General features: G+C 42.8%; 1 protein-coding gene across 1 annotated transcript; it reads left to right on the top strand.

Annotated features, from left to right (window-relative positions):
• Window positions 1-2129: 2129 nt before the first annotated feature.
• Window positions 2130-32018, top strand: CCDC186 (coiled-coil domain containing 186). Its single transcript, XM_004579806.3, has 15 exons — window positions 2130-2843; window positions 7426-7552; window positions 10961-11089; window positions 16260-16472; window positions 17321-17440; window positions 19725-19829; window positions 20210-20308; window positions 20481-20567; window positions 21603-21745; window positions 24218-24473; window positions 25364-25553; window positions 27270-27350; window positions 28914-29124; window positions 30366-30585; window positions 31792-32018. The coding sequence occupies exons 1-15, from the start codon at window positions 2131-2133 to the stop codon at window positions 31873-31875; spliced, it is 2778 nt and encodes a 925-aa protein (XP_004579863.2). The 5' UTR covers window position 2130; the 3' UTR covers window positions 31876-32018.
• The last annotated feature ends 28930 nt before the right edge of the window (window positions 32019-60948 follow it).

The following is a 60948-nucleotide window of genomic DNA, read 5'->3' as shown; positions in this document are numbered from 1 at the left end:
GCTTGAGTATTTCTGAGAGGCTGTATAGAAAGTACTTTTGAGATTAAATTTAGTCTCAAGTTAAATTTAATTTCTTAAATTACAGGAGGATAGTGTGTAAATGGTTAGATTTTGAGTTTAGAACCTGAAATAGTTCTTATACATAATTGAACATCCAGTGGCATGTGAGGCTGATTTTTGTTTTGCAGTATTTTGCAAAACATGGGAAGTCTTATAACCTTTCCCTACCCACTAAGTGTTGTTTGGTCCCCAGGTCATTGTGTAAATCCACTGAGTCACACCTTCATCGAGAACTCCTAAACATTTGCAGAAATGAGGGTGAATTGTAGCAGAGAAAATATTCTTTAGATTTATGTGTCATTACTATTTTGTTACCAGATTTAAGGTGTTTGCGTCGATTCTGCTTGAATTATTTTTTGTAAGTTCAAGGATAATAAAGAGTGCTTGTTTAGATAAGAAATAGCACTCTGCTTGAGAAGTGGTAAATGCAGAGTGGTAAAGTGGTTTTAAAAATATTTAGTTATTTGAAAGTCAGAATTACAGAGACAGGGCGAGAGAGGAGGAGAAAGAGACAGATATCTTCCATCTGCTAGAAGCCATTGTCTTCCATGTGACAGTAATGACCAGCGTTAGGCCAAAGTCAAGAGCCAGGAGCTTCTTCCAGGTCTCCCTAGGGTGTCAGGGGCTTAAGTACTTTGGCTGTCTTCTGCTACTCTTCCATGTTTGTTGAGACTTGGCAAAAATTGATTATTTTTTCATAAAGAGTATTGGGAGACTTTATATTCATCTAAAGATAATTTTGATTTGTTTTAAAACTGATTTGAGAAGCAGAGACAGATGGAGAAGGAGCATGTAGCAGTTCACTCCCCAGGTGCCCACAGTAGTTGTGGTTGGGGTGAGCTGGGCCAGATCCTGGAGCGAGGAAATCAATCCACATCTCCCTGTAACAGGAGCCCAGTGACATGAACGAGCTCAGCTACCTGCCAGGGTGTGCATTACTAGGAAACCTGATCCAGAGCTGCAACTAATACGGAACACAGGCTCTCTGATATGGATACCAATAGCCTAGCTGCCTTGTACCCACACGAGTAATATTTGAAGTTCAATAATTTTTATCAAATAGCTTGGATAATAACTTTCATAAACATTATAAAAATATACTCTAACTTGGTAAAATTAAATTGTTTGTTTTATTGACTTAGTGTCTATGGCTCCATTTGATTTGTATTGAACATTTATTTACTCCTGAGGAGTCTGTCTGAAAGTCACCATGGTTACTGCCTGGATAAGAAAAATAATAACTTGTAGCCAGGATCTCTCATGCCGTGGCTTCCTTTCAGCTCACATCTACGTCTCTGGGTTATTGGTAGCTATGTGTTATTATTGTTTTGTTTATCTTCACAGTACATTTTTATTAATGTGTCTTTAAAAACTTATTTGAAAGGCAGAATAACACACACACACACACACACACACACACACACACACACACTGATCAGTCAGCCAGTCTTCTGTCGGTATTGCCCTAGTGGCTGCAATAGTGTAGTCAAAGCCAGGAACTACATCCGAACTGATCTCATGTGAGTGGCAGTGACCAAGTGCTTGGGTCTTCCTGTGCTGGCTTCCTTTAGGCACATAGTAGGAAGCTGGACTGGAATTGGAGCAGTTGGGCTCTAAGCAGCACTCAAATAATGGAACAGCAGTGCGAGTGTTGCAAGCAGCACTGGCCCATTGGGCATTTTTGTTTCTTCTCTTGGTTTGTGATTTCTCTTCTAGTGGTTTAATTGTTGTCTTATTTCTCCACTATTTTCTTAGAAATTTCTTGAGGCCATTTTTGCCTTTAGAGAACTGAAGGAATTCGGATCATTTTTTGGCTCTAACCTTGCACTTGATTATACTATTTTTGCCTAACATCTCACGAGGTGGTTTATTTTGCTGGTAAAAGTGGAGTTTTGTGCAGTGGAGAAAAGGCAGTGGAACTTTGCAGTAGCCCACCTGGTTGCAGCCTATGTGGGTTGACCGGCCAATTTTTTCTTCTAGAAAAGACTATGAAGTGGTCTTGGTTATTCCACATAGTGGACTGCTATGTGCAGATAATCAAATGTATGGTTTAAAATTGTTTTAATTTTGATGTTTCACTTTCTCAGATGTAAAACGAAGATCAGAAACAGATTTGAAGAGATGCAAAGTGAATTGGTACCAACCAGCATGTCAGAGACAGAGCACATAACCTCCGTTTCCTCTGATAAAAATATTGGGGAAACATCTGAATTAAAGGAAGACTCATGCATCTTATTTTCTGGTGATGAAAGCTGCAAATTAGAAAATGAGTCCAAAGTATTATCATTAAACTGTGATAGCACGTTATGTCAGTCTAATGAACACTGTAGTCAACTTGAAGCACGGGACAATGCTACTCTGGATCCTGATGGAGGTGATGCTTCTTGTACTAACAGAGACATTTGCCCTGAAAATTCTGAACAAATGTCTGATTTTCCTAGTGGAGACTTTGCAAAGCCAGTTTCAAAAACAAGTGAAACAGAGCAGGCTGTCACACAAATATTGGCAGAATTACAATCATCTACGTTTACAGAAGCCGCTAAAGAAAAGACTTACTCAGAAAGTCCTTACGATACAGACTGCACCAAGAAACTTATTTCACAAATAAAGACTGTTTCAGCTTCAGAAGATTTGCTGGAAGAAATAGAGTCTGAACTCTTATCTACGAAGTTTGCACAGGAACACCGAGTACCAAATGGGATGAATAAGGGAGAACATGCATTAGTGCTGTTTGACAAGTGCGTACAAGATAAGTATTTGCAGCAGGAGCATACCATTAAAAAGTAAGTTTTATTTTGTTTTTTATTCCTTTAGGTTCCTTTTTTCCCCCACCAGGATTAAAGATTGAATTCTTTAAAGAAAGCACCATTTTGACTGTAGTCAAGGCAGGCACAGAGTAGTTTTTACTGAATAATCTTCCAAATATAAAATTTTTCTAGTTAATACTATAAATAGTAGATCTACAATGTTTCTAAATCTGAAGCAGTAAATATCAGTGTAAATAGTTTAAATTCATGAGCTTATAATAAAATTTTAATAAAGACAAGGTCAGATTTTTAATTTTAAAATAGGAATATCAAGAGCAAAAAAATTCAGAAGAAAATGTGAATTCATAATGTTTAAAAACATTTTCAGAGTCCCACTATAAACCCTTCTAAACCTCCATTGGTTTAAAAAAACTAAAATTTAGAGTACAGAATTGGTGATTATTGATAAATAAGAACGCAGTTATTTTAGACTTCTCTTGGATTTGTGGGATTAATTCCATTTACATGATAATCTCTTCATGGTAGTATCATATTGTCCTGTCTTTATTCTAGATTTAAATGATTATATGATGCATTGGTTAAGTTACCATTTTACAACATTTAAGAAAGAAAAGTATTATAGTCCTCATTGAGATATAGGCTGGTGCTCTTTTTATAACATAGTACTTTTAAAAATGTGTTGAATTAAAGGAGGCACATAGAAGGAGAGAGAGAATTCACCTGGTGGAGGAGGGTGGCAGAAGAAAATATAATCCGAATAGCTGAGTGCGAAGCTGGCTCCTCCTTGCTGGGGTCTTCACTGTTCCGGATTATCCTGCCTAATGGGTCTTTGTTCCCTGGCCCAGTTCACTCTTTATTGATTCACTATGCAGGCTCTTTGTTCTGCCCATTTTAAAATTGTGATAAAGTCCTTATAACATATAAAGGTTACTACCTTAATCCTTTTTTAAGTGTACAGATAGTCATGTTAAACACATTCATACTGTTGTATAAGAATTTGGAGAACATTTTGACTTTGCAAATCTCAAGTTGAGCAAGAGCTCTCTATATTCCTCCCATCTCCAGTAACTGACATCTTGCAGTTGTGATATATTGCTGTGTTTGAAATAGGAGAATGATGATTGTCGGGGCTCAGGAGAAATGGGGAGACGGTCCAAGAATACAGACTTCAGGATGAGTAAGTCCTGGGGGTCAAAGTGCATCATGGTGATGACAGCTAGTGGTGTCATCTTGTGTCCTTGAAATCTGCTAAGAACTGACCTCAGGTATTCACACCACACACACATACACCCTCAGGTATTCACACCACACACACACACCCTCAGGTATTCACACCCTCCCCAACACACACACACACAAACCCATGGAACTATGTGAGTTGATGGAGGTGTTAATTCACCCAAGTGTGCCAATCAGTTCATAATTTTTTTTATCAGATCATCTCATTGTAAACTTTAAGAATGAATATGTACAATTTTGTCACTTTGATCTCAGTAAAGCTAAGAAAAAATAGTGAAATGGCTGTGTAAACTCAAAACCGTTTGGAAATAGATGGATTTGTGAAAATTTCAGTAAAATGAAAGGTAACTTTCTTCATGGAAAATTAAATGAGGACAGAAGGAAGAAGATTAGTTGTTAGAGGTGATCTGAATCAGCAAAGCATTTTATCTGGAATGAAAGTATGTGTATAACAAAAGATTAACCTAGATTTGAGATAAGCATGTCTGGTGATTGTATGATACCCAGACAGGCCCCCCAGGAAAGTATCGTCCCCTCACGTGGATGAAGATGCAGAATCTGACTTTGCAAGGTTGATGGGAGCCAGTGGGGTAGGCTTCCAAGTCCACTCCATCAACTCTGCCATGCAACGACAACAAAAAATCAGGCTTTTACTGTTTTGGTGGTTTCTAAAGAAGTTTAACAACTTGAAACTAGTGCATTTCTGTAACTGCATTTGTAAGACCGCTGAAGCCGGGGAGATTATAACGCTCACTGGCGTGTGACCTTGAACCACACTCAGTTTGATCTTTGTACTGCAGGGAACTCATCTGCCGAATTGGGATAATAGTAACACCACCCACTTCATCAAGGTGTCGACGAGTCTGTGGGTTCGTTTATGTAATGTGCCAGGCACATAATTAACTGCGTATAAATGTTTGCTGCTATTAAAAGCATTAAATAACACATAGAGTCACAAGGTCTGAGAAGTAGGAAGTGGCACCCGAAATAGTTTCAAGGGCAAGGTGTGAAAGAAAGGCACACAAACAGCAGGAAGATGAGGAGGGTCCCTAAAAAGCAACCTCAACAGGAACACCAGTGATTCGTTTATATGAGGCGTATGGTTTGTTCAGTCCATTGTAGTGTTCCAATAAGGATACAAGGAGTGGTCGGCATTAGTTCTAGGGTAGGATTAACAAGAGTCTTGAAGAGATATTTGTGCATACCTGTTTGTAAGAATAGGATCTACAACAGCCAAAAGAGAAGAAACCTAGAAAGCCACTGACAGATGACTAAACAAATAATATGTGGTATATACTTACATATACAGTGTAGTATTATTCAGCCTTAAAAAGGGAGGCAATTCACAGACATAATACATACATAAAACTGGAGACCACTGTGTTCAATAAGCCCATCACAAAAAGGTGAAGTATTATTTGGTTTCACTCAGATGAGGTATCAAGATAGTCAAACTCTCTCTAAACAGAAGAGTAAGGTTGGTGCAGCAGCTGGGGATGGGGAGCTTGGAGCTGTTGTTTAATTTCCTGTCAAGTAGTTTTGTAGCAGTGTACACTTTAAGCATAGAAGTGATCTAAGTGAAACTAGTATAAATGGCCTAAATAAAGTTGTGTTTCATTTTGGCATCCTCACAGGCGTTTGTGTGATGGCTTCCTCACAGCATTCTTGTGCTCAGCTGTCACCTCCCTGAGAGATAGTGTCCCTCTGTCCTATCGAAGATTTCAGCTTGTCACTGTCCACTTGCACTGCTCTGTCATAATAGGACTTACTGTATGCACATACAGTTTTTAAATGTCTGTTTTCTCCCTTACAATGTAAGCCCCAGAAAGCAGGGGCTGCTGGCTAACATATACCCTCTGTATGACACAGAAGGTGTATAGTAACCCTCAGTAAGCATCTGTTCAATGAATGAGTCCCTTTTCAAGTAGATAGGCCTGGCTTTGGCAATTTGACTTGGACTCAAAACTCAATTCTATCACTTGTTAGCAGGGTGACCTAGAACTAATTCTAGGCATTAGTTGTGCTTTAAAAAAAATTATGGTTTATTTTGTTTATTTGAAAAACAGGCGACACAGAGATACTTCGTTGGTGATTCACTCCCCAATGACTGTAATGGCCACATCTGGGCCAGTCCAGAGCCAGAAGTTGGGAGCCTTGTGCCGGTCTCAGGTCTTCTTCTGCTGCTTTCCCAGGAGTATTAACAAGGAGCTGGATCAGCAGAGCAGCTGGGTTGAGAACTGACATGCATATAGAATGTCAGCTTGCAGCCAACGGCATAACCTGTTATACCACCATGCTGGCCCCTTTGCTTTTTCAATATTCATAAAGCAGAAGTCATGATAATCTCATAGACTTACTTTGAATATTAAGTGAAATAGTGCACTTAACCAAGGTTAGCAAACAGTGTGTAGTAACTGTTGGGGAAAAGCTATTGCTATTATTAATCCCCAGGATACTGGCTGTTAAGATGTTAACATTTAAGATAGCATCTTCAATTTCTGAATACTTTGCAAGTCATTTCATTGTTTTAAAAGAGAAGAAATTCTTGAGCTTTTTGTTTTATACTGACTATTCAAATATTCTCAATCTAGAATAAGATTTTTCTACTTTAGCATTTTTTGAGTCAGATAATGTGTTGCACTGTTACTGGCACTGTGGGGTGTTCAGTGGCCTTTGCCACTGGATGCCAACAGCAGCCCCTACTTCCTAAGTAACCCTTGAGTGAGAGCCACTTACTTTAAAGTGTTCTAATGCTGAAGGGATGTAGTGCACAACTGAGATAAGAAACCTGTAGGCTTAACAGGGTGCGGTTTTCCTTACTTGATTATTTCTTGACTTGAAATACACAAAATTTTTCAGAAAAAATATAGTCTGGTTGGCCCGAGATTGTTTTAAAAATGTCATGTATCACTAAAAAGTAACTGTTGAGGACGTGGTTAATCCTCCACCTTGGGAGTCCTGGGATCCCATATGGGTGCTGGTTCATGTCCTGGCTGCTCCACTTGGCTGCTTCACTTGGCTGCTCCACTTTGCATCCTTTCCCAGCTTGTGGCCTGGGAAAGCAGTTGAGGACGGCTCAAAGCCTTGGGAGCCTGCACCTGTGTGGGAGATCTGTAAGAAGCTCCTGGCTCCTGGCTTCAGGTTAGATCAGCTCTGGCTGTTGGCGGCATTTGGAGAGTGAGACAGCAGATGGAAGATCTTTCTCTTAAACTGCCTTTCCAATAAAAATAAATGAATCTTTTAAAAAAAGATAAGGGTTATTGTTTAGAAATGTTAATTTATTATAGTCACAGATTTCTACACCCTAATCACATTTCATTCTGTTTCCACTCTTACATTTCACTGTCTTTGTATTTAGGTTAATTAAAGAAAATAAGAAGCACCAGGAACTCATCGTAGACATTTGCTCAGAAAAAGACAATCTCAGGGAAGAATTAAAAAAAAGAACAGAGACAGAGAAGCAGCATATGAGCACAATTAAGCAGGTAAAGAAACCAGAGCTCTTTAAAGACTTTGAAAATGAGGTTGTATTCCTAAAAAATGGTGTGCTTTGAAGTTTGTGAGATAAATCATATGTAAATTTAGAAAATTTCTTAGTATTTTTCTTTTACTAACTGGAAATTGTAGCCTGACATATTTTCACTTTGTAAATTTATATTTTATGGTATATGTGACTCTGATACATTGTAATAGAGCATATTCTATTATGCTCAGAGTAGCAAAAAGACTTTGATTTCACAATCAGGCTGGTTCTGCCAGCTGAAAGAAGAAGATACTTTAAAGTGTGGCTTTAGAATATTTGTAAGTTGACTGTGTAGTATGGTTCTGTTTTTGTATTTTTGCAAACTTGCTGTGAAAGTGGCTTTCCTGTTTTGCCCTGTGCCTGCAACCTGCCTTCCCTAGCTTGTCCTTTCTGTCTTGATTTTCATGAATTCCTGCTGCTTGGACCAGGAGCTGCTGCTGAGGCAGGTCCCAGGGCTGAACTGCTCTCCCTCTTGAAAGTGTTTCCCTTGGTCTTTCCTTTCATGAAGATGAATGTAGTGAAGCTAACACTAAACAATTGACAATAACAAGAAATTAAACCAAATTTTCCCTTGCTTGTGCTTCTGTGTATTTAATGTACATTTACATAATTGAAAGATAGCCATATTCATCATGTTTTACATGTAGTATTTAATCCTGATGTTTGTGTACTCTAGTGCCATTACATGTAAATGAATCTTAAGTTTAAGTGTGAAGGAGCCCTGACTCAGGTTGTGATGGTCTTGTCACTGCTAATGACCAGACATTTCATGAACAGGAGACGTAGAACCAGACCTCTCCTTTCCTTAGGTGATCCACTGGTTGTACCTTAGTTAAAGAAAATTGAATTCACTTTTTTTTGTTTTGGTTTGGTTTTTGCTGGCACTTTGAAAACTACAATTCTAAACAGAAAACTTGCCTAGCAGAATTTTCTTGAATTTTATCCCTGGATGTGCACTGTCCAGGATAGGAACCACCAGTTTCATGTGATTCGAATACTTGAAAGGTAGCTAGGCTAAGTTGACTTGCTGTAAGTGGAAAATACACACCTAATGTTAGAAGACTTGGTACTAAAATAAAAGGCTTTTCTGTTGATTGTGTACTGAAATAATATTTGTTGATATGTTGAAATAATATTTGTGATCTGTTGAGTTTTATAAAGTATTGATTATGTATTAAAATAATATTTTGATGTGTTGAAATAATAATTGTGATCCACTGAGTTTTATAAACTGTCTTACCTTTTAAATTGTGACTACCAAAAAATATAAATGTGGTTTATATTCTTATTGGTTGATTTGGTTGTAAGTAATTTTGTTAGGGCACTTAGTACAAGTGTACTTCAAGCTAATGTTTTGGTAGCTTTTCATAGCTTTATTGATATCGTTCATGTGCAGTTATTCATGTCAGGTGCTCAGGTGAGTGATGGTTAGTTGTGTAGCTTTCACCATCATTCTGGAGCATTTTATCACCCTGGGAAAAACTCTGTGCTCACTAGTAGTCACTGTTGATTCCTTCCAGACCTCACTCCATCCTCCTAACCCTGGGGAAACAGCTAACAGACTTTCTTACTTTATATTCACTTGTTTTTTCACATAAATGAAATCCTGTTTTTACACTTACTAATGTTTTAATGTTTTATTTGGGTTGTAGCATGTGTCATTATCTCACCCTTTTTAATGGCTGAGGTATCCCTCTCTGCCTCACAGCATTGTGTTCATCCTTCCGGCAGGTGACAGGGGGACATTAGGATGTCCATTATCTGAGCCTTATGAGGCATGTTTCTATGAACACTCATGTGCAACTTTTTGTGTGGACATATGCTGTTTCATTTCTCTTTGGTATATTTCAACAAATTTGAAGCTGTTCTTTTCATGTGGGCAGGAGTTCATGAAGAATTGGTATTAAATATTTCTTGGTAAATAAATTGGTATTAAATATTGGCTTTTTTGTGAGTAGAGTCTTGTAACTACTTAATCTCCTTACACATTTATTAACATCTTGCATTTCTTCTTAAGCAAGTTTTGGTATTTTATGTCCGTCTGGAAGTTGTCCATTTCATCTCAGTGAAATTGTTCATGCAATTCATTGTCATTTTGCTTTATGGAAGTTCACTAGTAATGTTTGTTTCATTTTGATTTTTAGTTGAGTCTTTTTCTCAGTGTAGCTAAAGGATTGTTTTCCTATTTTCAGCAAATCATCTCTTAATTTTTGTCAGCTATTTCTTTTTTCTTTTCCTGTTTCATTGATTTCTTCAGTGGCTCCTTTCCCAGAGTCCTCAGATTGACTGATTTGCGCTCTTTCCTCCATCGTCGGATTCACTTCCTAAATGGTTGCCGCTGTCAAGGCTGGGTCGAGCCAAAGCCCGGCGGCCTTTCAGTTCTCCCGGAAGATGGCAGGGCCGTGAGGACTTGAGCTGTCATCCGTGCATTCCCAGGCACAGTGGCAGGGAGCTATTTTGAAACAGAGCAGCTAGGACTTATACAGGAACTCTGATCTGCTGGCATTGCAGGCGGTGGCTTCACACACTGCACCACAATGTTGACTTTAAAATAATGCTTTATTTTAAAGATCTGTTTGTTTATTTAAAAGGCTGACTGATAGAGAGGGAGGTGTTTGGTTTATTCAAATCCTTCAACATGAGATGTGGCCATCTTTTGCCTTCCTAGGCTTCTAAGCTGGAATTTGGATGGGAAGTGGGGTGAGCAGCTGGGATTCCAGCTGGTGCTATGATATGGTCTGCTGGTGTTGCAGGCAATAGCTTAACCCACTGCACCTCAGTGTCAGCCCTGCCCCAGTAACAGTTTTTCTTAGCCTGTTCTGTTCTGAGTGTAGGTACTCCCACTTTCTTAGGATTGCTGATTTTTGTTTGATGCTATATTTCCATCCTGTTTGTATCTTTGAACCTAAAATGATTCCTATAGAGAGGATATTCTTGGAATCTGTCGTTTTCTACTTTTTTCTACTATTATTATTAAATCTGTTTTCATTTACTGGTGGTGACAGTTGGATTCATGTCTGTCATTTTGCTTTTTGTTTTCTACATGTCTCAGCTTTTGTTCTTCTTTCTGTACTGCTTACTTTTCTATCAAGTGAATATATTCTAATGTTACATTTAAATGCCTTTCATGATATTTCAGTCTCTGTCTCTGCTCCTTAATGAGTGGGTACAGCAAGAGCTTACCTATACCCCTTAACTTACCGGAGTGTCTTTAGGTTTGTACTGACTTAATTCCACATGTTACAGAAGTGGTTATTCAGTGAGATGTATTCATAAAGTGTATTCCTGTTTCCTTTGCATTGTATTTACTTAGGTTTTGTTTTCCTGTTTGATATCCCTATAAATAACCAGGAAATACTTTTCTTTACAGTTGGAATCAAGAATAGAGGAACTTACTAAAGAAGTCAAAGCTTCCAGAGATAAACTGATAGCTCAAGATGTCGCAGCTAAAAATGCAATTCAGCAGTTACACAAAGAGATGGCCCAGCGGATGGAACAGGTATCTTTTTACATCGTTGTCATCAGCCTGACACTGCAGTGGCTCGTTCTCAATTATTAGAATGAATTTCATTGGTAGGCCATTATAGACTTTAGGGATATAGTAGTGATTTATGTGAAAATTAACTAAAGGAATATGTGTCAATTATTTAAAAATGAACAAATTAGGAAAAATATTGGGAGGAAAAGAAAGTATGTTGGAGTGGAGATCCCTGTTTTTCTTTGGTTCTCCTTTTCTTGCCTCCAATCTCTTCATAGCTCGTTTCTCATCCCCTAGCTACTCGTTGATATTCTGATGACGTAGCCTGGAACCTGGAACCCGGAACCCGTGTTCTGTGGTGAGGGCCTCTGGCTGCAGCACCGGTGGCAACTGCTTTAATCTTTACAACAACCTGAGAGAAAATTATGAAACTACATTTTAGAGACTTTTCCTTTTAATTGTTCATAGATCTTCATTCCTTTTCTTCCCTAACTTTTCATTTCAACTTCTTTAGAATTCTAAATTTGTAGAGAAGGTGGAAGAAGAGTAAATGGAACACCTTTTACGTAGAGTCATCAAACCTAGTAAATTCTATGTTCATACACACATACTGGCTACATCCTCAGTTTCATTTTCTGACTCGAGACTTCCAAGTTTCATCTCTCAGATAGCTGGAAGGAATAGAACCTCGGAAGTAGGGGAATAAAGCTGTTTATAAATCCTTGGGAACTTAATGGGGAAAAACCCCATTTGTGCCCTTTCACGGCCTGGAACTTGAAAATGTCTACAAGGCAGTAAAGGTTGTATCTCTGGTATGTCATTCGGTATTTTCTTCTTTGTTTTAGTTTTTTTTTTTTTTTTTTAACCCTGGGGAATTCGTCGTACTTTCCTTTCTTGTGAACTGAAATGTACATCACAAGGTATTTATTGCATTTCATCTAAAGTTTTGGTGCATTGCAATGAATGAGGAATTATCTGCTGTTGTGGCCAGATTCTGAGATCCCCAGAAAATCATCAGGATTCTGAAGTCGAAGTAAACTCCTAAGGGTGGTTTATTCAGACCTGCCTTGGCTGCCAGCCACCTCCCCAGCGCAGCGGGACTGGGGGAGCAGCAGCGGCCACCGCGGTGGCAAGAAGGGGCAGGAAAAAAGGGGCGAGGTTGGACAGCACAGGGCTTTTATACATTTCAGGTCAATTCCACACAACTGTACAGTCATCATTGGTCAGTTTAACTGTTTACTTTTTTTTTTTGTTTTAACTTTATCCATTTTTTAATTATATTTTTGACAATCTTTACATAGAGTAAAAAGTTCAAGGGCTACAGGAAAGTAGGTAAGACTATTATTTCCATATTGTTTTCTTCATGTATCTGAGGTAAAGGGGGATAACTGTTTACTTTTAAAAAGAGCGTTTTGGCAGATGGGTTTGAAGCAAGCAACTTTCAAATAGTACAAATTGGTGGGTTATGGAGTAGTGATCAAGTCTTATTTGACAAGCACACCTGGGGTCTCCCTTCCTGAGGAGTGCTCTACCTACGTAACTGCCAGGTGTCATGTAGACTGTCAGGCCTGGAGTTCACACAGCCCCTCAGCCAAGCAAGCGAGGCAGAAATCAGAGCAGAAAACACTGAGGTTCTTCACTGCCATGATTCAAAAGTGGAACTACTTACCTTTTACTTCAGGTTTACCAAGTTATTAAATCCTGTTGTTTATCTGATTCGTGCTTTATTTCTTTTTAAAAAAGATTTGCTTATTTTTGTTTCGAAGGCAGATTCTGCAGATTAGGGGAGGAGAAACAAAGAGAAAGGTCTTTCACTGCTGCTTCTGTTCCCAAATGGCCGTAATGGCTAGAGTTGATCCAAAGCTAGGGACCAGGAGCTTTCCCCTGATCTCCCACTTGGGACCAAATCTTTGGGCCCTTCTCTGCTGCTTCCCTAGGCTCTAAAGCAGAGAGCTGGATTGGAAGTGGAGCAGCCAGGACTGGCAAGCACGTGAAATATTAGTACTAGCAGGTGCAAGATTAGCTGGATAATTCCCATCATGCCAATCCCAATTCATTCTTTCTTATGTCATCTACATTAGTGATAAGCATATTAAATTGCTCAGACAATACGTGATACCTTTTCTTTATCTGTTGTAAATGGACTTTCTACAATAGCTTAAGTAACAGTTGTTGTTTTATCTTGTTGGATACTCCCAAAAACCTTTTGATAGATGCTGTTAAAGGACCTAAGGATTGAGCTTTGCACAAACACAGCTACAAATTGCTGTGTCTCAGGGCATGTCTTTGACAGGGCTGTTACTTGATATAAATATTCATCGTAATTCACTTTGTCTATTCTGTCCTTTCTGCTAGTTTTTCTGCTTCCCATCTCTCAACTCTAGTGCTTTCATGTTGCCACTGGGTAAAATGTGTAATAGAAGGTTTTCATTTATAAACCCATCATTGACTTCCAGTTGTCTGTAGGATAAATTTTGAACTGGTTAGCATGATGTGAGAATTTTTTCCTATTAGAATCTAGACTATATTTTCCTGTTTTTGTGACTATTTACTGCCCACTTGGAACACCAAAGTAAACACCCTGTAAAATGACTTGATACCCATAAAATGGACTGTGCTGCTACCTGCCTTCAAGTGTTGGTATATAATGTTCATTTCCGTTCTTTGACTCCTTGTATTCTTATGATTCCTGTTTTTTTTTTTTTAATAACTAGCCAGAGTTTAGCACCATTTAGCTTTCTTGCCAATTCCACGGAATGTATTTTTATGTTCTCAAAGGACTTTTGTGCATCGATCCACTAGAATTTATTGTATTATATTACTGTGTGTCCATCTTTTCTCACTGGCTGGTAAGCTCTTGGCAAAAGTCTTGATTTATTCTGTGTGTTCTCAGACTTAATAGATAATCAGGAGCCCACATTTCTCTTGAAATGTACAGTGGACCGTTAATTGACCTTTTCTCAGTTCAGTTACTTACTTTAAACTAGCTGGTTCTGTTAGGAGGTTTGAGCACTAGTTTCTTAGTTCTTGTCCGCAAGTACACTGTCAAGTCCTCACATGTCTGTGACATCATTAATCCAGTAAATTCCAACTGAATATCTTAAAAATGTCTGTTTGTGGCATTCTGTTGACTAGATGGGTTTATCTGCAGTACTAGAACATCGAACAGTGTTTTTATCAGTCGTTTCAGAGTGTGAGAGTTTTTCCTGCAATCTCCATATTTTTTGAATGTCTCTTATTTAAAGTCAAAGAAGGATGGAAAGAGATGTTAAAACGGCTGGTCTGTTCCCTGAATGCTCACATCAGTCAGGGCTGGAACAGGCCAAACCAGAAACCCAGAACTCAGTCTGAGTCTCCCATATGGGCGGCAGAAACCCAAGTACTTGAGCCATCACCTGCTTTCCAGGGTGCTAGCTGGAAACTATCTGAAGTAGGGTAGCAGAACAAATCAAGCCTTCCAGTATAGGATTCAGGAACGCCACGGTACAGAATACGCCTGGATGCAGTGTGGGATACAGGAGACGCTGGATGCAGTGTGGGATACAGGGAACGCCTAGGGACAGGTGTCCCAACTGGCAACTTTAGTGGTGTACCACGTGCTACCCATACCCTATTCTGATAGTTACTGTCTTCAATTCAGTTGATATGTACTACTAGATAACTTTGAATATCTGTGAAGTTTGGGGTTCTGTTTTTTGTAAAACACATTCTTCCTTAGAAGGAGGAGCGTGCATGGATTTTGAGCATGTCCCCCAGTTCTTGGTGTGGTGTTGAGAGGTGTTGAGAGCCTCTGGAGGTAGGGTCTTGTGGAAGATGATGGCGCAGATGGAGCCATCTTGGATAGGGTTACTGCTGGTCTGGAGCGACGAGTTCTTATGACAGGGGGCTGTTATAAAGGGATGCTGTCCTGCCTGCCTGGATATTTTTGTGTGTAGCTGTTTCCCTTTCCACCATGTTATGAAGCATCCAGGGACTCTGCCACAATTCCTGTACTGGACTAGACCCTCCAGCCACCAGAATTGTTAAGCAAATAAAATGTACAAGTTGTCCAATCTTAAAATATTTTTGATTACATGATGGGGCAGACTATTAATACAGGCTATAATACGGGCTACTACTAATACAGTGCAAGTTTATTCATTATAGGAAATTTCAGAATATAGAGTATTAGCTTTACTAATAGAAAATTTTAAATAAGCAAATAATTCAATTAGCAGCTGTGAATTATTTCACAAAGCTTTTCATAAATAGAAAATGAAATGATCATTAATTGGTATGTGGATCCTTTGGTGATTTGAATTGGTTATCAGTTTTAGAAAATGTCTGCCATGCCTTTGAGCTCTTGACAGAAAACATATGATGCACTAACTGGTGATTCAAAAATTTAGTCAAAGGACTCTTTATAGGGATGTGGGTTAACTTTCAGCATTCCAGAGAGGGCAGATGCAGGACCAAGAACTTCTGGAGGGGCCATCACCATCTTTCAGCCTAAGGAACAAGAAGAGGAAGTAAATACAGGGGTGGGCACTGTCTAGTCCGCAGGCGATAAAAATCCAGGAAGTTATCTGGTCTGTCCCTGTCCGGTAACCACAGATAGACTCAGTCAGTAAATCTGTAACAGGCTAATCTTTAAGTTAATAATTTTGTATGACTCATGAATGATGTTACAAATATTAAAATGGCCCTTGATGGAACAGAGATTTCCCCTTCCCCCCATCCTCACCCTCCCCCTCCCCCCCCCCCCGAGTAGAAGTACACTCCACAGAGAGTGGGTGTCTGGCGGCAGCGGTCAGCCACACTGTGATTCTGATGGGGCCCTGTCACTCTGCCTCTACCTGGTGCCTCCTGTGAGCTGAGCCCAACTGGAGGTTTGAGTGTAAGGGGATCCATTGGTAAGGACCATGGTGGTCATCTTCCCAGGGCACATGGTAGAACAGAAAAGCATGGAAAGGCAGAGCTAGAGGAGTAAATGGAAAATAACAGACCTTTTATCCAAAGTTGAATAGGAAAAAAGTAAAAGCAAATGCTAGTAGTGTTGAATGTTGCCTTTCACTTAAAAATTTTTATGGCACAAATCCTGGAAATGTTTTGCAAAAGATGCATTCATAATATTTTAGAAAAATATTTTTGTGTCTTTTCATTTGAAAAAAAAAAATAATGTGTGAATTTTGGGTAATACTTTTTTCCAAAGGCCAACAAGAAATGTGAAGAGGCCCGGCAAGAGAAAGAAGCAATGGTGATGAAATACGTAAGAGGTGAGAAGGAAGCCTTAGACCTCCGAAAGGAGAAGGAGGGGCTTGAGAGAAAACTTAGAGATGCAAATAAGGAAAATGAGAAGAACACTAACAAAATTAAACAGCTCTCTCAGGAGAAAGGCCGGTTGCACCAGCTGTATGAAACAAAGGTAAAACTTGCCATCGAACCTTATTGGATATTCTCTTTGCTTTTCCTATGTAATTAAGCACTTACAAGTTAGCCCAGTTAAAACACTTGATGTGAAGTTGCTTTTATGATTTTGCCTTCTGAGAATGTGTTTAGTGATTCCACTGTCTTATTACCTGTCTGAAGATTAAAGGTTTACTGAGGGAAACGTGTTTATTGGATAACTTTCTTTAAAAGTTTCCTCTTAAAATCTCTATGTTAGAGTAATTAATGTCTCAAGGGAAGATTAAATTTTGGTAAAATATGTACACAGTTGTTTCTTGTGTGATTAGTTTTAGAGCCCGGCTATAAATTTGATGAAAATCTTGATGTGATGCCATAGAACAGAATGTGTTCTTGCAGAAGAACATGTCCTCATTAACCTGTGGCCGAGGAGACGTCACTGACCAACCTGTTCAGAACTGTCTCTACTAGCAGCTGCACAAAAAGATTGTACTTACCTTTATATCTTGGTGATGCAAATTATTTTCTAAGTCATTATTTCACAAAAATAATCTTTGTTCTCAGGAATTCTAAAACTAACTTAGTTTGTCTTAATACCAGCCAGAGAATCATGAAAGTGTGCTTATGCTCACAATGCATCTAGGTGGTTAGAATAGAAATGTTGATCATCTTCCTGTTTACTTACTGGATTCGGGTTTTACTGACCTCTTATCATTTGAACTTTAAATCAGTTTTATGGCCTATGGACCAGAGTATAATCCCTTGAATTATAGTGTTAACTGTAATTACTTTGAGAGGATATAAAATATGCATAGGTAATTAGTTGATTGTTTAAGTGAAAAGTATGACATGGTGATACTGTTTTAGGAAGGAGAAATGACTAGACTCATCAGAGAAATAGACAAATTGAAGGAAGACATCAACTCTCACATCATTAAAGTGAAGTGGGCACAGAACAAACTCAAGGCTGAGATGGATTCTCACAAGGTGAGTCCTGCAGTGTTTGGGATAGTGGTTGGACATCAGATTCAAGCGCAGATGTGTCTGACAGTAAGATGTGCAGCTTGCCTTAACAGCATCTACAGAGTAGCTTGGACTTGAATATTTAGTGATTTTGTAGAAGAAAATTTTCTTATCCCATATAAAATGGGGGAAAATGTTAAATTTTCTCATTCACTTTCTTTGATGCCAAATTTGCCTTCATTAGACATTGTTTGAATGCAAAATTTAATGCCATTTGAAATTCAGGGAGAAGAGAATATATATAATCAACACTGAAGTAGACCCCAGGAATTTAAGAAATCTGTGATGCTAAGAGTCTTATAATCAAATGCTATGCTTTGGGGTTTTTTTTGTTTGTTTTTACTTTTTCCATTTTTTTTATTATATTTTTGACAATCTTTACATAGTTAGGGTAAAAAGGTTCAAGGGCTATAGTAAAGTGAGTAATACTATTATTTCCATAGTGTTTCCTTCATGTATCTGAGGTAAAGGGGGATATTAGAAGAGTACCTGGTTTAGGTGCTTAGTGACTACTGAGTCCAGGAATAAATGTGATCCTACCTTTTCCTGTATTCAGAAGTTCTTTTATTTGTTTGGCATATAGGAATCTCTCAATTACTATGTTTTTGTGTGAATGAAGTAAGTGCCCACTATGTGCCAGGCTCTGCTCTGGTTACTGATAATAGGTTGTGAGGAGGGAGAAACCAGATAAAGCTCCTCTTTTTCAATTCTCACCAAGTCTTGTTTTTTGTTTTGTTTGTATAGTTATTTATTGTTATTTATGTTTTAAATTATTATTTTATAACATGGTTCCATAGGCTCTGGGGTTTCTCCTCTCCCATTCTTAAGTCCCTTCCTCCCTTCCTAAATTCCCTCCCATCATTGGTTTCCCCCATATTAGTGCAGTAATGTTATCCTTTATAAACAGTCACATGTCCATCATTCTGTTATGTAAATGTAACCTTACATTGTAGATATGGACAATGGAAGAGAGTCCAGCATCCTGTTGTCAAGACAAATTTAACAGTTTCTTTGGGAGTTCATTTTTGGGTTGGAAGTAGAAATACATACTGCATTGCATCTCTGCAACTGGTTAGGACAGTTTCTTTTACACAGTTACTATACTTCCCCTTGTATGAAAAGCCATAAACCAAAAGCAACAATAGGAACAGTAGTAAAAATTTACAACAACATAAAGTTAAATAGCATGCTGCTGAATTACCAATACATCTGATTGCTTTTTTAAAATCAGTATTTGGAAAAGTATCCAAATTATTGTTTATATTTTAAAATTGATACTAGTTTCGATACAAATCAGGTACTATTAAAGATCAGTAACTGAAAGTATGTAACAAGTAATTTATTTTTTAAAATGAGGTGTAAGAAAGTGAATGAAGCATAGATAAAATGGCTGAAAATGTTGGAGGAAAGGCATTTTTTCCAAATGAAGAGCAACAGGAAGAGAAGGAAGACTGGTGCTCAGGGAGATGAACCTGCCGAAAGCAGAACGCTTCTATTAGGTTTTCCCCCCGTGAATTCAGAAAGTCTTAATCAAGTGATTAATATGCATCATGTATGTAGTTAGTTCGGCTGGGAAATTCTGTAACTTACTGAGTAGAATGTCAGTGCAGTGTATCAGTTGTAAGAAGGTGGGGCATCTCTGGATTATGCAAAGTCAAGGAGACTGCCTGTTCCTTTATAAGGGAAACTACTGAGGGGAGGTGATCCCTAACTGGTGCTTTGAAATTCACAGGGTAGCCCAAATGAGAGCACTAGATTGGTTCTCTGAAGGAGATTCATGGAGAAAGAGCTGACGAACAAGGACTGTTTTGAAAATCACCCAAAATAGAAAAAGAACAGTGAGGAAGGAGGAGGGAGGAGAAAACGGCCCGAGAGGATAGGAATGAGCCAAAGTGATTGGGATTCATGAGGGGCTGTTAGGTTAGGGACAGAAAGGGCACTGCAGCGTCCGTCTGTAAGCAGTCAGCTGTTAACGGACACCTAGCCATCAGCTCGAGGCTTTTCTCGGAGAGCTGTCAGGATGGTGACTGCTGGTGATTGCTCAAAGTGCTTAGACTTCTCACTATTGAGTGATTAGTTAGCTGTGTAGACCATTTTAATTTTTTATTGTAACAATTGTTCCTAGAATAGTATGTGCCTCTTCAGTGGCAGTCCTGGGGTAAAACATTGATTTTTCTGAACAAACTTGAACAAAAAATTGTTCACAATACCATGGCCAACTTTGTGTCTTGCTTTTTTCTCAATACAGGAAACTAAAGATAAACTCAAAGAAACGACAACAAAGTTAACACAGGCGAAGGAGGAAGCAGATCAAATACGGCAAAACTGTCAAGACATGATAAAAACATATCAGGTATGCACAGGTTTCCACATGTTCTTGTTTCATCGTATTTCTGTGTCTGAAATATTTGAAATAACACATTTGATAGGATAGTACATAAAATGTGCGTTATTTCCTGTATTAAAATAACTAACTGAAATGGCTCCTGCAGGGGTTCAGTAGAAGAGAACTGGGCTTGGAAGCCGAGCCAGGACTCCAGCTCGGGCCCTGCAGTGTAGGCTGCAGGCGTTCCAAGCAGCATCTTGGCTGTTGGGTCTCCGGCTCACCCCTAGAGCACGGGCTTTGTACATGAGCTCTGTAGTTCACACTTAGTGAACTTAATTGCAGCCTTCTTCACCTTGCAAAGTATAAAACTTGAGAAATTTATCTTTTTTTCACTTCTTTTTTATTAGGAATCAGAAGAAATTAAATCAAATGAGCTTGATGCAAAGCTTAGAGTCACAAAAGGAGAACTTGAAAAACAAATGCAAGAAAAATCTGACCAGCTAGAGGCAAGTAGTTTTATTCTTTGTATTAATTACACTATCTAGGATATTTATGTAACATAGGAGTACAAGCAATGAATAATTATTGCCATCTGACCTTTTAGAAGGGGCAAGCATTATAGTTTAAATGAAGTTTAGTGAATTGTAATGTGTGGGTTTTTAAAATTTTTCCTTAAAGATGCATCATGCCAAAATAAAGGAGTTGGAAGATCTGAAGAGGACATTTAAGGAGGGTATGGACGAGCTGCGGACACTAAGAACCAAGGTAATCATATGTCTGGTCAGGACTCTGGATCAGTGCCTTTAGTTTTATATTCATTCTGTTTTGTTTTTTTTTTTTTACCCTAATGGGGAAGGCTATTTATGTAGAAAATCCCCAGAATATGAGAAGTCAGAGGAATAATTCTTCAGCAGCAAAATCAGATTTTGTTGTTGTGAAGTGAAAATGTTCTCTGTGATAGACCTTCAGATGAATGTTCGTATTTCCTAGCATACAGCAGTTTATCCTTGGGTCTTTGATCTGAAGAAAGCTGTTCAGCAAATCATTTGGAAGAATAGTTGAATTGTGAGTGTCAGAGAGTAGTAGGTGTTCTTCCTTTGTATTTCTTCTGGGTGGTTGAGTGGTCTCCCAGGCGTGAGGAGCATCTGTCCCGTGGGCTGTGGAACACCTCAGAATCATATGACCTGACCTTGCCAGTGGCATCCAAAATCCAGATGTCCAGCAGGCTGATTTTTAACTTGACCATTTTGTATGGCTCATGAATGATGTTATAGCTATACAAATGGGCCTTGCCACAAAAAAGGTTCCCCAACCGTGTCTTAGATAGATATTGTTTTCATTTGTAACCATCTAAGTAAATTCCTTCTGCATCTGCAGTCTTCAGTATAATAGCATCTCTTTTAATATGAATATATTATTACTTTGTATCATTTATTTAGAAATAGATTTTTAAGTTACTACCTCGAATTTTGGGTCCCTTATTGACTTTCCGAGTCTTATAGCCTTTCCTATTTGTTCTCCATGACATTTTCATCAAGGAAAGATGGCAGCCTTCTTGTTCAGATGAAGAAATAGAGATTGAGTAGAAATATAAGACATGCTGAAACTCCCATGAATAAATCTTAAAAAATCCAAGACTAAGACCCAGGGATGTTAAATTCCTTTTATATTTTCTTTGTATTAATTAGTAATGCTCTAGAATTCAGTTTTGATTATTAATATGCAGCTATTATGTGCCAGAGTTTGTAAGGAATAAGAAAATATTGTTTGTGATTTAACTTGTTTATGATCATTTGATAGGTAAAATGTCTAGAAGATGAACGATTAAGAACGGAAGATGAATTATCAAAATACAAAGAAATCATCAATCGACAAAAAGCTGAAATTCAGAATTTATTGGACAAAGTGAAGATTGCAGATCAGACACAGGAACAACTTCAGAGGTATGAAATGAGCAGCCTCTGTGTTAGCATCCCCTGTCTCAGTTGTTAAATGCAATTATTGCATCTCCTAGGTAAAAATTTAAGTTCACGTTTTCATATGAATTTCCGTTGTGACTTCTAAAATCAAAGTTTATGTTTCCTAAAAATTGACAGTAAGAACTTTATAAGGCTGAATGGATTTATGTGGTTTCTTTTTCCATTCTGTTCTTTCAGATTCTGTGCTTTTCAAATTTCTTATACTCAGGACTTAATGTTTCTTCAAAAAGGTAAATCTAGGTCTGACTCTGGGTCTAGTTCGTTGGGCGCATGAGTGTAGCTGGAGGTGAGGAGATGGCGGTGTCCACTGGCTTCTCAGGAAAGCGTTGAACAAGTACCTGGCGGAGCCTCAGTCTGGTTGCTTTCAACTGCGGTGCTTCTTTTCCACACCTCACCGATGGCCGAGCTGCTGAGTGTAGCCAGGAAGAGCTCGCCGTCGTCCAGGTTGATGCTGCTGTAAATGGCTAGTTGCCGACCTCAGCAAGCAGTGTGAGTGACCCTGGAGTCCTGCTGGCATCAGCCCCTGACTTCCTGCGCTGCAGCCTTTCTTCCCGACTTGATCAGTCTTTGTCCTGCTGCTGTGTTTCCCTTGATGTTGGGCCTTCATTGATGATTCCTTTTTTATCCTATGTCTTATTACTTCTCTCTAGTTTTTCTTTTTATATTGTAATGTAGTTCATTTTTAAAAGATTTTTATATGAAGTTTTAGAGTTGCAGAGAGGGAGAGAGAGAGATCTTCAATCTACTGATTGATTCCTAAGATAGCTACAGTTGCCAAAGGCAGGAGCTTCTTCTGGATCTCCCGTGGGTGTCAGTTTCCCAAACAGTTGGGCCTCTTTTGCTGCTTTTTCTGGGCCATTTGAAGGGAGTTGGCTAGAAAGTGGAGCAACCCACATGAACTGTACCCATACGGGATACCAGCATCTCAGGTGGCAGCTTTCCCTACTATACCACAACATCAGCTCCTAAATATTAGGTGTATTTTTAAAAATTCAAAACTCCTGTGACCTTCATCAAGCAGTTTATTTTAATCCTTCCCTTTTTACCAGAATTTTTGTTCTTTTTCCTACACCATCTGTTCTGTTCCTTTTTATTTCCTTCTAGTTACCAGGCCACATTTATCTCTGAGTGCCTCCTAAAACATAGTGGAGACATGTTGGACAAGAGCCAGCCCTGCTTGAATTGGTGGTGTCTTTGAGCACCATGGGTCTTTTGTGACCTGTTGCTTTTCCTGTTGCTTTGGCATGGCTTTTGGCATGCTCGCTAGTGTCCCTCCCACCTTTCTGACCACTTGGCCTCTGTCTCCTTAGTAGGCTGCTTCTGTTGGAGAGCTTCCTTGGTCTACTTACGGTATAGCCCTGGGTGACCCCAGCCCTCCTGTGGCGTGCTGCACCACCTGTGGCTGTTTTTACTCAGCCTTCAGCACATACGTGTCAATGACACCTCAGATCTCTCAACATGTCCAAAATGGATTCTTCTCTTAGAAATACTTCTTGAATGTTCTTGAGCTGAGTGCTGAGCGTATTATCCTTGTGATGATGTAAAGCAGCAACCTGAGTGTCATGCCTGACTCTTCTTTGAATCACACGTTTAACCAGCTGCTACATGTAAGTGATACTAGCTAACTCTTGGTGGTCTGAAAAGATGCCGGAGGCCGTTGACTTCTTACATCTTGACTTCTACTTCCATAGTCCAGGCCGTGGTTAGCTCTCGTCTGGAAGATTCCCTCAGCTTATAAACTGATTTTTTTCACTTTCTCTCTGATACTATGTAGTTGGCATTATCTTTTCTGAAAAGGAAATGTCAGAGCTTTTGGCAGATCCCCAATGCCTCAGGATTGCCCACTGAGTTCACATTGCTTTAGCACCAAGATGAATGACCTGCCCCTTTCTTTTGTCCCCCTTGCCCACTCTGGCATTTCAGCTATGACTGGGTAACAGCTGCTTGTGCATTGTCCCCTGTGTGTCAGATCCTAGGCTAGGTGCTCGGGATCCAGAGCGGTCCTGTCCTTCTGTGTTCCACGTGTTGAAGCTGTGGTCACATTACAGTGGTAGAGGGGAGCCATCACAGTGGAAACCCTGGAAGCCTGACTTGTTTAGTGGCTGAACTTTCCCAAAAAAGGGTGCTAACTGTACTTGCAGCATTGGTTCAAACCTCACTTACTCTAGGGAACCTGCTGTGTGTGGTCAACGTCAGTGCTTTATAACACCAGTGACATTTCTGTCCTTGCTTGAGAACTCTTTGACAGCAGGGTTGGTGGTGTTCACTTTATTCCCAGCTCTTAGTTCTTGCCCTGTGTTGAGCATTCATAGATTTGGATGAATGAATAAAAATAAGCTTTATTTATAAAAGACCTCTGTAGTTAAAAATCCCCAAACCATTAACTTAATGTATTGTAGTAGATTTTTTTTCTCAAATATGAACTTTGTTTTTTAGAGGCAAACAAGAAATTGAAAACTTGAAGGAAGAAGTTGAAAGTCTGAATTCTCTGGCCAATGACCTACAAAAAGACATCGAAGGCAGCAGGAAAAGAGAGTCTGAGCTCCTGATGTTCACAGAAAAGCTCACCAGTAAGAATGCACAGCTGCAGTCGGAGTCCAGTGCCTTGCAGTCACAGTTTGATAAACTTTCTTGTAGTGAAAGTCAGTTACAGAGCCAATGTGAACAAATGAAACTGACAAATAGTACTCTGGTGAGTATAAATGTACACTAAACTTGTAAGAGAACATAGTTAGAAGTACGTGTTAAACTGCCGTTACTGCATAGAGGGGCAGTGGTACTTGGTTTAAACTCTTCCTGTTGGCACTGACGTTTGATCATTTTGAATGCTGTAAGACTTATCAGTTTTTCCTTTTAACTGACGTAATTTATAGTACAATTTCTCCTTGAAGTAGGAGTATTTCACTTTTGAGCTGGCATTTTGGTGCAGGAGGTTAAGCTGCTGCTTGCAGTGCTGGCCTCCCAAATGAGCACTGGTTGGAGTCCCAGCTACTCTGCTGTCTGTCCTGTTGGCTCCTTGCTGATGTGTCTGGGGAGGCAGCAGAGGATGGCCAAGTGCTTGGGCCCTACTACCGACATGGGAGATCCAGATAACGTTCCAGGCAGCTGGCTTCAGGCTGGCCCAGTCTGGGTGTTGCAGCCATTTAGGGAGTGAACCAGTGGATGAAAGACCTCTCTCCTTCTGTGTGTAAGATGGCTTTTCAAATAAATCAGTCTTTAAAAAAGGATTCCTCACTGGGATTATTACTTTTTTTTAAGTGTGCTTTAACTTTTTATTTTTTTATTAGTTTAAAAATGGTTTACTAGTTTCAAGTTATGAGAAGTCCCAGTTACTCATAAAACAGTTTGGGTCTTTAGTCCGAAAGTTGAGAGACCTATGACACATGCTGTTTTATGTGGGCAGAGTGACATTTGTTCATGCGCTCCTTGCCTCGCCATGTAAGAATTTGCAGGAGTTCAGTTAAGCTGAAGAGTAAAGACAGATCTTCGCTTAAAGGCCTTACCGTGGGAAGGCTTAGACTAAGAGCAGTGATGTAAATAAGCCTACTAAGCTGGGTAGTTTTTGTTTCGTTTGCTCTCCAGGAGTGTCGATTGCTAAAGGAGGAAGAGCTGCATAAGGAGGAAGTGCAGGCCCTACAGGCCGAGCTCAGTTGCAGGCAGGCAGAAGTCACAGCACTGAGTACCCGGGTGGAGGAGCTGAAAGATGACCTAGTCACTCAGAGGCGGAAGCATGCGTCTAGCGTCAAGGATCTAACCAAACAGCTTCAGCAAGGTAAGAGATGCTGCCACACTCGGCCAGGTTGCCTAGAGAGCAGGGAGTCCATTGTAGGTGTTGGCACAGTGGTCAGAGGCACTTGTTTTTTTTAAGCATAGTGATGTTCGTAGACCAGATTGCAAAACTTAGAGTTCCGTGATCAGTCTGTCTTCTATACTAAAAAATACTTATTCACAAACCACACAGTATGAGAATTGAGAAGGTGGGCCTGGCGCTATAGCCTAGTAACTAAATCCTCACCTTGTATCTGCTGGGATCCCATATGGGCTGTGGTTCATGTCCCAGCTGCTCCACTTCCCATTCAGCTCCCTGTTTGTGGTGTAGCATTAGAAAGCAGAAGAGGATGGCCCAAAGCCTTGGGACTCTGTACCCTGAAGAGGCTCCTGGCTTCTGGCTTTGAATTGGCTCAACTCTGGCTGTTGTGGCCACTTGGGTCGTGAGCCAGCAGACAAAGATCTTTGTCTCCTTCTCTGTATATCTGTGCCTAAGGCAGTAGTGTCTACACTTTTTTTTTTTTTGTAAAGATTTATTTATTTTATTACAAAGTCAGATATACAGAGAGGAGGAGAGACAGAGAGGAAGATCTTCCGTCTGATGTTTCACTCCCCAAGTGAGCCGCAACAGCCGGTGCTACGCCGATCCAAAGCCAGGAACCTGGAACCTCTTCCGGGTCTCCCACGCGGGTGCAGGGTCCCAATGCATTGGGCCGTCCTCGACTGCTTTCCCAGGCCACAAGCAGGGAGCTGGATGGGAAGTGGAGCTGCCGGGATTGGAACCGGCGCCCATATGGGATCCCGGGGCATTCAAGGTGAGGACTTTAGCCACTAGGCCACGCCGCCGGGCCCAGTGTCTACACTTCTTTGATTACATATTTCTATTGGTAAAAGGTATTTAAATGTTTATTCTCCAATTTATATGTTCATTTATATTGTGTTTATTAGGGAAACATGGAAAGTAGAAATTTCAAAAGATTTATTTTTAGTTTAAAGGTATAAATAAAAGTTCTCATAACTTTACCACATATATATCCTTGTGAGTTGATTTGTACAGCATCCAGGGTACCTGGACCCTACCTAACTGCCCTTAAACTTAAAATTCCCTTAAAATTCAAATCCCCTAACCTTCAGAGCAGTGGGTCACAGACCTGAAAGGTTTATGTGTTTCCTGAGCACAGTAATGGGCAGGTGTAACTGAGACTCAGATATCTTGTTGAAGAAGTCATTTAATTATTGGATATCTGTGCTATGGGCTTATGATACAAAGATGAGGAAGATACATAATCTAATCATCTAATCGCTGCTTTTTTTTACCACTGTGTGTTAAAATAGAGTAAAAAAAAATAAAAATAAGACTTAGGTGTTTACTTAACTCGGGTATTTCCTAGAAGAATTGAGTTTGGTTTTATGCATGTTATTGAAAGGAAATTTCTGATCTTGGAAGCATCTTTGGAATCTTTCAGAGACTAGTACTGCTTTCATAGTTTAGCATAATGTAGTGATGCCAGTATTAGTTATTACAGTGTTGTTTTCTGTTTTGAATTTGGTCTGTTCATTTTTAAATGTCATTTTATGTGAATAACACTGTTGGCCTTCTGTCTGAAGTAGTTATTGGGTCACTTGATCCTGATGTCTATTTCATTTTTACATAGATAACTTTATTAAAAATCAGATGAGGGACAAATGGCCATAAGTAATACATTTATTTTCCCTGTAGCACGAAGGAAGTTAGAGCAGATTGAGAGTGGAAACTACGATAAAGAAGTGAGCAGCATGGGAAGTCGTTCCAGTTCATCAGGTAAGAAAAACCTAAAGGCTTCAGTTGTCGTTTGACCATTAATTACAAAGATAACCTTGTTTTGTTTTAAAAAATGTTGATATGCTTTGTTTCATTTTGAAGTATTAAAAAAAAAAAGGTAGTGGTGAAGAGAAAAAACAGTGGTTCAGGGCAGGTATTTAGCCTATTGGCTGTGATGCTGTTAAGCAGTCTGCATCTCGTCTCTGAGTGACTGGGTCTGTGGCCCAGCTACACTTCCTTACTGCAGCTTCCGGTTAATGCAGACCCAGGGCAGCAGAGGTGACAGCTGTAGTGACTGGGTCCCTGCCGCTCACGTGGGAGACCTGGTTTTGGATCCTGACTCGCAGCTTCAGCCCAGTGCTATCCCAGCTGCTGTGGGCGTGCAGGCAGGCAGACAGTAGATAGGAGCCCTCTTACCTCTCTGTCACTCTTCCTCTCAGAATTTATATAAGTTTAAAAAATTGTCATTATTAAAAAAGAGGTGTGAAAGAACACATATTGAATTGTACTTGTTTAGATCCCAGCTTTGCCATTTATTAGTTGCACAATTGTTTTTTAGATATATTTTATTTTTATTGAAAAGGCAGATATACAGAGAAGAGACAGGGAGGTACATCTTCTGTCTGTTGATTGATTCCCCAAACAGCCACAACGGCTGGAGCTGAGCCAATCCAAAGCCAGGAGCCCGGAGCATCTTCCGGGTCTCCCATGCAGGTGCAGGGTCCCAAGGCTTTGGGCCGTCCTCGACTGCTTTCCCAGGCCACAGGCAGGGAGCTGGATGGGAAGTGGGGCCGCCAGGATTAGAACCGGCGCCCATATGGGATCCTGCTGTGTGCAAGGCAAGGACTTTAGCCACTAGGCTACTATGCTGGGCCTAGTTGTACAAAATTAATAAGGTATATTACTATCTTAAATCAATAAAATAAGTTTTAAAAAATTATCTTTGTGTATGATAAAGAGGATCAGAGATTCTCCTTGATGCTGATAAAAAATAAGAACTAGCTGTGGAACTCAGCTGGAGGATGTATTGAGTACAAAAGAGTTAGGTTGGGATCACTCGTTCAAATGAGGATAACAGTCTTGTGAGGCAAATGGTATTTTTGTTCTCAGTGAGATGCAGAGGCAGAGAGGTAAGTGGCATGGCTGGGAAGTGGAGGAGGATGGCAGCCTAGACAGGTGACCCCATATCTGACTCCCCTAAATTCTGTCCCTCTCCTCTCCTCTCTTCTCACACAACCTTTCTCCCTCTTTCCTGTTCCTCTGATTTTTTTTTTCTTTTACAGTGTAATTTGGGTCTCATTTTAGACTTGTTTTTCTTGAAATCTTTGTTTCTCCAATGCTGCTGCTTCATCCTGTTTGGGTGATGTAATAGCTGTTTTTCACACTCCCATCCTCTGTGCATTCAGAAATTCAGACGCGTGTGATCCGCCAGTGTCTGACTGTCTATGAGTGAACATTTGGACATCATACTGGAATAAATAATAGAGCGGCGGAATATATAAAAATGAGCAGTGACTCTGGACTAAGTTCGGTGTCTAAACTTGTTTTTTGTTTTGTCTTCAGGGTCCCTTAATGCTCGAAGCAGTGCGGAGGACCGATCTCCAGAGAACACTGGGTCAGCAGGTGCTGTGGATAACTTCCCGGAAGTAGACAAAGCCATGTTGATTGAGAGGATAGTTAGGCTGCAGAAAGCACATGCACGGAAAAATGAGAAGATAGAATTTATGGAGGATCACATCAAGCAGCTGGTGGACGAGATTAGGAAAAAGACAAAGTAAGTGCTGTGATAATACACGCTGTTGAAGATACTCTCAGAAAAGTACTGTTTTCAAAATAATATTGGGAACCTTTCAAGAATTGCTCATTGGAGTCCCTCAGTTCCCAGTCTCATGCTTTTCTGTTAGGTTTCAGGTTTGGGAAACAAAGATGAAAGGAAAAGTATGAAATGGAGTCAGAAATGATAAATCTTGTAAGAGACCAAAACAACTTTCAGTTTTAAAGAAAGTTCTTCGCTTGCTTCGTTTTATTTTAATGACTATAATGCAGAGAGACTGGTGAGGTTGAGGATGTTTTTCTTGCTGGGTAGGACTCAGTGGTAGAACTTACTGGATACCTGCTAGTACAAAGCCTGGTGCCAGTGGCTTAGAAACATCTCGCGGAGTCTGTCAGTGAGCAGTGAGTTACCTGATTTTGCAATTAACTGAGGCTCACATCAGTCACTGACTCTGCTGAGTCACCCCTCTTCCTGTGAGTGATAGATGTCACACTGGAGACCCCAAGCCTGCTCTAACTGATGCCAGACCTCTCTGTGCCCAAATTCGCCCCCCAAATACCTTGCAGGGTTTCACTCCATGACTTTAAAATTTTTGTTTTGAACAGGCATACTAATAGGCTTTCTGGTAACTTTCAAGGCAATCAGATACAGAATTCTAGGTTTAAAAGGGTAATGGAGAATATCAACAGAAGTCAAAGCACTAAGATAATTGCTCAAATATGAGCATTCCGATTAAATTGGTCAGGAGCATAATAGCAGGTGTTGTTTATATACCTTTACAGAACAGAAGTGGGATAGTTGACATTTCTGTTTACTGTATTTGAAGAAGTGAGATGGGGATGTAGGGGGAGAGCTTGAGAGCACTAAAGAGAACAGCTTCATTTGCTGGTTCACTCCTCAGAGGAGTGCTGCTGCCAGGGCTGAAAGGTGGCTGGAAGCCCAGTGCGTGGACACGTGCCGTCTCCAGGCTGTGAGCAGCAGGGTTGGAAGTGCAAGGATTGGGACCCTGGTAAAGGAATACAGGCATCTCAGCAGTGCCTTAAGCTAGTAAGTCAGACTCCTAGAAAGCAATCAACTTAATAAGGAAAATTCCTTTTTTTTTTTTTTTCATAGTTTATTATTAACCTAGTAGCTATGTTTATTTTATGCTAATCATCTTTATGTTTCTGGTTAGTTTGTTCTTTTAAATTCTGATGTTTTTACTTCAGCAGGTATACAACTAGTGTTGCTTTGTTTTGCAGAATAATTCAAAGTTACATTCTACGGGAAGAATCAGGGACACTTTCCTCAGAGGCATCTGACTTTAACAAAGTCCATTTAAGTAGACGGGGTGGCATCATGGCATCTTTATATACATCCCATCCGGCTGATAGTGGGTTAACTCTGGAACTTTCTTTGGAGATTAATCGAAAATTACAGGCTGTTTTGGAGGATACATTACTGAAGAATATTACTTTAAAGGTATTTGTATTTCTCATTTCCTAACCAATCAGAAATATAGTCTGATCTAGTACTTACATGGGTTAGTTCTTAAGAGTTTTAATTTTTATTTGAAAGGTAGAGACACAAGCTGAGACAGAGACAGAGATCTCCCACCTGCTGATTTCCTTGGCAAATGCCCATGATAACCAGGGTTGGCATAGCCATTGTCTTTCACCTGCAAGATGTGCATTAGCCGGGTTCAAGAACAAAGCTGTGACTCAATTTAGGACTGATTTGGGATGTGGTGTTCTATGCCAGACACTCACCCCAAAGGTGCGCTTTTGTAAGCTAGTGAAGAAAGATGAGGAAACGGCAAAAATCAGGTCAGTTAGTGGCTGCAGGCCAAAGCCAGGACTGGGAACTCAGTTTGGGTATCCCGTGTGGGTGTATCGGACCACAGTACTGAGCCATCTGCTGCTGCCTCCTGGGGTGTCATTAGCAAGAAGCGAGATCAGAAGTGAAGGCCCTGGACGTTGAGCCCAGGTACTCGAGTATGAGATGTGGGCATCCCAGATGGCATCAGAACCACTTGGCCAAATACAAGACTATGGCGTTTGCGTTGTATTTTTAGCTTTAATTTTTGCTGATCAACTATTTTATTTCTGCTGTATGGAGGCCTTGATAGTAATTGTTTTTTTTTTTTTTTTAAATAAGGCTTATTTGAAAAACACAGGTTTTTAAGGCACTGGGTCACTCTCCAAATGTCCGTAATAACCAGGGCTGGAACGGGAATCCCTCCTATATGGTTGGCAGGGGTGCAAGTACTTGTAGCAGTCATCTGTTGCCCGCCCAGGTAATAGTAGCAGGAAGGTGGATCAGAAGTGAAGCAGCTGGGCCTGAGGCAGCTCTTGCTGCTGAAGCAAATGGTGGCCATCAGCTCACTGGCACAGCACCAGCACCAGCCCCAGCAATGGGTTTTTAAAAAATTATTTAAGAACCTAGTAATTAATCATTTTTAGGTAATACACATTGCTGTAGCTTCAGTAAAATGATTAAGGATTACTTCGAAATAGACAGGGGCACTTGCATGAAAATACCTGAGTGTTTGTCTGGTTCACCTTGCTTGGCAGTTAGGACTGTTTATTTATTCAATTCCAAAGTTCTATGGGCAGAATAATTTAAACTGAATATATTCTTTACTAAGTAGTTTGTTTTCTCTTCCCCCTTTCCCCTCAATTATTAAAGGAAAATCTACAAACACTTGGAACAGAAATAGAACATCTTATTAAACACCAGCATGAGCTAGAACAGAAGACAAAGAAAACTTAGTCCAACGTTCTGGCTGGGAAACAGACAAACCCACGCAGGAGTAGGTGCCATTGACCAGTAGTGTCGGAAACTTTCCCCCTGCTTTGTGTGTCAACCTGTGAAAGTCTGTTTTGCTCATGTGTATAAAGTGTCCCTTTACAATATGGGTGCATTGCTGTGTGTGCTGTGCGAGCAGGAGCTTTCAGGAAATCTGGGTGGCATCCCACACAATCTGCTCATTGTCAAATGCTGAACATTACCTCAAGGACTTTGAAAACCTCTTCTCCATGTTTCTTCCCTTTAAAATACACAATGTCAAAAGTGATTCAGCTCTTTAAAACCAAGCCTGAAAAGACAGGCGTCGATCATCCACAGAGGACAGCATGGGCAAAACCAAGCACGCTGAAGGAGTATCTGGTTTCAGGTCCTGACACTGTGCTAACGTTGGATTGTGTTGGAAGGATACGTGTGACTGCTTGGGTCTTCTCAGATTTACTTTAATGAAAACCAGACTTCCTAGGAAAGCCAGCTGATAGTAACTGCAGCAGTCAGGCATTGTGTGTCCCCGTCAGGGGCTACTTATGACATAGCCACAATGATCAGATTTGGATTGTTTAATAGTTGAATTTTAAAAATCATTAGTTATTTTAAAATTTTAAATAATGTGTTCATTTAGCAGATTGCTGTGAGTTTGTTTAAAATTTGAAATGAATCCAATCATTAGAACACAATAGTGCAGAGTTGCTTGAAACTGAAAAACTTTTGTTTTACTGACATTATATGAAGCCAGCATATGGTACTGGTAAGCATTTAATTTGGACACCATTCTTGACTGTGGATACAATTAGTACAGGGGAGTGAGCGTATAGTTCTTCTGAATAAATATTTCTGAGTGTTTATTTAAAACATAAAAATAATTCTCTAACCAAAGGAATTTTAGAGCCAAATGTTTGTACCTTTTTGGGTTTTTACAATGTTTATTTAAGGGTACCCTTCCATGTTGCTGTAGTACCAGTATCCGTCATTGGCTTTTTTCTCACCCCCGATAGTTTCTTACCTGTTCAGTTTCTGAGTGTGATTTTTCACATTGCGTTACATTCAGATCTGTTCTAGAATAGGATACCTTGGCTTATGTGCAAATGCTGCAACAAGCCTTATTGTTTCATTTTTAATTTTTGCATTATTTTTTTCCCTTTAATGAAAGTACACTTTGATGTGATACAGTGAAAGCCGCTAAAGAGTATATGGGCTCCAGAAACTGGATTCATGGTGGCAAAATCCTTTTACTGTTTTTCAACATTTTTTTTTATCAACCTTTTTTGAGAAGATAATTTATTAAGGATTGGATGAATCACTGTAGTGTCTTTTATTTTTTCTGTGTACTGAGTTGTCATCCATAAACAAATACCATCTTTTCATTTTAAAATGAAAGTACACTCAGAAAAAAAGTTAAAAATAAAAATTAAAAATTAAAGTACACTCATATATTCAAAGATGTTTTATCTTTAAAATAGTTGTTGAAAGTGTTAGTCTGACCATAGTGTGTTGTTCTTTTTAATCAATAATTTATCAAAATAAAAAATGGGTAAGTGCAATAAAAATCTGAATTATTTTTCCATTTCTCTCTAGACATTACTGACACTCCATAGGACTACCCAGAGTAGGCAACATCATTAAAAATGATATTGGTTCATGAATTAATTTTTTCTCCAAGGCACAAGATGCATAATGGAGACCAAACGTGATCAGATTCACAGTGTTCTATGCCTTGCACTTTAAAGTGTGTGTGTGTGTGTGTGTGTGTGTACATTATTGCAGACAAAAAAATGGAACATTCCAGTGTTATTGTTTGGGTCACCGTCTACTTGGAGAAGTTGAATAATGAAACCCTTTAGAAGATGATTAAAGACCGTATTTTGATTGGTAATACCCTTTCCTCCCCTAAGTATCAAAAAGGATGGACAAATTTTGAAGGAAGTAGATTAGTTTTTTTCTTCAGTACACTGCTTTAGTATTTAGATCAGCCCTGGACGAAGTGGCATACGGAGTGAGCCTGCCTCCAGCACACCGTCTCGCAGTGACTCCGACAGCGCCTGCTCTGAGGATGTGGAGGGCTGCGGCTTGGCTCTGTGCTGAGTGGAGGAGTGTGTCTCAAAAGGGGCGTGGTCTGGGGAGAATTGTTTTATATGTTCATTATTATACACATCAAAGGTTGTGTAGGTAACAATATTTTGGTTTCTTTGAGAAAATGCTCTGTGTGTGCGTACTTCACTATGTGTTCAAAATTGGATTCTTGCTGTGAATTCCTTTTTCCCATAGCACTTCAAATTTTTAGCCTGTTAAATTTTACAAAGTGACAAGTGGTTGAAAGGAAGAATAAGTTTGAGCTTTGATAGTGTGTTTTTTTTTTTTTTAGGGATGATTTTTTCCCCCCAATGATAATTTCTTATCTTCCGTAACCATTTAAGGCAGGTTATCTTGGAATGAAATTCTGTCAGGCTGTCAACCTGTTGCTTACACATTTACTACACACATTAAAGAGCTGCTGCTGTTAGGCAACGTACAGTTACCGCATTGGCCAGCACAGCACACAGTCGGTTTCGGTTCTGCGGGACTGATGTAAAAGCAGGAGCAGATCTTTGAGTCTCTTGCTCACAGCCAGTGTCCATCCGTCTGGGCAGGTATGTGGCCCAGAAGTTTTGCACTGGCATAAACTTTTCAAAATTTGCATTCATGTGGAATTAAGTTGAGAACAGTTAGCTATTTTCTTGGTAATTGTGCACGTTTCCTGTCTTTTGTCACAGCTTGATGTTAATTCTTTCAGAAGAAGGAAAGGAATCCAAAGACCACGTAGAGTGACATGTTTTTACTGATGTTCATAAGGAAAATCATGCTGCTTTGCAGTGTGTGGGTTTTTTTCTGATGATTTTTATGTGGACGGGGCTTTATCAGTAGAAAGGAAAACACCCATTAGAAAGCATGGAAATCATCAGCTTCATTTATGCTCCGCAGGTTGAGACAATTCCATTAATCATGTGACTCATGCCTTATGAATGTTAACTCCAGCAGCCTGTTTTACTGTAACTTTATAATTCCTTTTTGACACTGAGTTGTTAATTTGTAACACCAGTTGGTGGCACTAGAAACCCAAAATTTGCTGAAAAAGAAAAGAATCCAACATGAAGTTTTTGGGAAAATAAATGAAAAATATAATTGCAGACTTAAAATGTATTTTTCTTCTGGAATGAAATTCTTTTTTTAAATGTATATGGCTGTTCATTTAGATTGTGATGATGGAACTTGTTTATCTTCCAGAGTACATATATATATATATGTGCATTGTGTAGATAATCTTTGATTACACTGTTCATTTTGTAAATATGTTTCTGTATAAAATGAAGCTTTTCAGAGGGGTTCTATGTACATATATATTATACTTATTAAATAGATAATGCCTGTTTACCATATGTGTTTTCATGTTTGTAATTTCTTGTTTAGATTGCAAACTTGCTAAACAGAGCTTCAGACTGTTGGTGAGGATACCGCCAATTAATTGATTTTTCTTTTTAAATAACACTGGGAAATTTTGCTTTCTGTGTTTGTCTTGATTCTACCAATATGATTGAAGTCATGATTACTAATCAAGGGATAGTAGTATGAATGTCAGGTTGTATTTTGAATTTTTGTTTAGATTATTCATAGAAAAATCTGGCTTTTTAGAAAGAATGCTAGGCCAACAGTCATGTGAAATAAGCCAATGATGTGTTATTCAGGTTTTTCACGAAATTGGGGAAGTAACTTGGCCACATTGTCTGGTTTTAATAATAACCAATTATTTGCTAAAATGGCGCACATCCCATCAAGTTAAAAAGTATGCCAAATGTTTCACACAGTGTTTTTGCTCTTAAGCATTCTGATATTGTTGGGCTATAACACAGTCCTTAGTGAGGTCTTCATTGGAAACAGTTTCCTGAAATCAAGATCCATGGGCTAAAGGTAAAGCCGAGGAGGAAGCCCTCCTGCTGTCCTTCATGATCTTGCTGTCAGCTGTGGAGTAGAAGGGAATGATGAGGAGGGGCTGATAAAATTGTGCAAAGAGGCAGTAAGTGATTTATGATTCTGAATTAGGCCCAGGTAATAGGAGCATGGAGATTAGAACTGAGAGGAGATGGTAGTTAGGAAATCTTTTTAGCAGTGTCTTTCGATTCTACCAATATTTGGACAGTTTTTTCTTCAATTTCTGCAGTTGTAAAGGTCATTCTACCCCACAGACTTGTTTTGTTTTTCAAAAAGTCAACTTGAATTAATGACTTCAGTGTGCTTACCCGCACAAGCAGCCCAAGGGCACCTCTAGCTGGTCAACGCCTGGCCCAACTTTCGATGACTGTGCGTCAGCTTTCCATCATGAAATATCTGAGGCAACTAACTGTGTAAAGAGGAAAGGTTTATGTAGCTCATGATTCTGGAAGTCCAAGTTCGATACTGGTGGTCTCTGGTTGGCTTCTGATGAGGATGATGGCAGGAGTGGTGGAGGCTGTGCAGAGGAAAGATCACCTGGTGAGCCAAGAGGCCGAGCGCACCATGTCAGGCCTTACAGCCAACTGCTCAGCCATGCCCCCTAGGCTCTCCACACCACCATTGCATTGAGTTTCCACCCTCCTAGTACCAGAACCTTCAGACTTTGGCGTATACATGTCTGCAGGAGTTTGTGAGCTGATTAGGACAGAAGCCAGAGCAGTGACCTGACTCTGGGATTTTTGCATCTGATGCGCTGGTCACTGCCAAGTCACATTTAAAAGGAAAAAAAAAATCAAGGTGTTAGGAAGCATTAAGAAATAATTTTTATTTCTGAGGAATTTTCGCTCTTTATTGGCTTTTTGTCAGGCTGCCCATCTCTAATGCAGTAAAGGAGGTAGGATGCTAAATTGTTCAACAAACGAGACTCAGGGCTGGCACTGCAGTTCAGCAGCTGAGACTGCTTGTGATGCAGGCACCCCTTGTTGGAATACCCGTTCCCGTCCTGGCTGCTCCACTCCCAGCGTGGTGTGCCTGGGAAGGCGGTGGAAGGTCTCCCAGCGTGATGTGCCTGGGAAGGCAGTGGAAGGTCTCCCAGCGTGATGTGCCTGGGAAGGCGGTGGAAGGTCTCCCAGCGTGATGTGCCTGGGAAGGCGGTGGAAGGTCTCCCAGCGTGATGTGCCTGGGAAGGCGGTGGAAGGTCTCCCAGCGTGATGTGCCTGGGAAGGCGGTGGAAGGTGGCCCATGTGCTTGGACCCTTCAGCCCATGTCAGAGAACAGGTTTGAGTTCCTAAGTCCTGGCTCTGGCCTAGCCCAGATCCATTAGCCATCATTTGGAAAGTGGACCAAGATGGAGAGCAAATGCAAGATGTTGAAACAAAAAAATTCTCCATCCTTTCTTGTTCTACATTTCAAATAACTTTTTGAAGAATTTTTTATGAAGGCATCTCTGATACCTAACTTGGTACAAAATGGTTCTATTCAAAGTTGAGGATGTCCACTGAAACACGAAGCTGAGTTGGTTTATTGTCAACATGTAACACGCAGCTCAGGAAATACACATGCATTGGATACTGAAATTAGCATCTGCGTTGTGTGTCCCACCATTAGGTTTTGTTTTAATAACTAATGGAAGGGGTCAAGGGCGGGAAGTGCAGAGTGTTTATGTTTTCAGCACCTTTCCACTTTGCTTACTGCAAGGTACACCAGTTTAGCCTGCCACACTGCCTCATGCTCTTCAGGCCGCTTGCTCCCCAGGACGCTTAGCCCTGTGCAAGAAGCACTTTGGGGTGTGTTGGGCCCCACTGGCACCGCTACAGATACAGTCTCCTGGTCCTCAGTGCCAACACATCCATGACAAAGTATGCTTTGGCTTTTGAATGAACTTATTCCTGGATTTTGTGTTTTATGTTAATTTAGGGTGAGTGTGGAGCCGGTTTTAGGGAGAGCTTGCAGAAAAGATTAGGTTGGAAAGGGAAATACAGCTGGCATCTCTGGAGTTTAGATTTCTTTTTTTAAAAGATGATTTATTTGAAAGGCAGAGTTGCAGAGAGGGAGTGGCAGAATCAAGGAGGCAGAGAGAGATCTTTCTTCCCTCTGTTGATTCTCTTGCCAAATGCCTGCAACCACCAGAGCTGGGCCAGGGTGGAGCCAGGAGCTTCATCTAGGTCATTCACGTGGGTGCAGCGTCCCAAGCAGTTCACCCATCTTCAGCTGGTTTCCCAGGCACGTTAGCAGGGGTCCGAGTTGGAATGGGAGTAGCTGGGATTAGAACCAGCATCCATATAGGGTGCCAGTGCTGCAGCTGGAGGCCTAACGCACTTGCTGCAGCACTGGCCACTAAAATTTTTTTTTTCCCCGATTTTTATTTTTATTGGAAAGGTAGATTTACAGAGAAGGAGAAACAGATCTTCCACTCACAGTTTCACTCCCCAGGTGGCCACAGGAGCTGGAGCTGAGCCAATCCAAAGCCAAGAGCTTCGTCTGGGTGCAGGGTCCCAGGGCTTTGGGTCGGTCATCTGTTTTTTTCAGGCCACCAGCAGGGAGCTCGGTGGAACGTGGAGCAGCCAGGACACAAACGTGTCCATATGGGATCCCCGGCACTTGCAAGGTGAGGATTTAGCCATTGGGCAATTGTACTTTGCCTGAAACTCAGAATTCTAAAGTCTTAACATTTTTTAAATGTATGTATTTCAAAGGCAGCCGACAAGTCTTTCATACACTGAATGGTTCCCCAAATGGCTACAGAAGCTGGAGCTCAGGCAGCCTAACCAGGAGGCAGGAATTGGGTCCAGGTCTGTAATGTGGGTGACAGGGACCCAAGTATTTGAGGTGTCATCACCTTCTGTGTCACATGGTGCCTATCAGTAGGAGGGTGGAGTGGATAATGGAGCTGGACCCAGACCAGACACATGGTGTGTAATGTGGACACCCCAAGTGGCAGCCCACTGCTGTACCAAACATGGGACCCTAAAGTTGAAATCTTTTAGATAGTCCATTGCAGGAAACAATTACTTAGACTATACTGAAGTGTTTTTGCTCATTGTTTGCTGTTGGCAAGTGCTCACAGATAAATACATACCCTGGAGTATTAAAGTCTTTGTGGGTTAATCCTCCACCTGTAACACTGGCATCCCATATGGATGGCAATAGGAAGCAGAGACCTTAACAGGTTTTTAGGATGGGAAGGGAATAGAAAAGGATATTTTCAAATATTATAAATATTGGAGGCTGCACATATGCATGAACTATAAGGACTGTTGCTTTTAGTAGCATACACTTTACAATGAAGTGAAAAACATTGTTCTATAAGAACACATGCCCAGGTGCACATGCGTAAACATTGTGCTGAATACTTGCATGACTGATTTTTTTCTAAGCAGATGCATGCTTTCATATTGTACTTTTCTTCCATCAGACAAAAAATAAAGTATTTATTAGAGAGGCAAGGGGGAGAGAGAGAGAGAGATCATCCATCTGCTGGTTCACTGCACCCAAAAGAAAGTATTTTTGTTAGTATTGACTTAAAATGTTATACTAAGAATTACAGCACATGCCTGGCCCCCCAGGAGTGCATAGTAAAAGAGAGGGGGAGACTGAGGGGACTTAACTAGGATGCAAAGATGAAGTTGTTTTGAGACAAAAAATGCTGAAAGTCATAGTGTTCCATGAACATTTTGAAGACTCACTCTTCCATACATGGATTTCAAAAATATTTTTGCACCCAATTGAAATGACCAGTATTGTACTTCCTACAAACGACATATACGCAGCCACATCATCTATGCCTGCATGCCTTTCTGTGGCTGGAAAAGTTGCTTCAATTGCAGGCCACAGGAAGGAGTCCCTTCTGTACTGTTATACGGGTAATCTGGTCATTTTATTAATATCTCACTTAGAGTTAAGGGTCACTTCAAAAGAGCAGAGATCAGTTTGAAATATCTCCTCCCCGCTAACAGAGACATTTGTTTCTTCAATTTTGAGATGACAAACTAATCGTCATCTGTGTTCATGGAAAGCTTGCTCGGGTTGCTCCTGTCACTAGCAACTGTTCCATGGCATTGGGAACATTTCCAGGGTGCTTCCACAGTGTAGTGGCGCATCTCCAAGAGTACAAAAATGTAACTGACACGATGACCACAAAGGGACGCTGCCTGCACTGCAGGGCCTACCTTGCAGTGACTGACTCTTGACGATCCGGCAGAGGATTCTTCTGCCTTAGAGTTCTCGAGGAGCGTGAGGGAATGTGATGGGAGGTCACGGGAACTCCAGAGGCCCGCTGAGAAGTGCTGGCGTGCTGAGCCAGTGCTGCACTTCAGGCTGCTCCAGAAGACAGCATTCTCAACCAGGAAAATGCAAACCAGTTCATTGAATGCATTTCAACAGGATCCAGAAGCTTCTCTTGGAGACTCACGTGAGGTTGGGATTTCAGTGGTATTGATCATGACCTTGGAAATCAGTAAGTCTGACATTACTAGCAAACAGGTGCCTCCTTGACAATGCACTTGGAGTCTTCTGATGAGATGGTGCCTCTTCTCCACCTGGCTAATGCAGAGGTGCACTAATGAAAGTGGTAGATGTTTGGGATAAATCAGGTATTGTTGTAGATGACTCATTCTAGCTTATTTGATGCTTAGGAGGAAGAAAATCACCTCACTTTAGAGATGATCAAACTAAGTAAGGTTATGCAATGTACTCACAGAGTCCTCTAACTGATAAGCAGCTTGCTCATCTGCCTTAGCATTTATGCTCTCAGCCAGCCCATCAAATTCCTAAGTCTTTTGACCTAACAGTGCCAGGCAAAAGAATGGATAGTCAATACTTAACTGAATAAGTGAATGAATTAGAAATTACTCACTGTTCATATATATATATATATGTATATATATATATGGATCTATATGAGATTTCATTATTATTTTATTTGAAAGAGAGAACTCTGACAGAGAGAGACAGGTAGAGATCTTTCATTTGGGGAAGGTTCACTACCCAAATGGCAGTAACAGCCAGGCCTGGGTCAGTTCGAAACCAGGAGCTAGGAGTTGCTTCCTGGTCTCCCATGTGAGTGACGGGGTCCAAGCTCTTGGGTCATCTGCTGTTGCTCTCCAAGACCATGTCAGGGTGCTGGAGTATAACTGGAACAGCTGAAACAAAAGCCAGCTTCCAGCATATATGTATATATCCTTTACTTATCATTTATTTTTAAGTGTCTTTGAGAGAGGAGAGAGCCACTGATTCACTTTGTAAATTCCTGTGATGATTTGGACCAAGCTAGGCAGAAGCTAAGAACAAAGAACATCTAGGTCTCCCACAGGCGGCAGCAAGCAAACTGCTTGAGCCTTTCACTGATGCCTCCCAGGGCCCGAGTTCAGGAGCTGGGATCTAGAATGTGAGCAAGTTACCTGGCATCTTAACCTCTCCCTAGACCAAGAGCTTGCCCCCTCAATGTTCCCTTAACTACTATTTGTGTAAGCAGTTAAAAGACCAAATTACACAGTGTTGAAGAAAAATTACTAGAAGCATATAAACAGCATCACAATAGAACTCTCTACTGGTCACATTTTGCCCAAGTAGTTCAAATTAATTTGTGCAATCCAAGATGCAATTTACTCTGCAGGTCACTAAGAGCGAATGTGTTGTGCCTGGCAATATTGCCTGATTGCAGCACACAGAAGTGATATGTGTTTCTTGCCAGTGTGCTGGAGCTTCTAGGAAGGGCTTTTGCTCTTGGCCAGTTTTTCAGTGTACAGGAGTAGATGCCAGCTTTAGTCTCTCCTCCTCTCTGTATATCTCACTTTGCAATAAAAATAAATAACTCATTAAAAAAAGAAGGTAGAGCCTTGACCCTACAGATGAATATGTAGTGGAAAGCAAAGCTGACTTAGGACTGCTTCGGATTCTATTCTCAGCTATATCTTATGCCTATACACACATGTGTAGATTTATAAAAAATTTGTTTCTTGTACTAAAAATTTCCTTTAGCAGAAATTTTGCTAAAATCAAAGCTGTCTACAGTCACTGCTTTGCTTGATGAATTTACCAAAAACTGACATAAAGGTTAAACAATAATCTGGGAGAAAATAAATTATAATTTATCACTTTAAATATTCTACTATGAGTTGTAAAATGAAGATATTGCCCTTTGGAGACCCCAAATCTTGAGACCCTTCCCCAGTATAGTTGATGACTTACTGACATTTCTTCTACACATCTAGTTGAAGTGATACAGTTGCAATGTCTGGGAGATATGCATTGCAAACCTACAGAAATGACAAGCGCTAATCTACAGAACTCGTCATTCTGGGTACAATCAATTACTGCCTTGTGCATAACCTTTAAAAAGAAAAATTGAAAAAATACCTTTGTCTTAAACCACAAGTAGAGATTTTCAGGAATCTGTTCACCTTATTATTTATTTTTGACAAGAGACAGGGAGAGAGGCTAGCTCCCATATCTGGTTCACTTCTCACATGTCTATAGTGGCTAGGACAGGGCCAGGCTGGCACTGGAAGGTCAATCCAGGTCTCCCACGTGAGTGACAGGGACCCGGTCTCCTGAGCCACCCCACCCCCACCCAGAGTCTGCAAGAGGAGGCTGGAGTCAAGAGCAGAGCCGAGTATCAAACGCAGGACTCCAGTGGGGGACTGCAGCATCTCAGCTGGCCCAAACACTGCCCCCTACTACTAATTTTCACTGTTCTCGTCACCCTATCCTCCCCAAAATTATACCTTCTTTACATGAAAACTGATATACAATGATTTTAGGAGCATCCTGGGAGGACAAGAACACATGGTAGGATCAGCAACACTTAGCCTTAAAACTTCAAGTGGCTTCACGGCAGGTTAAGCCTTCATAGGTTAAGCCTTGGCTTGGGACATCTGCATTCCAAATCAGAGTGCCAGTTCAGGTCCTGGCTGCTCTGCTTCAGGCTCAGCTGCCTGCTAATGTGCTCAGGAGACAGTGGATAGTGGCTCAAGTATTTGGGTTCCTGCTACCCACATGGGAGACCTGGATGGAATTCCTAGTTCCTGGTCTCAACTTGGCCCAGCTCTGGCTGTTTCGGGAGTAAACCAGCAAATGAAAGACCTCTTTCTTTCTGCCTTTTAAAGAGAGAATGAAAAGAAGGAAGAAAGGGTTTTTGACACTATGGGATAGGCCATGAAACCACACTGACTGCCTTCTGGGACAAGGCTGGGGGTGATATTTTTTGTTTTTGCTTTGTTGTTGTTTGTAGTGACAGACTCTGTGTGGTGACAAGGTTGGACTATTAATCAAGCAGCTTGGCTGCCTGAAAAGTTGGACAACAGATGTCTTGCACCATCAAGAATTCCAGTAGCCCAAAAACAATATGAACTTGAAGGAAGTTGATGCAAAGTGGCTAAGAGTGCACTTTCTGGAAATCAAATGGCCTGGGCTGAGTCCTGGCACCTTCAGTTGGCTTCTTTCCTCCGTGCTTTCCTCCTATGCAAATGCTGGCTCTACCAGGTCCCTTCCTGGTGGTATTGCTCTGAGACTCAAATGAGGTAATGAGGTTGGGGCACATTGTGTAACCAATCACACGAACTGAACACTGCAGAAGTGTTGGCTCTTGTAAGGCGGAGAGTTACAACACCAGCCTTGGACATGGCTCTTGGAGGCTTGAGGACAGTGCGAGGTCATGAACACCAAGCACAAAACTAGTCATGCAAATGGCACGATGTCATTAAGGACTTGGCCCTATCCGGGTAAAGGAACTCCAAGAGCAGTCCAAGCAAAAGGCCTTGGTGGAGTGGTGATTGTGGTTCTCTGCTGCCATCAAAAGGACAAGGGTTTGGTTTTCTAGGTGTGTTGCTTTTGTACTGTGTGTCTCCTTGGCGCAAATGATCAGGCCAGGTATCCATGGAAGACCGGTATCCAGAGCACATTGGCAGATTCAAAGTCAGTTCTTATTGACATTCTTCTCTCTGCCAAGTGTCATGAGGGATATTTTTTAAAAAAGAATGTGTTTGAGTGAAACAATGACTTCATGCAGTCTTTCAGATCAGTCCTTGGTAGCACAGGAGATAGTTAGATTTAGGCTGTATGTACCACTAGAGGGCAGACGAGGCTCCTAGTCCGATACTGGGTGTGTTTTCCTCGTCCTGTGCAGCCTGCAGCATCCTGAGACCTTTCTAGTCCCTTCCATGTTCCTGCCTCACAATAGCCAGATGCACGTCAGCTAAGCCCTCTACGCAGGGCGAACAGCACTAGGGTTCTCTACACCTTTACCTTCTTGCCTCAGAACACATCCTCCTCGGATATTAAACATAATTGCCAGCACACCAGACATTGGGAGGTGAACCTGGCCTCAACTTGCGTGATCTCATGAAAGGGTCTTTTTCATGTTAGTTCTCCGTCTGGGCTGGAAGGAACCCTTGGTATTTCTGAGCTCTAGCTTAACTTGCATTTGTTGCTGTCTGAAGAGGGTTCAGGACAAGACTAATTAAATATTCGTCTTGCAAAGAGAGAGGAAGTGCTCCCCTGGGAAACATGCCTGCTTTTAGATCCTGTGACTGCCACATGAAGCGACATGCAGCAGGATTTGCTTTCTGCTAAAGAGCTGTATTACCGTCGATGTGATTTTCCAGGTATCATAATAGTCCTACCCCCTGCCCCATCCAGACCTTGCATTTCTAACCATTATAGGAATCCTTTTGATTTCTAGAGGAGCAAAAGTTCACAGCTAGTTAATCCCAAAGCTTGGCTGTGTTGACTTAAAGATGGCAGGTGGCATAAGCATGGGACGTAGGGCCTGAAGAGAATTTGGCTTATGGAGACGGAATGAGGAGCTCATGGTTCTGGAAAGACACTGTGTCCAGGGGACAGGGAGCTGGGATCCTGGGGGACAGCAAGGAGGCTCCTAAGTGGGAACCTCTCCCCTCACCACAGTCTGTGTGTCAGGAAGCTATAGAGGTTCCCATCTCCAACTCTCAGGTGGTTTCCTCACTGATGAATCACTGGTTTTTAATGTCAGCCGTGATGCTGGTGGCAAAGCAGTTCCATCCAAGCTGTGCCCGCCCCTCCAATGACCAGCACTGAGTGACGGCCCAGGGACCACATGCCCACCTGGGAGTGGGAGCTTCCCAGCAAAGGGTCTGATGCTTGGCTTTGGGAAGAGAGTGACCGAGAATACCTAGCTTTGTCCTGGGACAAGGGCATTCAGACTACGTCAACACATCACTTACTTCCCTGAAAATATCCTCCCTCCACATGAGCCGGAACTGGACACATCCAGCTCCTCTGGCTGCCTAGAGAGGTTGATGTGAACCAGAGGTATCTGAGTCAAAGGATGCCTGCCCACAGTCAGGGGCAGCATGTTGTAGGGCTCAAAGGCGGGGGGAGGAGTCATACCCTCTGTCTCTTGGTCTCAGAGTCCAGGCAGGCCTCTGAAAGGTGCCACCCAGTGGAGAAGGAACTGGGAGCAGCTGCCCAGCAGCCACTTGTTCCTGCCAGCGGCTGCAGTCCCATCATTGCCCCCCAAACAGCTTGAACTGCTGCCTTGCCTTCTCTTTACCATCTACACTCACCTTTCACCTTGTTTTGAAAACTTTCGAAGGGGCCACACCTCGTACAGATACCTGGCCAGGCACAGGGCACATTTTCCCCTGAGGTCAAGAGTTCCTTGCAGCTCCTCAGATGCTGGGCCAGGCTTTCCTCGTGCCCAGGGGACGCACGTTCCTTCTCCAGGAGGGAAAGCCGCCTTCACTGGTTCTCTCCTGTGCTAGATCTTCAGGGAATTTTCTTTCCTGAGCCATTTCCATTTGGCATGGGAAAGCCTTTGCATTGGTACCTGGGTATATTTCCAAAGCTTTGATAACAGTACTGGACTGTATCTAGAAGTTTTCAGACCTGCTTTTTCACGGTGAATGAAAAATAGCTCTTTTCCCATTCAAGATTCTATTGTACAGTGTTAGGAGCCAGATCTAAGTTCTGTTCTACAGATTGGTAAGGAGATGGGCTGTCACCTGCCACCCCAGACCCACACCTCATTCTGTTCTATTGCTGTGGGTACAGTGTGCTTGGATGTGCCCAACCTTCGAGGCCACTTAGAAAAGAGATATGGGCTGCATTACTTGCAGCTGACATATCTCCGAGTCACACATCCCCCAAGCTGCTCTGTCATTGTCTGGGCGAGAGGCCAACCCCTCCTCTTGGCACAAAGACCTTAGATCTGAGGTTGCCTTTCGTTGGCATGATTGGAATAATTGCCAATTATGTAAGTATTGATAAGAATATAATGATCACATTGAACACTACAAAGGTGGTAATTGTGAAGAAGCAAGGGTTATTTTTACTGAATCTAAATTCATGTGCATCATGGAAATTTAAGAAGCAGGACCTGAGCTCGCAGAACCCTTGGGGATTTTGTCCTGGAGCTCATCAGGATGCAATCTCACTGTCCAGGACGGGTCATCAGGCAGAGCCTGGCTTGTGAGCTCAGCATATGACCGCCCCTCTGGCTACACGTATGGATAGTGTCAGTGTCACCTCGGCAGTTACTGTTTTAGCCGGCAGGGCCTGATCTCTGCCTGCTGGGAAAGTCACTATGACCTCCTGCCCCTGCCACCCCAGTGCCAGAGAACTTCCAGTCGTGACAGAGGCAGTTTCTAGCTCTTTCATCAGGGGGCGTGTGCTGCCCAGAAGAGAGTCACCCATTTCCAGTCATCTTGATGGCTGAGCCCTGCTGGTTCTGAGTTGAGACATTTCCCCAAGGGGGGTCATGCGCAGCATGGATGCCATTGACCTCCTGTTCCAAGGCAGGGCGAGGGAAGGGAAATAGGTTCTCAAGATGCTGTTCGTGTCCAGGTTTCAGTTCCTTGTCCAAATGCAAAACACAACAGCCCAGCTCCAAACTTCAAGTCCATGACAGGCCAGGGGGAGAAAAAGGGAAGTTATCAGGGGGGCTTCCTGGGCGTGTGGGGTAGACCCTACAGTGGGCTCATTCCAGTTACCCCTCTCCCTGTCCACCAGCAGCCAGGCTGTGCTTGCCAGGACGGAGCTACCCGAAAGAGTCTAGCATTTCTCAGTATTTGCATCATTCTGTGTGTGGCACTCCAGTAGGACTGAGGAGGAGGGATGGCTTAGCTTTCCTGGGCGAGGAGGTGGAGAAATGCAAAGAGCGGGGGAGGAAGTGTCCGGCACGGTAGCCTAGCGGCTGGGGGGTCTCGCCTTGGGTGCGCTGGGATCCCATGTGGCTGCTGGTTCTAGTGCCGGTGGTCCTGCTTCCCGTTCACCTCCCTGCTTGTGGCCTGGGAGGGTAGATAGGGAGGGCCTGGAGCTTGGGACCCTGCATCTGTGTGGGAGACCCGGAGGAGGCTCCTGACTCCTGGCTTTGGATTGGCTTAGCTCCGGCCGTCGTGGTTGCTTGGGGAGTGAGTCATCAGATGGAGGATCTTCCTCTCTGTTTCTCCTCCTCTCTGTACATGTGACTTTGTAATAAGAAAAAATAAATCTTTAAAAAAAAAGAAAAGAAAAAAAGAAAGGGGGAAAGAAGCCAGGCTTATTTTCCGGTGCTGCTATAAATACCGGTTGAAGCCAAGAACCCTGGAATTCACGGAGCCCTCTAACTAGTGTCTGTGAGTCGGCCCCATCGGTCACAGTCATGAGGCAGCATTTCCGCCCCATCCACCCAAGTTATTTGATTTGATAAAGGCTCTCAGTCTGGGCCATGTGGGCTAAAGGTCACTCTTGCCAGGAGGTCGATGTCCCACACAAGTGACATGGTCTGTTACAGTCTATGTCACATTGCTAGTGCTGCCACAGATGGCACAGCTGGGCTGACCCAACAACAGAAACATGTTTCCTCAGCATGCTGTGGGCTGGAATTGTGGGATGAAGGGGGTGAGTGGGTTGGTTCCCTCTCCTTGACTAACAAGTGGCTACCTTTCTCCATGTGTTGGCTTGGTCCCCCTGTGTGTGACTGATCTGATCTCCTCTTCTTAGGACATCAGTCAGACTGTATTAGAGCCCACCCTAACACCCTCATTGTAACTGAATTAAAGACTCCATGTCCAACTACCACCGCGTTCTAAAGTCCGTGTGCCGCTGGTGAGGGCTTCCACATATGACAGAAATCTCAGTTTCCTCAATGATTAAACCAAAATAGCACCTATCTTCCCATCTTACAGAGAGACCTGAATGAGATCAAATCAGCAAAAGGACTTCAGAGACACCCAAGTGCAAGGACAGGGGCAAGTTGTCACCCCAGAAATGGGGGATGGGCAGCTGAAGATGACGTACCTGATGCGCCTCTGTGACAGTCATCTCCTCTGTGTACACCTGGGGTTTGGAGCCTACGTGCCCTGGGAAAGGGTAAGTTTGCAAGGATGCTACTCAGTGTCATGCAGCCTTAGGACTCTGAGCCTAGGGTGCTATTGCAAATAGCATTGTGGCCCCTGGGTTGGCCGTCATCATTAACCACACACCTGCTTCGTGCTGCACACTGACCCAGCCAGGTCTCTAGATGATGCTGAATACCCAGAGGGCTGCACGCGCCTAAGAGGAAGCTGGGCGGGGAGAGGACTCCTAGTTTGTCTGCCCATGCACTTTGCAGAAGCCTCCCAAAATATCTTTTGCTTTCAATAATTTCCGCCCACTCTTCCTTCCTCAGTCTCAAAAGTCTGCTGAGGCTCTAGGAGTGCAGAAGGACCCAGCGGTCACACTGGAATTGGGGCTGTGCGGACCAAAGTCAGGTTGGGACAAAATTCAGGTTCTGTTACTCTTAGAGTCTGGATATGTGATATCTTCAGATAAAACAGGTATCTATGGGGAAAAAAGGTAAGGGTCATTTACACACACACACACACACACACACACACACACACACACACAGGGACCAGATGCACCTGACCTGGGGCAGAAAAAGCAACATCAGTAGTTTTCATATTAAGGGTTTCTAGCTTGTGTTGAGTTATGTCTGTAAACCACAGAGGGCAAAGCCAAAACATCCAGCATCCTTTGCCATGTCTTGCAAGTTCCCTGAAATTTTAAAGCCAGACGAGCAGATATAGGAATGCTGCCTGTGCTGGGTTCTAGTTCACAGGATGGGGTCTGGGAGGATAAGAAATATGGCTATTTTCTGCTTGAACAAGAGCTGACACCTTGATTTCTTTTTGGTGCCAAGACCTGAGTGTGAATTCTCATTGTGTAAGATTTGTGTCTAGAAGAAGCCAGAAGCCTGCAGCCCAAAATAAATACTGAAATCAAGGGAGGGAGGAGTCAGCTCTCAGCACCCAGGCAGGGGGAGCCAGGAGGTGGGGCAGGGACAGGGACAGAAACGTGAGCTTGCTGCATGAAAAAGTGAAACACAGCAAGCCTGACAGGATGGGAGCCAAGAGCCCCCCGGGAGTATTTCTGCCTTGGACCACCAGCCTGTTTCTCAGCTTGGAAACTCTGATTCGTTAGCCTCCAATCTCGCTGCATTTCCAAACTGGGACTGGAAATGGGAATTCTGAAGCCAAAAATACCAAGGCAGCATTAGATCTTCGGGTAAAACATGAGCCGCCACGACACACGACAGAGCTCACCTCCCCCTTCTCTGACATTTCATTACAAGAGGAAAACCACAAGCCAAACCCAGCAGAAGCTGTTATAATTAACTCGCAAGCCCTCGCGTGCTTACCAGTGGTTTTTAGGCCTCCGAGGCTCAGAATCATGTAAGCAGGGGTTACTTAATATGTGTCTGGAAGCAGAAACATTTTTATTTCGTTTTGCTGAACAGCAGCCTGATTCCATCTCATCTGTTTCACTCAGGGTCTCCAGGCTCAAAGGAATCCTCTTCATGCTTCATTTATGCGGGTACAGTTTGGGATGAAAAGAATTAACCCGTGTCAGTCAGGATTCTGAATGGCCAATGGCAGAAGCCAAGTCTGGCTCCGGTAAGCAGAAAGGAATTGGCTGGAGCCTCTCAGTGACTTTATGAATCCCAGGAGAGCTGCAGAGTGGCGCTTGGAAGCTGTGCAGCCAGCTACAATCCTTCAAGTCTGCTGTTGATCTGATGGACACCCCCGCTGCCTCATGCTCAGCCGAGATGCCGCAGCTGGCTGTGGTGGCCTTCATCCTGCCAGCGTGTCCCCAGGTCCTAACTAGACTGCCCAGGTCTGCATGTTTGTGTTCCCTCCCCATGCTTCTTCTCTGAAAATTTCTAAACAAGTCTCTCCCTCTCCTCCCGACTCTAGGTTTTTCTCATCCCATGGGAGGATGTCCAATGGGATGAACCCTCCCCCCCCACACACACACTGCTCTGGTTACAGTTACTCTTCCCCGGTACCCTGGGCTTCTGCTCCATGCTCAATGGTGCTTCAAGAAGCATGTGCAGACGCCCTGGGGACTGAGTCCTCCACACTGGGCTTCCTTGTTCCCAGTTCTGCCACAGGCTTCATTCTCTAACTTGATCGGCTGCAGCAAGCTTGCACACGGCTCCAAAGCAGACACGAGTATCAAGTCTCAGGGGACAGTGCAGTCTAGACTCATATCAAGAAGGAAAGTTCTCAGGGACATTGCAGAGCTTTTATATATTTATTTATTTCCTTGGCTGGGCCTGTGAGCCTTACTGTTAGGAAGCGTGGTCACCTTGGAGGCTCCCACAGATTCATAACCATTCTCAGGGGGCTAGTCCTATTGGAATGCCTCGCCGGGCTTCTGGGTGATCATTTAGAGTGAGGAATTTCCCTTCCTTTTATTCTGCCCCATCTTTTCTTGGGGATAGGGGACAGTATGGGAGTGGTGCCAATTCCTCCCACCAGCGTACAGGCCATATATCAGATCTCTAATGTGGTGGAGCAATCAACTGTGACTATTTTTTTCTCAGCTGTAAGTGCACCTGGTGTTATTATTACTTTTTCCCTCTTTTCCCAAGTGAGGAGCCAGGTTCTGGCCTGTGCATTCTCATCTCAGAGGAATGTTAGCAGCCTTTGTTCTCAACCATGTGGGTACCTGTGAGAGACAGGACTTGGTGTGCGGGACGGATGGAGGTTCTGAGAGTCCAAAGGGAGGACGGAAAGGGTGGAACTTCAAAGTTGTTTGCAGGGTGGCAAGTGAGGTGCTGGAATGTTCAAGATCTGTTCCAGCTCGCAGGAGCTTCCGCCTGGAAGGTGACACTGTGGCTGAGGGCTGGTTACCTAGGGGCCTGTGAAAGGGAAGGTGCTGATGGACAGGACCATGCCAGCCTAGGGGCAGGCAGTTCCAGTCTGGCATTTCCTGTGTGCAGGATCCCAGACCAGGCTAGTCTGGGATCACAGAACAAGGAAGATTTTCTGCAGCCAGAGCCACAGTACCGGACAGAGGGTGATGGGTCACGTTCATCAGCGCATGGGTGAAGTCAGGCCAGCCAGCTGCACATGGATCCTGAGGTCAAGACTTGCTTAGGGCCCCTCTATGTTTCCAGAGGCACCTTTAAGGAAGGTGCAAGAGTGGGAGTGACAGCCCTAGAGAATTAAATGGATGTTGGACTTCCCCTTGGTTCTGCCTGGGAAAAGAACTTTATTTTGGAATAATGTTGGATTGACAGCAATGTCACCCAAGTTTCACCGTCGAGGATGAGCAGGGAAGGAGAGTGGGGGGTTGTTTCTGGCAAGCCCAGGTTGCCTAGCCTGGGTCCTCAGGCCTGCCTGCACAGTGGGTGCTGTGTCCATGAACACCGGGGCTGGGGGAATCTGGCAGGGCCTGGATTGGGCAGTCCTGGGCAACAATGGTACCAGGAGAAGCCCACGGGCTGTCTGGTGGTGTGCTTGTAGGGGCTTGGTGTGTGGGCTTGCCAAGGGTCTGGGAGATGGTACAGTTGGGGGCATGCAGGGATATGACGGCACATGTCCAGGACTGGTAGTCTGACCATAGAGTCCATGTGTCAGAACTGGGCCTCCTCAGTGGAGTAGATGGAGCAGTGGATGGCAGGCCTAGATGCACATGAAAGCTATGGCAGCCCAATGGGGCCTGTAGAGAGCATCTGGTACCTTTGCAGAGGAAGGAGGGCAGGACAAATTGGACAACTACCCCAACCAAGCGATCACAGCAAATAGCTGGGAACAGAGACTCTAAGGTCAGTCAATGGACATTCGAAGGGTTTCCTTACCCTTAGATTGACCAGACTGACAGCATTTCTAAACTATTGAAACCACTTAAGCAGAACCCTCAGAACGTGCTCCACCTTGGGGACCTTGGGTTGATATCAAATACCTTTGGTATTTGGGATGTTGGGTGTGGCTTCTCCCCTTAACTTCCTCTTTCCCCCAGATATAGGAAGAAGGAAAGGAAAATTTGAAAACAATGGTCTTATCCACTTTCCCCTAACTCTCGATCCTTCCCACATCATCAAAAAATAAGAATATTATCAAAAATAAAAATCAAAAAACAAGAAAAGCACCTCAGAGATGGGTTGGCCCTAACGGCTCATGGTGATGGATGGCGATGAGTTGGCCCTAACGGCTCATAGTGACGGGTGGCGATCTGCTGATTCTATGCCTTGCTTTCTCAGCAGGCCCGAAGGACAAAGCCAGAAAGAATGTGCTCTTGAAAGGGTAAAACAGAGAGGAAGCAGGATTTTATATTTTCTTTCTTTTTAAAGATTGATTTATTTTGATTGGAAAGGCAGATTCATGGAGAGGAGAGACAGAGAGAAAGATCTTCTGTCTGCTTGTTTACTCCCTAAATGACCTCAGTGGCTGGATCTCAGCTGATGCGAAGACAGGAGTTAGGAGCTTCTTTTGGGTCTCCCATACTAACACAGGGTCTCATGCAGTGGGTCCAAGACGTAACGTTTTGAAGAAGTAACTTCACTAGGGAGCAGAGATCCTAACTATTGACCCATCTGACTCCTCATGATAACGCTTTCGAAGTCTTGTTGCTACTGATTTCAGCTCCTCTGGCCCCACTGCCTCTCATGACCCTAGAGTTATAGATTTCCAGATTTAATGCTTTAGACAGCAAGTACGTCCATGGCGGGAGTCAGCAGCAAGACTATGAATCATTCAGAACATATGAAATGACAGTAAAGTAGTTATTGGAACGCTGCAGAGTTGTTTATTGGGGCTTCTGACTTGCAGACAAGCAATGATTTTAGCATCAGATCAAGAGCAATAAAGTATGGTGGTGTTTATTCTCACTCTGTGCTGTCAAAATTAAAATTCAGCTCTGGGAGCCTTGGGCTTGGGTGCTTGACAGAAATCATCTCACAATATCCCTTTGCCGTGGGTGGTGGCGCAGCAGTTCTGCAGAGGGTTGGAGTGAGGCAGCGATCTGGTGGGAGGCTTTAGAAGAGAGGATGATTAGAATGTAGTTCTGGGGGTTCTGCCTTTGGGAAGGCCCAGCTAAGCTGCTGAAGGCCAAGGCTAAAGTTTGCCTATCCACCTTCCCCAGGCTCTGTTTTCACCTTTTCTTCTATTCAGCACCTTCTGCGGATGTTGAGTTACTGGCCAGAGGGAAAGAGGGCTGCTGCCTGCCCCTACTTAGAAAGGCTCCTGCTTTAAGAGTTGGAGGCAGAGGTAAGGGGGATGTAGGTCAGATGCAACCAGAGGCTGGTGTTCCTTGGGTGACAATGTGGGTGGGCACTGAAGAACGGTTCAGGCTGCAAGACCCAGAGATGGACTTGGGGGAATTCCGAGTAGCAAGCACAGAATTAATGAAACCCACTGAATTGGCAATAGTTTTCTTCTCTTATAAGGATTGAGGTGGAGGAAGGGAACCTTAGGCACTAAACACAGCAGTTGATGTCACCTGTCACCTGGGGCACCAACAACCCCTGTCAGGGTGCCTAGGTTTCAACCCTAGCTTCACCCCTGACTGCAGCTTCCCGCTAGAGCCTCCCCTGGGAGGTAGCAGGTGATGGCTCTAGAGTTTGAATCTGTGTATATCACTTGGGAAACCTGGAGGGAATTCCCACATCTGTTAACAGACATTTGGAAAGCGAACAGCAGAAGGGAAACCTCTCCGTCCCTGTCTCTTTGCTTTTCAAATACAACAAATAAATAAATAAAGACCACAATAAATAATAACCACAAAAAACAGGATGCAATAGCTTTAAGTTTCATTAGGGAGGCAAATAGGGGAGAAGAGGAAAAAACTTCAATGGATAAATAGAGAACCAGAATAGAATAGTTAGCCTAAAGGACACTCAAGAACACTTAAGGACTTAATAGATGATAAGGAACCAATGGGGAAAGATTTGAATTATGTATGAGTGATGGGAAAATTTGTTATTTGAGGATTGAAACCACAGGCTTATATTCAAATATCTTACTGATTGATCAGCATAAAGTTCGGATGCAAAATTGGATATTAAAATTGAGTGTTTTCTAAGTACTGCATCAATACAGTAAGTTGTTATAAAAAAGAACAAGGTTTATGTATTCAAGGAAGTATTAAACAAGGAAAAAGCAAATGACAAACTGGCAGAAATATTTTAGCACTGTGACAAAGGGTCAGTATCCTTGCTTAAAAAAAGACCTTGCAAACTGCTAAGAAAAAACGATGGCAAAAAAAAAAACAAACAAAAAAAAAAAAGGAAGTGCAAACACCCTGAATATCTGAAAGAATGTCCGACCTGAGGAGATAAATAAGGAATGCACAATAAAATGTCAAGATAACATATTTCCACCTGCAAAAGTGGTAAGGCACTTGAAAGCAGAGAGTTTGGCCAACCGTACCTTGAGGCTTGGAAAAGTGTTCAATGCCTTTAACCCCAAATTCTATGTTTAGAAATCTATCTGAAGGCTAGAATTTTGACATAAATGTTTCTAAAGGCATGCTCCTTTCATGAATGTGAGCTAACCCTGAGCCAAACCAACAATACTGGAACCTCGCCTTTCTCTTTTGTGCGGCATTTCATAATATTGCAAAGAGCAAGAAAGGCGTTGCCATCAAGTCACCAAGCCAACAGCACTGCAGCTATAGGCCTACTACTTAACCTCTCTGGAGCCCACCTTCTTGTCCTCAGAAGGGCTGCTGGCGGCTTGATTGCTTCTTTGCAGGAAGGTTGGAAGGCAGGTAACCCTCGCTGCCTGCAGGGCAGAGATCGGCCTCCATTGGCTCCTCCTCTATTCTAGCCCTTCCACCTGTGTGAACTGCTGCTTTGGCGTGAAGCACCAGTGAGGCTTGCTGTCAGTGCTCACTGACGTAAAAAGTGTTGGACTCCAGGTGAGCCAACTCGTTGCCAAGTTCTCATGAGAGCAGGGACAGAGGCTGGTGGGAAAGGAACAGAGGCCTGGGTCCATAGGAATTCAGCACTGAGCAGCCTAGACCACACACAAGTAAATACACAGAAACAGGGAAAGCAGTTGGATCCAGAAGACTTCAGGCACATCTATGTTTTTTAAAAATTTTACTTTTTTTTTTTTTTTTGTATGAAAGGCAAAGTTACTGAGATAGGGAAAGAGGCAAAGAGAGATATCTTCTATCCATTGGTTTACTCCCCAAATGAGTGCAATAGTCAGGAGCCTGGAACTTCATCTGGGGCTTCCAGGTTGGACCATTATCATCTGATTCTCCGGGTTCCTCAGCAGGGAGTTGGATCAGAAGCAGAGCAGCTGGGATTTAAATCAGCACTTCTATGGGATGCTCATGTCACAGGTAGTGGCTGAATACACTACACCACAGCGTCTGTCCCAAGACATATTTATTCTGAAGAAAACCACCAAAAACATGCTCCTGCTTGAGCCTGTGTTGCGCTTCTGCCATGTGGTTCTCTCCCTGCCTGAATCACCCCTCATTTGTATCAACATGCGGTCTCCCTGGTGTTGCTGCCTGACACTGGAGCCTGGGTGTGGAGATGGGTGGGGGACTCACCGGAGAATTCTGGTGGGAAACTTCTATCTCTGATTCCCACTCAAAACTGAGGACAGCCTGTGTTGGAGCAGAAATGGGAGGAGCAGCTCCATCCCATGCCAGGCACAGGGGGCCACAGCTTCACTATCTCCAGCCCAGATCCCAACCTGATTAAAGACTGGGACGGTCTGACTGAGTCAGGCAGACATGGGACAAACTCCCTGCCCCCAGACACCTCGGCCTGAAGCTGCCACTTCTGTGAATTCCTGGACCTTTCATTTTCATGCCCCCTCTATCTGCAGCCCCTCGGCCCTCCAGGCTGCCTGTGCTGGGTCCCCCCATTAGCCTGGCCACCCATGCAAATCCTTCAAGGCCCTTCATTGTGAATTCATTTAGCATCTTAGCTCAGTGGTTCTGCACCGGGGCAGTGTTGCATCTCAGGTCAGATGGTAGTACCCAGAGACATTTCTGGTCGTCTTAAACAGAAGAGGCTGCAGCTGGCACATGGTAAGGCAGCCTCTCTTAATGAAAGGTTGTGCAGCTCAAAGCGTCAGGGTGCTGACACTGAAAAACTTCCTGAACTCGGAATGTGAAGGTCATGGCCACGGCTGGTGACACCACAGTGCACATGCGTATGCCCTCTCCATCACTTCCCTTTCCCCTTTTCCTCGCTCTGTTACTTTTCGGGAGTCAAATGAGTTCCTCTTTCTGTGCTGTGGCCGGTGATTCAGCATGAAGACTGTGTGGCTTTGGAGTCTACCCCCTGCACAAAAGTGGCTTGTCAAATGATCTCTTCCGGACACTCCGCACTTGCTAAGAGGAACCCCTGCCCGCGTGCTCTCGCTCCTGATCTTAGATACCTCAGGTACCCTTACCAAGATCTGCCATGTTTGGGGATCAGGAGTGGAGGGGTGGGTGCCTGAAGAGTGGCGGTGGCTGGGGCAGAGGGGAAGGCAAATAAGAGAGAGAAACATTTAGAATTCACAGCTCTCTAACACCTTTGGGCAGCAGTTGGAGTAGAGGCTGGGCCAGGCAGAGTTTGGGAATCAGAGTGCTGCTTCTCTCTGTAAATCAAGCACAGCATGTGCTGTTGGAAACACCAGGGAGCCCTGGTATGGAGTTGAAAACCCTTCCCAAAGTCCCATAGTGCACCTGATCTCCACCTCTGTGCTCTTGGCTTCAAATACTGGACCTCTGACTGAGCAAAAGGAATCCAGAGTGGATCTCTGCACTTCTGGAAAAGAGGTTCAGGCAGGTGGTCCTGGCATTTTGAAAGACAGTGTTTCATCTCCCATTCTGCCTTCTCCCTGACTCAGTTCAGACAGAACACAGCAGGCTTGGAAAGCAGGGCAAGACACTGTGGCAAAATACAGAGTTATGGGTGGACAGGAGGCTCTGCTGCACTGCGTGGTGACTCTGGTCAGTGAGCATGCATCGTATTCTTGAAAAACGCTGTTGTGGGGTGCAAGTGAGATCATGCCAGACAAATCTAGGGTATATTAAGGAGTCTTTATTAACCAAGCCTGATGATACCAGGGCCCACTAGAAATTAGCAAATCACAAGTCCATATGGCAACCTAGTCTGAATTGAAACCCCGAGTGGAACCAATGGTCCTTACCCTGAAGTCCACCCGCTAAACTGAAGACCTACGTTCCAACTTCCCCAGCAATGTAAGTTATCCTCAGGGACATACAGCAAACAACCTAGGCACACTTACAAAGCTGGCTTCTCTGCCCACATTCCATTACTGCTAGGCTTCACCTCTCCTGGAACTCTTGAAAGTACACAAATTAGAAATACAAAACAACTTAGCATTAACATCTTTACTGTCCCACCCAAGCAGTGAGCAGAGGGTCAGGAATACAGACATGCAGAGGCCATGCTCAGGGGCTACCTGTCCTGGAGTCTGTCTGCGGGAAACCAGAGAGCAAGCAGGTACTGGGGAGGCCAAGAGTAGCAGTGCCAGAGCGACAGAAAACGCCACCAAGAGAGCAAACCTCTCCCTGTCATTGGCCTTTCTGGGGACTTGAGAGGGGAGTGGTTACACAACAACACAATCATTCCAGGTGATGATAGGTGAGTGTCCCAGGTGGGCAGAAGGGAACACCTAGGTAGTGGCGGGGGAGTGTGGCTTCCAAGCTCGTGACCCTGAACTAGCCGCCTACCTCACAATGGTGCAAGCAGCCTAGTGGTTCTTTCCTCTCAAACGATAACTATAAGCACTCATGCATGTATGGATTAGATAGGATCAACTGTTTCACAATGCACATATACTGTAAATTCTTATTTTGCATATGATAAATATGTATAGTTTTTTAAAAGATTCATTTATTTTTATTGGAAAGGCAGATTTACAGAGAGAGGGAGAGACAGAGAGGAAGATCTGGCCTACCCACCAGGTGACCGCAAGGGCCAGAGTTGAGCCAATCCAAAGCCAGGAGCTTCTTCAGGGTCTCCCATGCAGGTGCAGAGTTTCCCAGTCCCTAAGTAGGAAGCTGGATGGGAAGTAGAGCAGCCAGGACACAAACTGGTGTCCACATGTGACCCCAGCTGATTAATGCAAGGTGAGGATTTAACCACCAGGCCATGGCACCAGGCCTTTCAATTTTTTTTTTTTTAAGAGAGGAAATTGGAGACTGCATGGAGAGGATTCTTTCACAAAGGTTTTTGTTTTGTTTTGTTTTAAAGATTTATTTGTTGGGCTCAGTGGCTAAATCCTTGGCCTTATATTCCCTGGGATCCCATATGGGTGTCGTTTTGTGTCCTGGGTGCTCAACTTCCCACCCAGTGTCATGCTTCTGGCCTGGGAAAGCAATGGAGGATGGCCCAGGGCCTTGGAACCCTGTGTCTTCGTGGGAGACCTAGAGGAAGCTCCTGGCTCCTGATCAGCTTAGCTCTTGCCATTGCGGCAGTTTGGGGAGTAAATCAGTGGACAGAGGATCTTTCTCTCTGTGAATCTGCCTTTCCAATAAAAATAAAATAATCTTAAAAAAAGAAAAAGAAGATGCTCAGATCCTCGGTACTTGGAAATTAATGTTTGGAGAAGGAAGGCGTGCAAAGTCCGTGTGCGTTTCCTACACTAAAACTTCAGGAAGACAATGAAACAGATCTGGTAAGCATAATTAATAGCCTTGATTCCAGCAATTTACTGTAATTAATTGAATTAATTAAATGAGAATTACCACTCTCTGGGATTGGTAGCTGCACAGACAGCCGATGGAGATGATTGCTGGGTTGGTTTTCCCAGCACGGGGGAGTTGGTGGCAACTTGGGATCCATGCGAGGGGAGCGCGAGCTGTGCCGTGGTCTGCATGCAGTCAGCTTCTCCTGTTCTGCAGACCCCAGGCTTGGTCTCAGAGCTCATGGTGACCCACGCTTGGCTCAGTGTCAGATCCCCTTTGTTCCCAGTCTGTTCTAAGGATGGTCTGTGTGCCTCGGTGGATGCTGTGACTGTGTGTTCACGTGTTCCCATGGCTTGCCATCTGGTTCATGCTCCCGGTGTCCTGACCCATGCCTGCTTGCTCTAGGGCACAATATCTAGCTCTTCGGAGCGTGCAGAGGTGAAATCAGCAGGCTGGGTCAGTTCTGCTTTATTTTTGATGGGGAAAACAAAACCCTAAGTGTAACGTGCCATGAATCTGGGTGCTGGATGAACTGTCAAAGCGCTCATGTCCCTGATACTCCCCTGGTAACTCCTTCATCACTGTTCTGGCACAGCAGCTCTGGGACCACCCACTGCATAACTACAGGCCTGCACATGTGTGGGAAGCACTGCTCTGCGCTGCATGGTCCCTAGCACCAGCACACACAGGGTAATTTGTCACCAGCCTGGGAGAACCAGTTTCAGTGCGAGAGAAGTGATCCCTGGCTCAGGGGCTCTGAGGTTAACAAACAGGCTTCACAGCCAATGGGGAAGGATCAACCTGGAGACCCAGGACATCTACAAAAACCTGGCAGCATGCTTGATCCCTGCCCACTCTTTGTAGAGCCTAAGAATTCCTTTGAAGTCCCGAGTGGGCAAAGAGAAGGGTTTAGGAGTTCAAATAATGCTGGAATGTCCTCAGAAGAAACATCTAGAAGAGTAGATTATGCAGACGAAGTTTGACTTCTATTTTTATTTGATTATTCTTCTGTAATCTTCAGTTGTTTTTTTTTTTTACCAAGTACATGATTTATTTTACTGCATTTTTGAATCTGTTTAAAAAAGTAAAGCAATCAAGAAACTAGGATTGCTGGCTAGGAATAAAAGGGGTGTTAGGCTCAGAGATTAGGAAAAGATGAGGTCTCTATGTCTTGTAGATGCCTGAGTCAACCGAAGCCTGATGAGCTTGGCACATCAACCAGAATGTCATTGCTGCACTGGGCTGGAAGAGTGAGCCATGGAAAGAAAAGGAGACGCATGCCTCATACATGGACTGCACCTGAATTTCTTGGAAAGAAGGAGTTTTGTCATGTCAAGGTATTGTTCTTGAGAACTCTGTCTCAAAAAATAACTTGTCTTCTGACTATTGCTTTGTATGTTACAGCCAATTATGTAAATAATTTGCTAATGATAATGATTGATAAATATAATTTTAAATACAACAAATAGATTCTGTACTAAGTAAGGCTCTTTTCCCATGAATGACTTCTTTGAGCGGTCTTCATCCGTTTGCTCTCTTCCCTGTGGAGAGACCAACTTGATTGTCTTTCAGTTGCCCATTTTCTCAAAATTAGGCTCCCCTGGGTGCACTAAGAAATGCACTGTACGCACAGAGCTGTCCTAACCCTGGTGGAAAGTTTCTTCTTTCCAGTATTCTCCAGGGAGGAAGGGGCAGCTGTTATCTGAAATATCTTGTGTATGAACTGATTCAAAAATCCAACAGCCATCCCCATGTTGAGGTCTAAACCCCAGGACATGTATCCATAGGGTACCATTGAATGCTTTTCCTTTGGAGCATGCTAGGGCTGCCATCTGGGTAAATGCCATTAAATACTTGGAGGCTTCCTTTGCATATTGGGCTTTTGACATGATTGCCTTTCAAAACCATGACCTTCCAGGACCTCAATGTAAGTTCCCTTCAATAAAGGATGTCTCGGTTATATACAGTTTCTTAAGAGTGCAATTTAAGAATGTCATTCATAACACACCAAAGGGAAGATACACAGAAATGATCTTTACCAATCTGAAAAGAATGAAGCAGGGATTTGATTTATTCTGTGTCATTCAGGAGACCAGACACAGGACTAATTTCGGTGGAGACGAGTGAAAGGGAGAGATTTGTCTTTATGCAGGGAAAGGCTAGCTGAGAGTTGTCTAACCCAGG

Source organism: Ochotona princeps, chromosome 13 (assembly GCF_030435755.1).
Source record: "Ochotona princeps isolate mOchPri1 chromosome 13, mOchPri1.hap1, whole genome shotgun sequence".
NCBI lineage: Eukaryota > Metazoa > Chordata > Mammalia > Lagomorpha > Ochotonidae > Ochotona > Ochotona princeps.
This window is presented reverse-complemented; position numbering and strand designations above follow the sequence as displayed.

Excerpts from the sequence above, each read along its gene's own strand:
- CCDC186 (XM_004579806.3), top strand. The coding sequence starts at position 2,131 with ATGTTTCACTTTCTCAGATGTAAAACGAAGATCAGAAACAGATTTGAA. Across the intron at positions 24,474-25,363 it reads AACTGACAAATAGTACTCTG|GAGTGTCGATTGCTAAAGGA; the intron begins GTGAGTATAAAT and ends TTTGCTCTCCAG. Across the intron at positions 30,586-31,791 it reads TGAAGAATATTACTTTAAAG|GAAAATCTACAAACACTTGG; the intron begins GTATTTGTATTT and ends CAATTATTAAAG.